The 70,156-nt window shown below is 51.2% G+C and overlaps 4 protein-coding genes and 1 long non-coding RNA gene across 13 annotated transcripts; 3 read left to right on the forward strand and 2 right to left on the reverse strand.

Moving 5' to 3' along the window:
- Window positions 1-9,809: 9,809 nt before the first annotated feature.
- Window positions 9,810-11,570, reverse strand: LOC120646079 (exocyst complex component EXO70H1-like). The gene has a single exon (XM_039922798.1). The coding sequence runs from the start codon at window positions 11,538-11,540 to the stop codon at window positions 9,963-9,965; it is 1,578 nt and encodes a 525-aa protein (XP_039778732.1). The 5' UTR covers window positions 11,541-11,570; the 3' UTR covers window positions 9,810-9,962.
- A 3,063-nt stretch (window positions 11,571-14,633) lies between these two features.
- On the forward strand, window positions 14,634-34,435 carry LOC120643356. 8 transcript variants are annotated; one of them, XM_039919710.1, is made up of 6 exons: window positions 14,634-15,319; window positions 15,409-15,566; window positions 16,131-16,278; window positions 16,399-17,371; window positions 17,965-18,028; window positions 33,484-34,435. In XM_039919710.1, exons 1-6 carry the CDS (start codon window positions 14,693-14,695, stop codon window positions 33,608-33,610), a joined length of 2,097 nt encoding a protein of 698 aa, XP_039775644.1. In that variant the 5' UTR covers window positions 14,634-14,692; the 3' UTR covers window positions 33,611-34,435. The 8 variants fall into 8 exon arrangements, with proteins under 8 accessions (XP_039775644.1, XP_039775643.1, XP_039775637.1 ...); XM_039919709.1 differs by having other exon boundaries at window positions 14,635-15,319; window positions 16,131-17,371; window positions 17,965-18,059; XM_039919703.1 differs by having other exon boundaries at window positions 14,635-15,319; window positions 16,131-17,371.
- Window positions 34,436-34,666: 231 nt separating this feature from the next.
- LOC120643357 (zinc finger CCCH domain-containing protein 13-like) lies at window positions 34,667-36,202 on the forward strand. Of its 2 annotated transcripts, XM_039919713.1 has the most exons (3): window positions 34,667-34,923; window positions 35,038-35,428; window positions 35,519-36,202. In XM_039919713.1, exons 1-3 carry the CDS (start codon window positions 34,703-34,705, stop codon window positions 35,855-35,857), a joined length of 951 nt encoding a protein of 316 aa, XP_039775647.1. In that variant the 5' UTR covers window positions 34,667-34,702; the 3' UTR covers window positions 35,858-36,202. The 2 variants fall into 2 exon arrangements, with proteins under 2 accessions (XP_039775647.1, XP_039775646.1); XM_039919712.1 differs by having other exon boundaries at window positions 34,667-35,428.
- Window positions 36,203-51,252: 15,050 nt separating this feature from the next.
- On the reverse strand, window positions 51,253-51,877 carry LOC120643358. The gene is made up of 2 exons (XR_005662989.1): window positions 51,820-51,877; window positions 51,253-51,679 (listed from the first exon to the last, which is right to left on the reverse strand). It is a non-coding gene; the product is annotated as an uncharacterized LOC120643358 (long non-coding RNA).
- A 3,936-nt stretch (window positions 51,878-55,813) lies between these two features.
- LOC120646080 (WUSCHEL-related homeobox 3A-like) lies at window positions 55,814-57,002 on the forward strand. The gene is made up of 2 exons (XM_039922799.1): window positions 55,814-56,415; window positions 56,500-57,002. Exons 1-2 carry the CDS (start codon window positions 56,041-56,043, stop codon window positions 56,863-56,865), a joined length of 741 nt encoding a protein of 246 aa, XP_039778733.1. The 5' UTR covers window positions 55,814-56,040; the 3' UTR covers window positions 56,866-57,002.
- The last annotated feature ends 13,154 nt before the right edge of the window (window positions 57,003-70,156 follow it).

The following is a 70,156-nucleotide window of genomic DNA, read 5'->3' on the forward strand; positions in this document are numbered from 1 at the left end:
TGTTAATCAGATCCGACTCTGAGTTGATCACAGGGCACATCAACAAATCCAATAGAGCATTGAAGCCAGAGCTAGCAAAGTACTTAGCAGCTGTGCGAAGCATGGAGAAATTTTTCCTTGGGTTCAGCATACGAAGCTTCCCCAGAGCGCAAAACAAGCAAGCTGATATATTAGCGAAGGCCGCAGCTCAATACGATCTGCTACCACCTTATGTGTTCTTTGAAACTTTGAAGCAAAGCTCGGTCAACTGTGTCGAAGACCCTGCAAAGTTCATCAATGCTGTAACAAGCGAAGACTGGAGGGCCACCATAATGGCCTATCTTCGTGGACACTTCGTCCCGGAAGATGACAAGGAAGAAAAGAGAATGGCGCTTCGCGCCCGCAATTACAGAATCATCAATGGAGACTTGTACCGAGGGGTGGTCTGCGCGCCCCTCCTAAAGTGCATCTCTCGCAAAGAAGGCAGACAGTTGCTCGAAGAGATTCATGCAGGCATATGCTCTTTGCATATTACGACGAGGGCATTGGTAGGCAAAGCTTTTCGCGAAGGTTTCTACTGGCCTTTGGCGGTGGCAGATGCGCACGAGGTGGTCCACAAATGCCCAAATTGCCAAAGGCATGCACCATACAGCAAGTTTCCACCAGACGAAGTACAATTACTGCCTCCGGTGTGGCCCCTCGCACGCTGGGGCATTGACATCGTAGGGCCCCTGCCCACGGCGCCAGGAAATTACAAGTATGCTGCAGTTGCAGTAGAATATTTCTCGAAGTGGGTCGAAGCTAAGGCACTCAGAGATATCACAGCCGGAGCCTTGCAGAAGTTTTTCTGGCAAAGTATTGTATGCCGCTTCGGCGTATCGAAGGAGGTCACCGTAGACAACAGCAAGCAATTTGACTGCGCCACATTCAGAGACTTCACTACACAGTTGGGGACGAAGCTATGCTTCGCTTCGGTCTATCACCCGCAATCAAATGGTGCAGTTGAGAGGGCCAACGACATCATCTTCGCGGGCATAAAGAAAAACATCACCGAGTTGCCGAAGGGAAAATGGATCGATGAGCTGCCAAGGGTAATTTGGTCCCACAACACGGCGGAATCAAGGACCACAAAATTTACTCCACTCAAGCTGCTATATGGCGAAGAGGCTGTCACGCTAGAAGAAATCAGACTCAACTCGTGGAGGACGTCCGAAGAGGCAGGAGCAGCAGAAGAAGACATAAAGCCTTCGATTGACACGATCGAGGCAGGCAAGATACAAGCTGCAATCAACCTGGGCGGATACCAGGAAGAGACCCGAAGGTGGAAAAACAAAAAGGTGAAGCCCAGAGAGATTCAAGAAGGAGATCTTGTACTTCGCAGAATCCCGAAGGGCAAGCAGAAGGGTAAAATGTACAGCAAATGGGAAGGACCGTTCATTGTAGCTTCCATGGTGAGACCAGAAGCCTGCAGACTTCGCACGATGGAAGGCGTCGAAGACCCGTACTCATGGAACAAAGACATGCTGCAAAAGTACTATGTCTAGGAACAGTGTAAGAGCCCGCAGAGAAAAATAACTGAAGGGGCTCAATATCTTAGTCTTTATTTCCGCAATTTTTATTTTTTGTTTGCGAAAAATTCGTACAATGTACTGAAGGGACCGTACTCTTTTCCTCACAGGGGAAGCCTTCGCACGTTTCAATTTGAGCGTCGAAGGTGTGAGGTTTTTAACGAGGCGGAACCCTGTGTAACCCCTTGTGAAATATAAACAAGGCCCCCAGAAAAGAGTGTCTTCAACACCAGGTATATTCCAAGGGCGCCGAAGCATCTATCTCTCTTCGCCAAGCGAAGAGGGGAGTCATCGGCGCATAGAGCAAGCGATGACGCTTGAAAGTAACCACAGGGCGCAATCCCGAATAGGGGCTTCGCTCCCCGTAGCTTCACTTCCAACTAAATTAATAACAAAGTCTTTCGACGCGAAAAGCCAAAGGTAGAAAAGTCGTTACGTGCGAAGAGCCTAAGGCAGAAAATTCCTTCAGCGCGAAGAGCCTAAGGCAGAAAAGTCCTTCAGCGCGAAAAGCCAAAGGCAGAAAAGTCCTTACGTGTGAAGAGCCTAAGGCAGAAAAGTCCTTCGGCGCGAAGAGCCTAAGGCAGAGAAGTCCTTCAGCGCGAAAAGTCGAAGGCAGAAAAGTCGTTCGGCGCGAAAAGCCGAAGGAAGAAAAGTCCTTACGTGCGAAGAGCCTAAGGCAGAAAAGTCCTTCGGCGCGAAGATCCTAAGGCAGAAAAGTCCTTCGGCGCGAAAAGTCGAAGGCATAAAAGTCCTTACGTGCGAACAGCCAAAGGCAAAAATGTCCTTATGAGCGAAGAGCCTAAGGCAACAAAATTATACGCGAAGGTACCTTAATAAGAATCTTGTGTGCGAGGACCTAAAGCTACATCGAAGGCACATAAAAATTCATCGCCCCCGCAAGCCGAGCGAGGGGGTGGCGCTTCAAAGAACCAGAGTACGCTCGAATGCGGCATCGATAAACCAGTCAAACACGTTCACCCTCCCGTTTGAGCAAAAGGGGGGGTGGCGCTTCGCAACACATGAAATCTTTCACAATCGAAGGGTAAACGAGGACATAGGAATACATTCATTGCATATAAAAATCAACGTGTGATACAATGCAAAAATACGCTTCGCGAGAAAGCGAAGAGGATACAAATGTACACTTCGCTCGAAGGCGAAAAAGACTCAAAAACACAACAACAAAATTACGAAGTTACATCTGAAGTTTCTTCGTCGAAGATAATGCGGTCCAAGTCCGATATGACTTTGCGGACTGCGATATCTAATATTTCTCCGGCAGTTCGGCGAAGAAATGCTTCAAAGTCATCCCCTGCAAGCGAGGGCAACACAACATTAAGAAGACTCTTCGTCAAAAATTCCCTTGCGGCGGTACATGAATTCATGCGGCACCATCACGTCCTCCACGGGCTCCGGCTTCGGCTCTAGAAGACCCATGGGAGAACTATAAGGCCTATCGGTGTCCAAAAGATGTTTTATTTCATGGCGAAGCCGGCGCTCGGATAGAATCTTCGCATGTTTTTCAGGATCGTGCTGGAACTCCGCAAAAAAGCGCTTCGTATCGGTGTTCCGATATTCATATATACATTTTCGTTCAGACCAAAAGTCTTCGAACGAAAGCCAAGGATGGCGAGCGCGGACTTTTTCCCAAGTTAAACCAGACATATAAAAATTCCCGTGGTTGATGCCAGGGTATGGTACATTCGGTGATCTGCGCAGGGGTCAGTGCAGGGTCCTGCGCAGATACCGAAGGCATTAGATACAATAATGTATTTGTCTTAAGTACAATAGTCTTAAACAACAAGATCGCTCGGCCTTCGCCCCTCACACCTCGCCAGTCTTCGGCTCGCCGTCCTCTTGACCTTCACCAGTTCTACCTTCGTCTTGCCCGGGGAGTTTGCTTCCGCCTTGACCAGGGGCTCCGCCTTCATTGCTGATGTGAGCGCCGCTTCGCAAGTTGCCGGCTTTAGCTTCGTCAAGGAATCCTCGAGCGAAGATTTCAGCCTTCTCTTGAATCTAGGAGAAGAGCAAACGTGCCAATCAGCTAAGTAGATAACAAAAGTGAACTTCGAAAAACACGAAGCTGGTACCTGATCTTTCATGCGCTCCAATTCCAAATCAACGAGTCCCCGCCCCTTTTCATGGAAGTACTTCGCGAAGTTCTTGGCGATGTTCTTCAACAAAGTCGGGAGGGACTCGGGGCACAAGGAGTCTAGCGAAGGCCACTCAAAGGACGCGTCCCGAAGAAGCCGCAGCTGAGCCTTCACAATGCCTGACGAAGAGCCGCTGCTCTCCGGCGGAAGCAAACGGCAGACGGCGGCACTAAGTGTATGCGCCGCAACCGTAGCGGACAACTCGCACTTGAAGTCCGCGCCAGATCGAGCCATCGCCAAGGAGGCACGGATCCAGCGGAAGAGCTCGGCTACTTCGACATTTTCCTCTTGCGATATCTCGGGGGGGTCAAGAGCGAACTTCCCAAGCAAGCCGTGCATATCAGTTTGCGCCAGATCTGCGAAGGAGCTGATAGCGGTGCGCCATCACTGGACAACATCTTTCCCGCATGCACGCTGGTCTTTGGCGACTTTCCGAGCCTCTTCGGCTTCAGTCTTGGCTTTTTCGGCATTATCCTTGGCCTCCTCCGCGGCGAGCGCGTCCCGGTGAGCGGCCTTGGCTGTCTCTGCGTTGCTCTTCGCCTCGGACCGCGCAGCGATGAGGGCTTCCTTGAGAGCTGCTTTCTCTTTTTCCAAGGAGGCCACACACTCCTCCATTCCAGCCAGCCGCGAAGCCCGCTCGTTGTCAATCCCCAATTGGTGGGAGGCGCAGCGAGAAGCGATGAAGGCCTTTAGGGAGAGGTCTTCGACATCCCGCAAGATCTGGCTCGCCCCGGTGGCCATCAAGCGCTTCTCCATGAGGGGAAAGCAGAAAGAGGAGCCATCTTCGGTGAGGAACCTCCTCTCCCGCTCGCTGCTGGAGAATCGGAGGGTACCAATGATATTACCCCCGATCAGCTTTGCCTCCGGCATCCCGAGAGCAGCAGCCACCTCAACAGGGTCAGAGGTGCTCACATGATAGCTGCTGCTCTCCGTCGAAGTGGACGTTGCGGGCCTTCGGACGGAGGACCCGGCGGGTGGAAGTTGACCGTCCTTGCCGACAGCACCAGTGGTGCCTACGTCAGGGGCACTAGCTTGCTTCTGGAGACCCGGACCGTGCCCCTCGACATCTTCGCCGCTTGACGACGACGATGAATCCGAAGAGGTCGATGTCGATTTGGGGGACGAAGGGGCTGCGGCAGAGGTCGTCACATGGGGTTCCGTGGCTGCGAAGGCAGATTGGATGTCGATGGCGAGTTCGTCATCGCTGTCTGGCTCCATGGCGCTGTACTCCAGAGCCGGAGGGGCCTTCGGCGGCGGAGCGGCGATCGTGATAGGCCGGGCAGCAATGGTGGGCGAAGCGGCAGCGACGAGGCTCCCCTTGCCCCCGTCGTCCTCAGATTCCCCAGCACTGCGAAGGGGTGACGAGGTCAGAAATTCAAGAAGCTTCGAGCGCTTTGCTCCGGAAGGGCCAGGACCCCCTCTTTTCCTCTTCTTATTCTCGAGCGCAGCGGTAGAACCGCCCATGCCCACGGCCGTGGCTGTCGCCTTTTGATTGGCAATCTGGGCTTCGGCGAAGCGTTGAGGGGCTTCGATCTCAAAAAATAAGAAAACACCCGGTTGCCCCTCGTGCCACCGAGCTTCAATTGCAGCAAATCATACTCAGACCCAGAAACGGGACCAAGGATGTCGTCGGCAAAACTCTCCACCTCCGCGGCATCAATCTCTGCAAGCCGAGGATAGAAGTTATAAGGTCTTCAAAAAAAACTCACATTCTTTTTGAACTCTGAAGACTTCGCTGAAGTTGGGAATCGGAAGCCCGTAAACTTCCTTCTCCGGCGGAGCCCAGGAGGACACGGTCCAGCCCTCCCTCACCGGGAAGCACCCGCAGGCGACAAATTCTTCGGTAAGGTCGCGCATGCTTAGAACCTTTGACACCCCGCGAAGGATGGTCAGTACGCTTCGTTGGCGGAGACACGGGGAACGTCCACCTTCGGGGTATCGCCCAGATTGCCAAGCTTCCGAGAAACCAAGGGGTGGCGTTTTGTCTCGGGGTCGAGGGGACCTTATGGTAGAACCAGAACGAGGACCAGTCCCCCGGCCACTTGTTCTTCGATGCGCCCACGGGACTGGGAGCAGTCTGTTGAAAGGCGAAGGTGTAACACCTGTACTGGGGCTCCATCTCCGTCGACTTGCCATCGGACTCTCGGACAGAGATGGTCTTCGGCTGGTAGTGCACCCGCATGACCCGGGCGAAGTTCTTAGGAGTCGGGGCGATGCGGCAAGTCTTCGACAGCCACATGAAGAGGCTGATGCGAGAAAAAGAGTTTGGAATCATGTGGTGGAGGTAGACGCTGTACCGAACAAAGATGTCGATGACAGCGGGGTCGAGGGGGAAGCAAAGCCCACCCAAAAAGAAGTCCTTGAAGACGACCACCTCGTCTTCCCGGGGCTTCGCGTAGACGTCCGTCTTCAGTGGAACCCGCCCGAGGCCAGGAGAGAGAATTCCTCTCTTTTCCATGTCTTCGAGCATGGGCAGTGTCATCTTCTCAGCCCGAAGAAGGTGGTAGGCGGGGCTTTGCTCTTTTTTGGAGCCATGACAGGGTCTGGCAAGTTCGCCGTGGCGCTAGCGAAGAGAAAGGAGCTAGTTCGCGACGAAGAGACACAAAGGCAGAAGGAAATAAGAGTTCACCGCAGGAGGGCAATGGGAGCGTACCCTCCCGCACCCGGTTACCCCCACTTATATAGGAGAGAGGGAGGACGTGCAAAGTCCATTTTACCCTTCCAGGATCTCCGCAGTATGAGCGTGCGTGGAAGGGTAACGTCGGAATTTCGCATTAAACGCCTCGTTCTACACGTCGAAGGAAAAAGTCAATTTCTTTTAAGATAATCATTAATACATTTATGATGCCTCGATGTCTGGTCCGTTGCTCAACGGGTGAATTGAGGAGACTTAGGCCTCGACGGACCGTGAAGCGATCGGTCGAGGCCCGAAGGGTGGCGCTTCGGGAGATGAAGTCGAAGTCATCGCCCCTCCAAGGATGGGCAACGACTCCGAGAGGCTACTGTTGGGGACGCCACCTTCGGCCATCGACCGAAGGCCCGCGGTCCATTCGGATCCAACAACAAGGTCTTCTGCCAGCCCAACGATGTAAGCGAAGACGAAGGCAAGCGAAGAGAAGCGAAGACCAAGGCGCCGACAGCAAAGACAAAGGCAAGCGAAGAGAGGCGAAGACCAAGGCACCAACGGCGAAGTCGAAGATAGCAAGGAGATTCAACAAGAGTCGACGGCGGAGCCATGCGAGGAGCTGCGAAGAAAGGCGTCGGGGAGCGAGCGCGCCGGACGCCGCGAAGGCCAAATTCACCAAATGATGACGTGTGTCTGGGCCCAGTGGGCAGTAGGGGCCAGAATGTGATCTACTTAATGATGTAAAAATACGGTTGAGCCCCTGGAATATTTCGGGAATATAGTTGTTAGGGGGCATTACGGTGTAATAACGGAGGGTGGTAGGTGAACCGTCACCTATAAATACCCGTCCCCTGTATATTGATGGGACACATTGAATAGAGAGAGAATTCAGCTTGATTGTGCAAAGCTGCTGTGTTCGGCTTTGAGTTGTTCTCTTCCCCTAGTGTGCTGACTCCTCACTGTTGTAGTGTTCGTCCGTTCCGGAGGCACTCTCCACCAACAGGTATTATGCTCCGGTGGCCTGAACCTGTCTAAATCCTTATATTCCTTGCATCATCGCGTTCTGATCTCGGCAAGTCACTCATAACCACTCTCCTCGGGATACCCCTCGGAGAACCTGACGGTAAAACACCGACACTAACCGGGGTATAAGTCACACCGATCTTATCCCGTCTCCTTGGCCACCCGTTGCTCTCAGCTCTCCTGATGACTAACAGACCAGCTAGTGGGGTTTATGCAAAGCCGTTGCCACACACAACGGTCGATTGGTTGCACGATAGTTGAGTTAGGCAAGATGACACATCAACTCTGTACTTAACTGTGACAAGATGGATATCTCCCAACCTTGCTCAACCATGCCGGTATGAGCACCCCGTTTAGCAATTCACACAAAATGACATCCATCTCATCTAAGCACATCTTTCTTTTAGTTTCCAAAAAAAAATTCAATATTTTCTCTTCCCACACACTCACATATTTTTCTTTTATAAAATAAGTTGTACCATGTTGTAATTTAAGCACAAGATCCTAAGCATTCTAGCAGCGATTAACATCCAAATAGAATAAATCATATATAGACATTAATCTAGGTGGTCGAGGAATGGTTATAACAGATCAAGGGGTGGCTATCCAACCATGTTTTCAGCAGTCAAAGCATATGCAATTTTGTAAAACAGGCCAATAGATTGTGTTTATAAAACTGGGTCGAAATATGCATCAAAGGATGAAATTGAACTTGTCGTTCGCACAGCCTTTCGGGAAGTCCTGATCGTGGTACTGTCCTTCGAGTTCGGGCTCGCGGTACTGGTCGGCGAACTCGTCGGCGGGTTCTTCCTCAATCACTCCGTCGGCTACGGCGACGACAACACAGACGACAATCAAACACAACACACAAATAAAATGAGCTCACAAGGAAGTGAAAATTGGTGGAATAGATAGTATATGATTTTATAGGAATTTAGGAAAAGGAATTTATGGAATCGGAACTTCGATGGATGAGATATTGCAGTGATAAGATTGGGTGCCTAATTAATTTCAAAAATAGATTAATATAAATGGAGGAGCTGCACATGGTGGTTGTTGGGCTGCTAGTTTGGGCCTTGCGGATAGTACTTGGGCTGGAGTTTAGTTTGTTTAGGTGGGTTTGCTGGACTAAACAAAAGAGAGGTGGGAGAGGGTCACGGGAAGGAATAGGGACGTCGTCCCTTTTTCCTCAGCGCCGCCATGGCAGCAGGCTCGAGCTTTCGGAGCTCTGCCAGAACGGCGCTCCCGGCCACGGTTCTCGAATCCGAGGGCATGGGGGGAGAGAGAGGAGGGAGAGGGGGTTCCACTTTGGGGGCTCCGGGCATGGGCGAGCGGGTGGAAGGTGGTCGGCCATTGGCGGCCATGATTGCGGCCGTAGCAGCTCGTGGGGAGCTTAGCACAGGCAGCAACAGGGGAGGGCGTGGATTGGCGCTGGAAGAGGATGGTCGGGTGGTGCTCACCTCGAAGGGAATTGAACCAAGATAGCCTGGGCGAGGAGATCGATGGGGTGGCTCGGTTTTCGGGGAAGAACAGAGTGTGGCGAAATTGAGTGAGGGAGGAGTGGCGGAGCGTGGCGCGGCGAGGTCGGTGGTGGCGAGGACGAGCATCTTGGGGGCTATTTATTTATAGGCGACGGGGGTGGGGCTGTGTCAACGTTCTCCTGCTCGCCATCAATGGCGACGCTATGGCCTTGCGGCCACTTGCGGCGGCGCAAGTGGCCGGCGGTGGTGCTGTGCCGGACGACAGGCGGCGCACGAGCATCCGGGGTGCTCGTGGAGCGCGTGCCCCGTATGCTGCGAGTGGGCGAACATGGAGCCGGGAGGAAGAAAAGAGGAGGGAGGAGAAGGGAAAAAGGAAAGGAAAAGAAAAAGGAGAGAAGGAAAAAAAAGGAGAAAGGAAGGAAAAGAAAGGGGGCCGGCAGGATTCGCGGCGATGGTCGCGATCCAGGCGTGGCGTCGACGAGAAGCCGAGCGCACGCCAAACGAGGAGAATATGAAAATTAGACGATGATTGATTTCGGTGTCGGGACGGAGATTTGATTTTTGGTGTTCGAACGGAAATTGAGTTTTGGTGTCAGGACAACGAATCGCCGGAAAAGATTTGAGCTCAGCGACGAAAAGATTTTGAAAAATAGTTTTAGCGAGTAATTTATTTGGGCGAATTTTTGGGATGTTACAGTTTTATAGCTAGAGCATGGGTTTATTTTATAACAATAAATTAATAGTTCTCATCCAGAACATTCTTCTTCATTTTGGAGAAGTAATCTGCCCGGGAGAAATAAAAAAGCCAAATTCTCCAATAGAGTAGCTTGCTAATTTGCGACCTTGCTGTCTGGTCTGCGTGTCTGAGCTATGGCCTATCTATGTATAAATGAATATGAATATGATCCAGGCAGCAACAGCAAGGCAGAATCTGTCAAAAGCTAAGCTAGATAGCCGGCCGCCGCCGGCCGGCCAGTAATATTCTTTGATTTCATCCTCCGTGCACCTTTGGCTCGCTGTACGTGTGACTGTGAGTGATGAGGGAGAGACTAGGGCAATGCATCATGCATCACCTAATTAATAAATAAACTTGTCCCACTGAATCTGATTGATCTTCCGGCCTGTTACAGTATTATACATCCCCCGGCGGCCCGGCAAAGAGGGCGGCGATCATGGTGGTCACATCCCCCGGAGTTAGCCTGACCGCCGCGCCGTAGCGCCGGTAGAACATCCTGTACCTGGGCACCACTGCCGCCGTCGCCGCCGCCCTCAACGCCTGGGCCGTCTCCTCGTCCGCCGCCACCCACTGCTCCTGCATGGCCACCGCCTCCATCACCGCCTGCTCCACGGCCTCCGGCGGCTCCGCTCCAGCTCCGGCTCCGGCGATGGCGGCCATGACCTTGCCCCACGCCGCGCGCACGTACACGCCGACGTGCGCCCGCGCCTTGGCGCTCTGCGCCTCCGCCCAGCCGTCCCCGAGGATCCCCCGCAGCTTGCCGCTGCCGGCCACCTTGTTGGCAACGTACTGCGTGTTGTTGGCCAGGAACAGGTAGCTCAGCGCCACATCCCGGTAGCAGCCGGCCTTGGCCTCCAGCTTGCCCAGCAGGACCGACACAAGGCGGTGGACGACCACCATTAACGACGACGCTTCCTGCTGCTGCTGGTAGCCGTCGACAAGAAGCTGAGTAAGGCCCTCCTGGTAGTCGGCGAGGAAGACGAGGTAGTTCATCACGTAGCGGGTCAGCGGGTGCACCGCGCCGCCGGCCGCCGTGGCCTTGGACGGCTCCTTCTGGATGGCCGCCTCCAAGCTGCCCAGGGTCCCGCGCGCAGCCTCGCCGACCTTGGCGACCAAATGGGCGGCACGGGCGGCGACTTCGGAGCTGTTGATCCCGCCGAACACGGAAAGGAGCCCCGGCAGCACCTCGCCGGTAAGGGTGTCGTGGACGTCGAGCACCCGGAACAGGCGCTCCGGGGCGCGCCTTGCTCGTGCCACCGCGGCCTCGGCGACGGCCAGGAGGCCTGTGGCCTGGTCGTTGGCCACGGCCGCGAACACCGCTTCGCCGACAGCCGCGTTGCCGCCGGCGAACACCGCGTCGCAGAGGCCTTTCTCCGCGGCGAAGAGGGAGTTGAACGCGACGGCTGCGGCGGCGAGCCAGGAGGGTATGATGCTGCCGTCGAGCTGCTCCCAGGCCAGCTTGTGCAAGTGCTGGTGGTATGGAGGCGACAGGCCCAGCAGACGCTGCAGCTCGGTGCTCAGCGCGGCTCGGCGGTGGGACTTGAATGTGGAGATGCACTCCTTGCCGTAGCCGGCGGCCACCATAGCCTCCACAACGGCGCGGATGTCATCTAATCGGGTCATGTCATCCAGCAGAAGTTGGAGCTCCTGGTCGAGCCTGCGCATAGCGGTCTGGAGCAGCGCCTGCGCTTGCACGAGGCCGTCGCCGCCGCCGTGGGTGATGACGTCGGAGGCGAAGAAGAGCATGGCGCGGTGGAGGTCGGCGGCGGCGCGCAGGAAGCGCTGCGCCTCGTGCTCCGTAGCGTGGAGGAAGAGGGAACCGCTGGCGGCCGCGTCGTCGTCGGGGTGCCACCTTTGGACGAGCGCGGCGGCAGCGGCAACGCTCTCTTCGACGAGCGTGGAGGAGAGCGTGCGGCGGTGGCGCGGCGAAGGGAGGGCGTGGCGGCGTGCTGATGGGGAGGCCATATGGATCATATCGATCGGAGAGGCCTAGGCCTGGCTAGCTTTCTTTGCATTGGATTTGCTGCTCCTCCTCTGATCTTGTCTTCTTTTATATATAACTGATGAAACTGAAGAAGATGGAGTGGTTAGTTGGAATTTCAGCCTGCACGCAGCTGCTTCTCACCGCATTTGCTTGTCCCATCCTAACTTTGTTTTTCACATAAATTTAATTCCCCACCACTTATGTTTGAAAACTAGCTGATGTCCATATATATAATGCTGGCTAGCTGCCCTAGCCTATTGACCTAGTCGTACCCTTTCAACAACGGTGCTTTAAATTTGTTTGTTTCATGTCAAATGTCGTCCTTTCCTTAAAAAAATTACCATAACTAAAACCACACATTGTCTTGGATCCCTGCATCAATTGTCCCTTTGTTCCCGTATCGATGGTATGAGCGAGATGGACAGTCATCCCAAATTATTAGTCAATTTTGCTATGCACTAGACATTATAACATATATAAATGCATAATAAAGACTATGTATCTAGAAATACCAAAACAATTAATAATTTAGTATGGAGAAAATAGTAGATTCCTAAAAAAAAAGGAGAGTTACAGGGGTGTGTGTGGAGAGGGGGCAATGGGACAAACAAATCTTGCAAACCAAATGCTGACAATAAGCATGTACTACAAGGTTTGGCAAAAACCTTGTATATACTTAATTGAGCGTTTCACCTTGGAAAACGGAAGCACAATAGCCGGGAATAGGAGCAGAAACGGGATATATGGGTTATCGAAAAGGTCAGGAATCAAAAATTTTACCGGAATGTATTGTTGTTTAATCACTGTTTACATCGCATGAATATAACAATACACACTCCTTATGCAAGCTATTTTTTCTAAAAAAATATGGGTTTTATGTTTCCTATGATTAAACCATCATGTGCACTGATTGATGTTAAGAAACAAGAGAGAATATATGGTATATATGCCTATTAATCTTTTTTGGATTTTATAAGTACTGGACTAATAGGGAATCATCCCGGATTAAAATAGGACCCCACAAATACGGGAGGATACACTCCTTTTCGCTTCCCATCCAATTTTCATAAATACAGAAATAGACGAGATACATATAGAAATACGAGTGGGACAAGATAGTATTTTTCCGTCCGTTTTCATCCTTAGAGGGGAGCACCACGGCTATTTGAGGAAGGGGCACCAGTCTGGTGGTGGAGAGAAGCGGCACAGCCCCAATCTTCTTCTTTGCCTCTGCTGTGTTTGAGCTCTCCGACTCGGAGCTCCTCCAAGCCATCTAGATCCGCCACCCATGGAGAAAAGAAGAGCGGGATCTGTTAGTGGAGGGAGGGGGGTGCTAGGTAAGGGGCGGGTGGCGCATCGTACCAGCGGAGGGAGGTGAGGGTGGTGTGGCCTCACCGGTGGAGGGAGGAGAGGGTAGCACGACTCCTTGGTGGAGGGAGAGGGAGGACGACGTGGCCTCGCCCGCGGAAGGAGGAGAGGGCAGCCTAGCTCACCATCGGAGGGCAGGAGAGGGGAGGGCGATGACGTAGTTCAAGCAGAAGGAAGGTACGTCGGACGTGAGAGAGGCGCAAAGAACCGATACTACCAACAAATATGTAGGGATCCGGCTCGGAATTGAGGATGAGGGGAAGCGGGCGAGAGGAATGCGGGTTGATACTGGTGTTGATTTCCAATTCCAAATTCTAAAACATCCAAACAGTTGGCATTCGAATATGCCAATACCAATTCCAAATACCAATCCTGAATATCTACATTCAAACTGAGTGCAGTGTTTGCAACTGTCTTATTACACAAGAGGTACGTTTTGTTTTGTTTTGTTTGAGAGTTGAGACCAGATCAGTCACAAGGAAAGGCTGGGCCGGGCTGGGCCTGGGCTACTTCCTCCCAGTCGGTCGACTTCGAGAGCGCAGCAGGTTGGGGGCTCCTATATATTTTGTTGAAGATAGTTAATCAATTCATCTATAAAGCCCACTAAAGCCCATTTACTAAAAAAAATGTTAAACCAACATTTCAAAAATATTGAACTAACATATTAAAATGTTGAGCCAACATTCAAAAAAATGTTGAACCAGCATTTGAAAAATGTTGAACCAACATTTTTTTCTCGTCTTCTCTGTCGCCGTTCGCCGGCGACACGGCAGTCGTTGTACGCCTTGGCGCCGAGGTCCCCGACACATTGCAACATGGCCACGAGCGATCCGAGCGCGGCGTCCATCATGGCCACGGCGCTCGTGTCCCCGGCTCTCTCGCCGCCGCACTTGTTGAACAGCATCGTTGTGTCCTAGCTCCCCAGGAACGAGTCGTTCCCATGGCGCACGAAGCAAGTGCAGCTGCACCGCGGCACCCGCTGCCGTGTTGCAGAGCGAGGAGAGCTTGGAGGAGGCGGACTTGACGCAGCCGCAACAGACGGCGGCGGGGAGGCCAGAACGACACTGGTACACGCCGGCCACGCCTGTGGCGGCCGACGGCGAGGTGTAGTTGGCGTAGGCCGTGGAGCCGGCAATGTTGACGAGCGCGCGTGGGGCTTCGTGGGCGGCGGCCGCCGCCGGGGATGGAAGGTGGGTGAGAGGAAGGGGAGAGAGGAAACTAGGATTTTGAGGTGGATCCAAGGGCTAGAATTATTTATATGAATCTCAAACACTGGAGTTGCAAAAAATCTTGTGGAAGATAGATAGGTTCACGTAGCAAGTTGGGCTGCCAGTTTTAGTCTTTAAGGCCTAGGCCGTGTTTGGATGCAAAATTCCAAATTCCAAATTTTTTTTCCGGCATCTGCATGGAGATTTAAATCTAGACAAAATAAAAAACACATTGCGACTGCTGTCTGTAAATGGCGAGACGAATCTAATGAACCTAATTAGGCTGTAATTAGATGCTAAATTGCTACAGTAATGCTACAATAAATAACCTCTAATGACGTATTAATTAAGCTCATTAGATTCGTCTCGCGATTTACAGACGAGTTTTATAATTATTTTTGTAATTAGTCTATGTTTAATATTTCAAATGTAAAAAAATGTATTTTCAAAAATTTTACAGAGCGCAACCAAACACGGCCCTACTATCCCTAAGGGGAAAAAAAAGTATAGCTTGTCTTCTCTTCTTCCTCTTCCGTTGCTTGCCGCGCCGCCGCTCCCCAGCCCAGATGGCGGCGCCGCTCCTCTTCTACGACCTGAGCCTCATCCCGCCCTCCTCCATTGGCGGTGGCGCCGATGACAACTCAAACCCCTCCTCCCGCCTCCAACTGTTAGCCGCCACGGCCCGCGCTCTCGAGCTCGGCTACGCCGCCGTCGCGCTCGACCACCCCCACCGCGGTCTCCTCGCCGACTCCAACCGCTGCCGCACCGAACCTTTCCCGCCCCTCTCCTCTCTCCCACTCCCGTCCTCCGCCGCTCTCCATCGCTGCCGCCTCGCCTCCCCCGCCTCCGAGCCCTTCCGCCAATACACCCGCATCACCCTCTCCCTCGACTCCGCCGCCGCCGCCGCTTCCGCCCTCGCTCCCTCTGCCTCCCGCCTTCTCCGCACCTACGACCTCGTCGCAGCCCGCCCCCTCACCCAGGCCGCCTTCGACCACCTCTGCCAGGCTCCCCTCTCTGCCCAACACCTTGATCTCATCTCCATCGACTTCTCCTCCCACAGCAACCTGCCCTTCCGCATCAAGCTCCCCATGCTCAAGCTTGCGCTGCAAAAGGGGCTGCATTTTGAGATTGCCTACTCCCCCCTAATTTCTACTGACATCAATGCCAAGAGAAACCTCCTAGCTCAAGTCAAGGTTATTTAATCACACATTCAAATCCCACCAAAACCAACATTGGTTTCCGATATACAGCACTTGTATCTAATAACGTGTTCTATTTTCAGCTCTTGGTGGATTGGACTAAAGGAAAGAATCTCGTCATCTCAAGCGCTGCTCATACTGCATCCCAGCTCAGAGGGCCCTATGATGTCATCAATCTATCTACTTATTTGCTTGGCCTTCCCATCAACCGAGCAAAAGCTGCAATGTCCACAAACTGCAGGTCACTTGTTCGGTTCTCAAGCATGCACCTTATTTTTGAAATTGTGATAGGATTGAATGTGCATTGTATTTCAGTGTAACCCCTTTGCAAAGGAGCATCTTGTAGTGCTGGTAAATATTTTTGGTAGAGCTTCATCTGATTCTGATTCTCTATGGGAGTTTATTCTCTGAGAGAAAAATGATTCACTAGCTGAAAAGTGATCCTCTAAGATTAACTCTATGAAAAACAGATCCAATGTGAGAAGTGAATCAAGAGAAGCTACTTTTTTCAGCTCTCATTTCCTTCGTTCATTTCAGATAATCACTTCGCAGAATCATCATAGAATCACTTCTCTTAGAAAAACTGTTCGGCAGAGCTTCTTCTGGGTTCACTTCAGCCTAAAAGCTGCTCTGAGAGCTCTGCCAAACATGGCCTTAGCATCCTTTTGTTTTATTTAGTTTCAGATTTCTGATTGCAACCTGCAACCAGCCATTCTGTCAAATTATGCCACCTACCTTCTATTTACAAAGGAGACATATGTTGCTTGAATTGAAATGTGATACTGTACAATCTGCTCATTGCCAGGTCACTTGTTTTGAAGGCTCTGATGAAGAAACATTTCTACAAAGAAACAATTCGAGTCGACAGATTTTTACTAAATGAACAATTGAGTTCAACAAAATTCAAACTTGTTGATTGGATTGCTTGGAATTCTGTATCATCTGAAGGAGGGGTAAATCACCTGGAACCTTCTTCCAACATTGATGAACTTCCTGGTTCTCCCATACGTGGTGTAATGGAAGGGTCTCATGAAAAACCTCACAATTCTGATGTGTCTGTATTTGCTAAACAGTCAGAACAATCTAATGATCAAGAACAAATCCCATCTCAAACCCAAGAAGAGACACCACAAGTTGGCAGAACTGAAGTTTTAACAGATTGCAGCCAGTCTATCTTGCCAACATCTTATCAAAATGCTGTTCTTGCGAAGGCCGGAAACAGTGAAGTTGTTCCGGATCCTTCCGTGCAAGCTGGTCCAGCTTGTTCTGTTAGTCCAAAAGGTGTAGTGAAGCATGTCAAATTTGTGAATGATGCAATGGAAGTAGATGGAACAGAATCACACAGTCTCATTGTGGGTGACAATATTCCTTCAACTTGTGGTACTAGTATCAAGTTAACAAGCTCCGCTCTTCCCCATGGTGTAGATCTTTCTAGCACTAATCTTGAGGATCATGGTCCATGCCAATCTAGTGAAATACTAGCCAATGCTAAATCTTGTACCAAATATCACACTGATTGCTCATGTGGGGAGAGGGAGAAAACCCTACTGGATCATGAAATTCCTTCTGGTTCTGTTGTTTTCCCTGAGGACAAGGATTTGGACCAGTCTAGGGGCATGCAAGTTGATGCTGAGACTTACAGAGGTACTTTAGAACTATTAGAGTGCCCCCCAAGTGGGTTAGATGACGAGGCATACTCGTGTCATAAAGTACACAGGGATGTTACAATTCAACGGAAAGTTATGGAGGGGGAAATAAAGCAAAGTACGGATGAAAACATAGAACGTACTGCAGAAAATGAGACAGAGTCCAATGACAATAAAATAAAAACATCTATTTCATTGAACCCTGCATTCCATGGTCAGGAGATCAGCTTAACTAGTTATACAAGAAGTACTGACGCAAGTTGTGAAAGTGGCGAGCTGAAAGAACTAAAGTCTGAGGAAACAAATGCTTTTTTGGAGAGAAGTGTTGCTAAAACACATGAGCTACTACCAAAATATTCTTATCCAAGTGGTATGGTTGGGATGTCCACAATCAGATCAGGTACGATATGATGTGCAAGTGCTAAGTACTCTACTTTTTGAATTTGCAACACTTCTACATCTTTGTACTCTTTACAATTCAGAATTCTTTCAACTAGTTATAGTAAATAGTGTCTTTTTGTGATGCACTCTATTTCTTTTATGTTAATTCATTTATGCTTCTATTAGTGCCAAGTTCTGTGAGATGATACAATGGATTTTGGATTATCTTTCTTTTGTAAGGGAAAGGCGTTTTTTTTGGGAGAAAGGGAAAGGCATTTAGAAGCAGTGTTTTAAAGGCGGTGCCTAGGCGTCCAGGCGCACCCAGCTCGCCTTGGGTTATAGTGGTGCCTTGTCACCTAGGCGTCGCCTAGGTGCTGCCTAGGCGTCCAGGCGTACCCATCTTGCCTCGCCTCGCCTTACCGCCTTTAAAACACTGTTTAGAAGGATAGTTCATGTTCCTTGCTTTCTTTACATATTCCTACAAAATGAGCTAAGTTTCTATTGGGGGTATTCAATGTGTTATAAGAAAATGGTTTTTATTTTTTGTAGAAAACGAATAATAAGTTGATTATCTATCTTTCAAGCAAATCTAAAGTTCTGTTGTTTCTGCAGAAAAGAAAAGACATAAACTAAGGCCGTACTGTCCAGCTTATCTTCCTTTCTTGGGCTTCCTTAGGTCAGTGCATTTCAAGAAGAAAATATGCAAAGTAAGAGGGCTGTTCAAACACACGTGAGGTTTTATTTCACTTTGATAGGAATGTGGTGTCACTTACCATCCCTGAATCATTATGTAACAAGGGACAATTGAAGAATTTCCCATTGAAAAATTTCAGTTTCAAGTTTCAACATCAAATGCAAACTCATTTACCATCAGTTGTATTGTTATTGTACCTATGGAAATTGTCATACCTGAGAGGTGGGAAAACTTCCTTTTTGGTTCCTGCATACGTGGTCTAGATCTTTAACTCTTCCTAGTTGTTGGGGTGCGCCTTAGGTTTCCAAAGGCTAAGGACCCCCTTTGTGTACAAAAGAGGCCCGAAATGGTGGTTTTAAGGGCTTGTTTGTGAGGTCTAGGGACTTAGTTGCAGCATCCAGGGACATGTGTAAGTTGCAGGGACTCCTTTGTGAATCCTGATGTCAAGGGCGCCGGCGTCTAGGGTAGCAGGGCCTCGACTACGGAGTTCGTAGTCGCGGCAGGTAATGGTGTCGGGGTTGTTGCCCGGCTGCCCAATGTTGAAGGGGATGAGATTAAGATAGAGAGAGAGAGAGGATTTGAGAGATTGATAATACTTGCTTAATCTTAATCATCCGAGTACAATAGATTATATAGGTCTTGGCCTCCTAAGCTTAAGGAAATAACCACCAGGAGATCACCTTCCTATTTCCTAGCCACTGATCGCGGCATCCTTGGCGGCGGCGCGCGCCTCGCGCACGCGTGGGCGGTGCTGGTACTGCCTGCCCCACATGACATCTCTCCCCCCTCGACGAGCAGCTCGTCCTCGAGCTGGAAAGAGGGATACCGCTCGGTGAAGCTGTCAACATCTTCCCATGTGGCGGACGCTGCCAGTTCCCCCTTCCAACGAACTAGGATCTGGCGAACGCCCCTGGCCATGCGGGCGTGCTTAGCTTGTTCTGGCTCAAGCACCACAGCTCCGTTGCTGGTGGGCGGTAGGGGTGGTGGAGCAGCTGGAGGAGTACCGACGGACTTCTTCAAGAGCCCCACATGGAAGACATTGTGAAGGCGTGCGGACGGCGGCAGCTCGAGGCGGTAGGCGATGTCGTTGATGATAGCGGCGACGCGATACGGCCCGTAGAATCGGGGCCAAAGCTTCCCTTTTGCCGGAACCTGCAGCGACGACGGCGCGCGGTGTCGCAGACGTAGCCACACCCAATCATCGACCTTGAATTGTACCTCGCGGTGGTGCTTGTCGTAGTGGCGCTTGTATACCGCCTGCGCCTGCTCGAGGCGGTAGCGAACATTCGCCAGCAGCTCATCCCGTTCGGCCATGCTCCGCGCCACGGCCGCCACGCGCGTTTCGTCCGGCTCGTACGATCGGATGGAAGGGGGTTGCGGCCGTACACAATCCGGAACGGAGTGTCCTTGAGCGCGGTCTGGAAGGCGGTGTTGTAGATGTACTCCGCCCAGGGCAGCCAACGGAGCCACTGCCGGGGTCGATCGCCCGTGAGGCAGCGAAGGTACATGACGATCTTGTTTGCCGCCTCAGTTTGCCCAACGGACTGTGAATGGAACGCCGATGTCATCTGCAGCTTCGTGCCTGAGAGCCGCATGAGCTCCTTCCAGAACAGGGAGGTGAACACCGAATCGCGATCTGACACCATGGACTGTGGCACCCCATGTAGGCGTACGATCTCGGCGAAGAACGCCTGTGCCACTGACTCCGCCAGTACGGGTGAGCGAGCGGAATGAAGTGGCAGTGCTTACTAAATCGGTCCATGACGGTGAGGATGATCGATTTGCCTCCGACGCGCGGTAAGGCCTCGATGAAGTCGAGCCCCACGTCCGACCACACCATGGTGGGCACCCAGTGGCAGGAGCAGCCCAGTCGGATGCAGGTGTTCGGACTTGTGGCGTTGGCATGTCGCGCAAGCCCTCACGTAGTCCTGGACCACCGCCCGCAACCTTGGCGAGTGGAAGTCACGGCGCAGCCTGTGGAGTGTGCGTTGGACGCTCTCGTGGCCGTCGTCATGCACCCTGGCGAGCACCTCGTGGAGGAGCGGCGATGCAGGCGGGATGTAGAGCCGGCCCTAGAACGCCACCAAGCCGTCGACCAGCGACCATGGCGTCGTTGGCCGTCAGCGATCTCGGTCCGGAGCGTCACTAGTGCTGGATCCGTGCTGTTGGCGTGGCGGAGGCGGTCGATGAAAACAAACCGTGGCCTGGAGACTACGAAGAGCGCCATCTCCTCGGTGTCGCGCCTAGAGAGCGCGTCGGCCACGACATTTGTGATGCCCGCCTTGTACTCGACGGTGAAATCGAAGCCGAGGAGCTTGCCAACCCAATGGTGTTACGGAATGGTCGCTAGGCACTGGTCGAGGAGGAACTTGAGGCTGTAGTGGTCCGTCTTGACGACGAAGCGACGTCCCCAAAGGTACGGCCTCCAGTGGCGGATGGCGAGCACGAGGCCGATGAGTTCCCGCTCGTACGCCGCAAGCGAGCGATGCCGAGGCACCACCAGCCTGCTGAAGAAGGCGATGGGGTGATGCTCCTCCAAGAGGACCGCACCGAACCCGTACGTGGACGCATCGCACTCCACCACGAACGGCTTGGCGAAGTCGGGGAGCGCGAGCACCAGCGCTGTCGTGATCGCAGTCTTGAGCGCGGCGAAGGTGGCCGTGGCCTCCTCGGTCCAGGAGAATCCTTCCTTGCGGAGCAGGGCGGTGAGGGGAGCGGCGATGGAACCGTAGTCCTTGACGAACTTGCGGTAATACCCGGCGAGGCCGAGGAAGCCGCGGACTACACGCGCAGACTTGGGCTGAGGCTAGTCCGCCACGGCCTGCACCTTGGCCGGATCCATCGCCACGCTCCCTGCAGAGATCGTGTGCCCCAGGTACGCGACGGAAGTGGCGCCGAACGCGCACTTGGAATGCTTGACGAAGTGCCGATGTTGCCGCAGGATGTCGAGGACGGTGCGCACATGCCGTAGATGGGACGCCCACGAGTCGCTGAAGATCAGTATGTCGTTGAAGAAGACGAGGACGAAGCGACGGAGTAACGGCTGGAGAATGTCGTTCATGAGGGCGTGGAACATCGCCGGAGCGTTGCACAACCCGAATGACATCACCAGGAACTCATAGAGCCCGTCGTGGGTCCGGAACGCCGTCTTGGCAACGTCGGCGGCGGTCATCCGGACCTGGTGCTACCCCAGGCGGAGGTCGAGCTTGGTGAAGAAGCAGGCGGCGCGCAACTCGTCGAGCAGTTCGTCCACCACCAGGATGGGGTAGGCGTCCTTGACGGTGATGGCGTTAAGCGCGCGGTAGTCAACGCAGAAGCGCCAGGAGCCATCCGGCTTCTTGACGAGGAGGAACGGCGATGAGAACGTCGACGTGCTGCGCCGGACGATGCCCTGGGCGAGCATGGCGGCGCACTGGCGTTCCAGCTCGTCCTTGTGGGCAGCCGGGTAGCGGTATGAGCGGATCAAGGTGATGCTGTGATGCTGTGATCCCGAGTCCGTGGGGGAGGCATGCCCGTCGGCTCCGCGAAGATGTCCGTGAACTCCTGGAGCATCGCCTGGAGCATGTCGTCCCCTGAGCACACACGCAGCGCGGGACCCTTGGGCCCTGCAATTCCTTGCCAGCAAACTTTATGGTCCCTGTGCCAAAAGGACATGGTTAGGGCACTGAAATCCCAGAGGATCGGCCCAAGGGAGGCCATCCAATGCGTGCCCAAGACGGTGTCGTAGCCGGCAAGCGGGAGGGCGTAGAAGTCCGCCGCGAACGCCTCGTCGTCGATGGTGAACGGCGCCGCACGGTAGATGCCGGGGCACGGAACACGTTCACCATTGGCCACCGTGACCCGCAGGGCGCCCCGGGGTTGGAGTTGCAGCGACGTTCGGCGCGCCACGTCCTCGACGATGAAGCTGTGCGTGGAGCCGGAGTCTAGGAGTGCGAGGAGCGTGGAATCCCCGAGCCGCAGATGAACCTGCATGGTCTCGTCCATGTGGACGCCAGCGATGGCGTGCAGCGAGATCTGCGGCGCGTCCTCCATGGCCGGTGCCATGGCGGCGGCGGCGGCGTCGTCGTCCTCGGCCAGGTCGACGAGGAAGAGGCGCTGGCACATGCGGTTGTGGCCACGTGCGAATCGCTTGTTGCAGTTGAAGCAGAGCCCCAGTCGACGGCGTTCCTCCATCTCGGTCTGGGACAGCCGTTTCACCGGTCTGCCCTCGACGGACACTTGCGCGGGCGTGGGCGCAGTTGGCGGCGCGGTCGCCGACGCCGGTAGAGGGAGGCGCTGGGGAGCGGGTAGGATGCTCCGCTGGCCTGCACACGGCGCGGCGCGGAGGGCGCGGCCGCGGCTGGCGTCGCGCACTGATTACGCAACTCCAGCTTGCGAGCAAGGCTCATGGCGGCGGCGAGGGAGTGCGGGTTGTGTATTTCCACGTCGAGGCTGAGGGGCGGCTGCAGTCCCGCCGTGAAGATCTACACTTTTTGGATCTCCGAGAGCGTGCCTGCGCGAGGAAGAAGTAACTCGAACCGATCTTGGTACTCGACCACGGATCCGGTACGCTTGCACGCCATGAGTTCGCTGAGGTTGTTGGATCGCAGAGGGGGACCGAAACGCAGGTTCATCAACTTGGTGAAGCGGCGCCATGGCGGAGTGCCCTCGTCACGCTGGACCTAGATGTACCAGCCGCCTCTTCCAGGTTGTACGAGGCCATCCAGACTTTTTCTTCCTCGATGATGCGTTGTTGATGAAAATAGGATTTGCAGCGGTTAATGAACGCTAACGGATCCGATTTACCATCAAACTTGGGGAAGTCCATCTTCTGGAATCTTGGCGGCCGGTCGTTGTGGTGCTCGCCGCCGATCGGTCCACGGCCACCGGAGGACGACGAGTCGACGAGTCGGCGCGGTGCTCCTGCTGGAGCGTGTCCACCTTGGACTGGAGTGTCTCCACGGTGGTCGTCAACTTGGCGATGAGCGTCGCAAGATCGGCGATGGTTGGCTCGGCCATCGGCGACGAAATGGATGTTGTCGGGGACGGCGGCTTGGTGGGTGTAGGAGCGATCGAGGGGGGGGGGCGTGGTGGGGATGGCTGGAGGTGGAAGAGGATCTTCTGGAAGCTGATACCAGGTTGTCAAGGGCGCCGGCGTCTAGGGTAGCAGGGCCTCGACTACAGAGTTCGTAGTCGTGGCGGGTAATGGCGTCGGGGTTGTTGCCCGGCTGCCCAATGTTGAAGGGGATGAGATTAAGATAGAGAGAGGATTTGGGAGATTGATAATACTTGCTTAATCTTAATCATCTGAGTACAATAGATTATATAGGCTTTGGCTTCCTAAGCTTAAGGAAATAACCACCAGGAGATCACCTTCCTATTTCCTAGCCACTGATCGCGGCATCCTCGGCCGCGGCGCGCGCCTCGCGCACGCGTGGGCGGCGCTGGTACTGCCTGCCCCACATGACACCTGAGGACCTCCTTGTAATATTCAACCCCACTAATGGAATAAATATAAACAACGACCTCCCCCTCCTCCCTATAAATAGAGCCCTAGGGCTTTGGGGAGAGGACTTCTGGCCATTTGCTCTCTTGTTCACTTGTTTGTGATGGATAAGTCCTTGTACTCTGGTCTTTGTGGGGCTCTGTACTTGTGGGGCTGCAGCACCTTTCCTGCTGCATTGCTGTCCCTAGAGGACAACATCTTGGACTGCCTTTGGGAGGTAAGACAATAGTCAGTTAGCATCTAGGACAGTCCTTGTGGACAGTAGCATGGTGGTCTTGCTGCCCCATTTAGGACAGCAGCAGTTATCATCTTAGACTAGCTTTTAGACTAGAATCTTAGACTAGCATCCTGGCTGCCCAGCCAGCTATAAATATGTATCCCCAGCCCCTTGGATTGGTATGGCTTTGAGTTTGTGAATATGAGAAAACCAGAAAATTGCCCCAAGTTCATTGTCATCCTCTCAGCTCAATGAAAGTTAGAATTGAGCTTCTAACATCTGGTATCAGAGCCGTACTTTCCTGTAGGTTGGATATCTCTTACTCCTCCCCTTCCCAAGCCGCTGTAGCCGCCCAGCCACCACCACTAGCAGCTAGCGCAGCAGCAGCAGCTGCACCAGCCGCTGCAACAGCAGCAGCTCCGGCTGCCTCTTCTTCCCCGTTCTCTTCCCCCTCTCCACGCAACAGCCCCTTGGAGGCGCGCCATGTCCGACGCACCGTCTCAGCGCTCGGTCGCCTCGACCGCACGACGCCAGCGAGACGCCGAGCTCGCCGCGGCAGAGAAGCGCAGGCGAGCGACGGCCCAAGCCGCTGCAGCAGCGGCGAGGGCGGCCAGGCTGGCTGCAGCGGAGCTGGCAGCGGCCAGGGCGGAGGTGGAAGCAGAGGAGGCGGAGGATGCAGCGCGTGCGGCGGAGGTCGAGGTTGAGACCTTGCGCGGCAGCCTCAGCGGCTCCATCGCCGGCGACACCACCGCCGACAGGGACCTTGAGGAGTTGGCAAGGGAGAGGGCGCGGCAGCGGACCGCGCGGTGGGCAGCAGCCCACCCCCACGGCGGCGGCCCGGAGGCCAACGCGCCCGGCGGCGGCGGCCTGGAAGTCGGCGCGCTCGGCGGTGGCGATCCAACGACCCGCGCGCCCGGCGGCGGTCCGGGGGGGCCGCGCGCCCGGCGGCGGAGGCCGCGCCCCTGGTGGCGGCGCGCAGGGGAAAGCGGCGCCCCTGGCGGCGGCGCGCAGGGCGGTGGCGGCGCTCCTAGCTGGGGTGGGCGCGGCGGCGCCCCCAGCTACCACGGCCTCCAGGCGGTGGTCAGGGACGTCGGTCCCGGCGGTGGGTGGCCCACCCTCACCAAGACCAACTACGTCGAGTGGGCCGCGGTCATGGAGGTGAAGCTCCAGGTGCGGCATATGTGGGAGGCAGTCCGGTACGGCGACGTCGACTACGATGAGGATCGACGGGCGCTAGATGCTCTCATCGCAGCAGCCCCGCCCGAGATGCAGTTCACGCTTTCCAAGAAGCGAACTGCCAAGGAGGCCTGGGACTCTATCGCTGCGGCACGTATCGGCAGCGACCGCGCCCGCAAGACCACTCTCCTGGCACTTCGCAAGGAGTGGGAGAACCTGGCCTTCAAGCCAGGTGAGGATGTTGATGACTTCGCCCTCCGTCTCAACACTCTGCTGCAGAAGGTGGTGCAGTTCGGCGACGACACCTACGACGAGGAGAGAGCCGTCGAGAAGCTCTTCCGCTGCGTCCCCGAGAGGTACAGGCAGACCGCTCGCTCGATCGAGTCTCTGCTGGACCTCTCCACCATGACGATCGAGGAGGCGATAGGTCGCCTCAAGGTCGTCGACAGCGACGAGCCACAGCCTCCCTCGGGAGGCATCTCCATCGGTGGGAAGCTCCACATCACTCAGGAGCAGTGGGAGGCTCGGCGCGGTGACAGGAGGAGGGGGGAGCCCTCTTCCTCGACTGGTGGCCGCAAGCGCGGCAAGCCGCGAAAGGGGCGCGGAGGTGCCCAAGCCGGGGCACGAGGGCGCGCCGAGGGTGGCGCCCGCGGAGATGCTCAGGGCGGCGCCGCTGACAGGCCCAAGGCGGCACGAGACGACGCCTGCCACAACTGTGGCAGGCCCGGCCACTGGGCCAGGGACTGCCCGCAGCGGAGGCGTGGGGGCCAAGCCCACGTCGCGGAGGCCCAGCCGGATGACGAGCCGGCTCTGTTCCTACTCCACGGGGACATGGAGCCGCATCCGGCGGCACCGCCTGTCACCGCTCTACTCCACCTCGACGAGCCGCGTGCCCGAGTTCTCCTCGGCAACGGCTCCGACGACGACAGGGTCGATGGCTGGTACCTCGACTCCGGCGCCACGCGCCACATGACCGGGCGGCGGGAGTTCTTCTCCGACTTGGACGTCGACATAGGTGGCTCCGTCAGGTTCGGGGACTCCTCCGCCGTGGAGATCAAGGGCGTGGGCTCCGTGATCTTCACCGCCAAGTCCGGAGAGCACCGGATGCTCACCGGAGTCTACTACATCCCGGCGCTGCGGAACTCCATCATTAGCCTTGGGCAGCTCGATGAGAGCGGCTCCCGCGTGGTGATCGACAGCGGGTTCCTCCGCATCTGGGATCACCGTCGCCAGCTTCTCGCCAGGGTGGTTCGAGGGAAGAACCGCCTCTACATCCTCCATGTCGGGGTGGCACAGCCTCTTTGTCTTGCAGCTCGCAGGGACGACGAGGCATGGCAGTGGCACGAGCGCTTTGGGCACCTCCACTTTGAGTCCCTGAAGCGGCTCGGCGCCAAGGAGATGGTGCGAGGCCTCTCGTGCCTCGACCACGTGGAGCAGCTCTGCGACGTCTGCGTGCTGACGAAGCAGAGGCGGCACTCCTTCCCCCAGCAGGCGAGCTTCCGAGCTAAGGAGCGGCTCGAGCTCGTACACGGGGACTTGTGTGGCCCGGTGACACCGGTCACACCAGGAGGGCGGCGCTACTTCCTGCTGCTCGTCGACGACCTCTCCCGCTTCATGTGGGTGATGATCCTCGGCAGTAAGGGAGAGGCTGCGGACGCCATCAGGCGTGCTCAGGCTGCTGCGGAGGCGGAGAGCGGCCGCAAGTTGCGCGTGCTGCGCACCGACAACGGCGGCGAGTTCACGGCGGCCGAGTTCACGGCGTACTGCGCGGATGAGGGCATCTAGCGCCACTACTCTGCGCCGTACAGCCCGCAGCAGAATGGCGTCGTCGAGCGGCGCAACCAGACGGTGGTGGGGATGGCCCGGGCCCTCCTCAAGCAGAGGGGCATGCCAGCCGTCTTCTGGGGAGAGGCGGTGGTGACGGCCGTCTACATCCTCAACCGCTCGCCCACCAAGGCACTCGACGGCATGACGCCGTATGAGGCTTGGCATGGGCGTAAGCCGGCGGTCTCCCACCTGTGGGTTTTCGGCTGCCTCGCGTTCACCAAAGAGCTTGGCCACATCGGCAAGCTCGACGACAGGAGCACTCCGGGAGTGTTCATCGGCTACGCGGAGGGTTCGAAGGCCTACCGCATTCTCGACCCGGAGACACAGCGTGTGCGCACGGCGCGCGACGTTGTGTTTGACGAAGGGCGAGGATGGGCGTGGGACAAGGCGGTGTACGACGGCTCGGCTCCGACGTACGACGACTTCACCGTTGAGTACGTCCACTTCGAGGGAGCCGGGGGAGTAGGCAGCTCTCCTTCGCCGAGCGTGCCTACCCCGGTCCCCGAGCCTCCACCGACTCCGGCGCCCGCCACACCGGCGGCACCACGCTCTTCAGCTACGACTCCGGCTGCGCCGAGTTCCTCGGCTGCACCACCACAGCCGGCGACGCCGCGCACTCCAGCACCGACAGCCACTCCTCCGGGCACGCCTACTACAGCACCTGCTCATACTGAGCACAGCCCGGTGGAGTTCGCTACTCCGCTCTCTCACGACGAGGAGCGCATCGGCGCGTACCACGACGGTGAGCCACTGCGGTACCGTACGATGGAGGACCTTCTCGGCGATCAGCCGGTGCCGGGACTGGTGCCGCACGACCTGGAGGCGCAGTTGCACCTCGCGTGCGACGACGGCGAGCCTCGGTCTTTCGCAGAGGCCGAGGGACACGCGGCATGGCGTGCCGCGATGCAGTCGGAGATGGACGCGGTTGAGAAGAACCACACTAGGGAGCTTGCTGATCTCCCTCGTGGTCACCGCGCGATCACCCTTAAGTGGGTGTTCAAGCTGAAGAGGGATGAGGCCGGCACCGTCGTCAAGCACAAGGCTCGCCTGGTGGCACGAGGTTTCGTGCAGCAGGAGGGAGTCGACTTCGACGATGCCTTCGCTCCCGTGGCACGAATGGAGTCCGTGCGACTTCTCCTTGCGCTGGCTGCCCAGGAGGGCTGGCGCGTCCATCACATGGACGTCAAGTCGGCGTTTCTCAACGACGACTTGAAGGAGGAGGTCTACGTGCACCAGCCACCGGGGTTTGCGATCCCCGGCAAGGAGGGTAAGGTGCTACGTCTGCGCAAGGCCCTCTATGGCTTGCGGCAGGCCCTGAGTGCGTGGAACGCCAAGCTGGACTCCACGCTCAAGGGGATGGGCTTCGAGCAAAGCCCGCACGAGGCGGCCATCTACCGGCGGGGCAATGAAGGCAATGCCCTGCTGGTGGGTGTCTACGTCGACGACTTGGTGATCACCGGCACCAAGGATGAGGAGGTGGTGGCGTTCAAGGAGGAGATGAAGGCCACCTTTCAGATGAGCGACCTGGGGTCTCTCTCCTTCTACCTGGGGATCGAGGTGCACCAGGACGACTCCGGGATCACACTTCGACTGACCGCCTACGCCAAGTGCGTCGTCGAGCTCGCCGGGCTCACCGACTGCAACCCAGCTCTCACTCCGATGGAGGAGAGGCTGAAGCTGAGCCGTGACAGCACGACACGACAGAGGAGGTGGACGCTACTCAGTACCGGCGCCTTGTGGGGAGCCTCCGCTACCTCGCCCACACACGGCCAGACTTGGCGTTCTCCGTCGGCTACGTTAGTCGGTTCATGCAGCGACCGACGATGGAGCACCAGCAGGCCGTGAAGAGGATCATCCGCTATGTTGCGGGGACTCTCGACCACGGCCTCCACTACCCGAGGTGCCCTGGAGCGGCACACTTCGTCGGGTACAGCGACCACGCCGGCGACATCGACACCAGCAAGAGCACGAGCAGGATCCTCTTCTTCCTCGGCGAGTGCCTCGTTAGCTGGCAGTCGGTCAAGCAGCAGGTGGTGGCCTTATCCAGCTGCGAGGCCGAGTACATAGCGGCCTCCACCGCGTCGACTCAGGCGCTCTGGCTCGCTCGACTGCTTGGTGATCTACTCGGCAGAGACATTGGAGCAGTGGAGCTCAGGGTGGACAGCAAGTCCGCTCTGGCCTTGGCGAAGAACCCCGTTTTCCATGAACAGAGCAAGCACATCCGGGTGAAGTATCACTTCATTCGAGACTGCTTGGAGGAAGGAAGCAACAAGGCGAGCTACATTAACACCAAGGATCAGCTTGCGGATCTGCTCACCAAGCCCCTTGGGAGGATCAAGTTCCTTGAGCCTTGCTCCAGGACTGGGATGGTCCAACCTTCCCACAAGACGACGCACAAGACTTAGGGGGAGAATGATGGATAAGGCCTTGTACTCTGGTCTTTGTGGGGCTCTGTACTTGTGGGGCTGCAGCACCTTTCCTGCTGCATTGCTGTCCCTAGAGGACAGCATCTTGGACTGCCTTTGGGAGGCAGGACAATAGTCAGTTAGCATCTAGGACAGTCCTTGTGGACAGTAGCATGGTGGTCTTGCTGCCCCATCTAGGACAGCAGCAGTTAGCATCTAGGACAGCAGCAGTTAGCATCTTAGACTAGCTTTTAGATTAGAATCTTAGACTAGCATCCTGGCTGCCCAGCCAGCTATAAATATGTATCCCCAGCCCCTGGGGTTGGTATGCCTTTGAGTTTGTGAATATGAGAAAACCAGAAAATTGCCCTAAGTTCATTGTCATCCTCTCAGCTCAATGAGAGTTAGAATTGAGCTTCTAACAGTTTGCTCTCTCTCACTCACACACACACACAGATTATTTGAGCTTAGGCCCCCTCTTTACCTTTTCTGTTTGGTTTCGCCCCGTCCGATCCCCAACACCAGTGACACTACAAAGCTATCGACTTTCATTTTTTTGTAGGGAAACTCTCCTTTCAGTTCCTACTTTCATGTTTGGTCAAACCAACCTTGCAAAATTAAGATATATATTGATCTGACCAGTGATTGTCGACGCTGTCAGTTCCACTTGGCCCACTATGATTAATACACAAGTTCATGAAATATGATAAATGGTGCAATAGACATGTTATTATAAGTTTGTCTGTTGTCTGAAAGGAAAGATAGGTTAGAAAACAAATAAAAGTTGTGTTGGTTTACTGTTTTGCCAATGCCAAAGATATGATAACAATCTTATCATCTTTTTTTCACATAACATGCTTAGTAATTCTGTATTAATTCGATTCTTAGGTGGTTTTACATTCTCTCAGGTATGATAGAGTTTAGGAAAAAATCCACTTTTGGCCCCTCAACTCTTTACAAAGTCTAATTTTAACCCTCAACTACAAAACCGTCCAGTACCAGTACCCCAACTACCAAAACCGTTCACTTTTAGCACCTGACTCTGATTTTGGTGGTTTTCATCTGACATGGCACATGTTGACCGGTATTGACCCGATGACGTGGACAGACAGGGCACATGTTCTCCATCTCGTCACCGACGTCCACTCCCCGCACAACCACATCCGCGTCGCCGACGTGTCCCCGCGCGCCGCGGGCCACCCGCTGGCCGGCGCCCGCCTCCTCGACGACCCCGCCAACATCCACTCCCTCTCGTTCCCCCGCTGCGCCCGCCGCTGCCCGCTCACCGCCACCTACCTCGACGCCTTCGCCACGCTCCCGCCGCTCCTTCCGCGCCGTCCTCGGCTTCGGCGCCGGCTCCGCGGCCCGCGCGCTCCTCCACTTCCACCCGGACCTCTCCGTGCACGGCTGGGAGCTCGACCCCGCCGTCCTGGCCGTCGCCCGCGACTTCTTCGGCCTCGCCGAGCTCAAGAAGGACCACGCGGCGCGCCTGTCCGTGCACGTCGGCGAGCCGAGCTCGAGAAGGACCACGTGGCGCCAGAATTGAAGGGGAAAGGGACCAGGGAGGCCGAGGGGCTCACCACAAACTCATTTTGGGGGTTGATTTGGGCGGAGAAGGGCCGGAGAAGCAGATCGACGTGAGGGGGGCAGAGCTCGTGGTGCTCCAATGGCGGCCGGCGGCAGGGCCACTGATTCCGACCGATTCAACTGTGGTTCGTCGACACCACAGTGCTCAGGAAGGAGCACGCCGCCGATGCGTTCCAGAGCATGTACGCACAGATGGCATGCGGGTTTGCCAGCGCCACGTCGTGCTCCGCGTGGGCGCCGTCTTCGCGTCGGGCCTCCTCCGCGCCATCCATTTCCTGCAGCTCCACTGGGAGCAGCTCGCCACCGACATCGAGGCCGGCGCGTTGACCCCGCGCATGGCCGACCCGTCTGTTCGCGAGGCCGTGGCGGCCATCCTCCGCCCGGACCGGGAGCTGGCCCGGTTCCTCCACGCCGAGTGCTCCCGCGGCGACTGGGCGGGCATCATCACACGCGTGTGGCCCAACGCCGAGTCTTGCGCGCGCCTTGAGGCTCCTGCTGCTCGGCATCAGCACCACGGCGCCTTCCTCGATGATGGCTGCTGTTCCATGGGCGGCGCGCCCTCCGCCGCCGTGTCCGCCGAGCAGCACGCGGCCGCGCAAGAGCGGAGGCGACCAGGGCGGCGCGGGAAGGCGACCGGGGCTGGTGCGGCGCGCAAGGGCGGAGACAGCCGGGGCTGGGGCCGGGGCGGCGCAGGGAGAGCCGGAGTCGGGGCGCGGGGAGAGAGAAGAAAGATGAGAGAGAGGGGAAGGGATGACATGTGGGACCCACTGCTTAGTTGGCAAAAAAGAAAAAGAAAACCACTGCCACGTCACCTCAAAACCACCAAAACCAGCCTCGAGGGTGAAAATTGAACGGTTTTAACAGTTGAGGTACCAAACTTACCCGGTTGTAGAGTTGGGGGTTAAAGTTGGACTTAGACAAGAGTTGAGGTGCCAAAAATAGACTTTTTTTTATTGTATAGGTAAGAAAAACCTTTTTGTTGCATTTTTTTTCTCATGAAGTCTGCTAACTTACATTAGTGCCGAATCCAGTGTATGCTATGATTCTAGGAAGATATTAACTGTTAGCTCCAGTATGCTATAATTCTAGGAAGATATTAACTGTTAGCTCAATCCTTTTTATCAGCCTGCCATGTGTCTATCTGACACTTCATTCTTCAATGCCTGTGAATTGTGGCTTTCATATATTCAAATTGAAAATAGAAGTAGGTGTTGCTAGATTTTCGCCACAAAATGCTTACATTGATGAATTATATAATCGTGAATGTTAGTTTATGCACTGGTAAACGTTTCCATGTCTAGGCCTCTAGCCTTGAAACAGCTTCAATGTAGTGCCTCATTTGGTGCAGCTTCTTCCTCTATTAAATGAGAAGAAACTTGCATCTAAAGGTGCATGGCTGCTTTGTCAATGTTGAGATTCTTAGGCGTTGTTGGCTTTCTGAAGTAGCATCAAATCATCTCTATTGACTATTCGTCCTGCTATCCTATTTAACTAGGAACACTGATGCAGTAAACGTAGCAGTAGATCCTATGAAGCAATGGTACTAAAACCAATTTGACCACGTTCTGTTAACTGCATTTGGACAATTGTAGTGTCATTGTAGTACCTGGAACCTGCAAAACTATAAATTGGTGCGAACAAACATTCTATCATATCTGTGCTCCCATGTTGCCCACAGCGTAACGAATCAACTAGATGAATCAGTTGTGATGTTGTCATATGCCTTCTGGAAAGATTAAATTGGATGTGTGTATCTCTTGTTTTCTCTCCTTTCTACTTAGTATTGTATCAATATAGTTCATGATAACTTGAACAGATATCAATTTTCTCTTTATATAGAGAACAGTAGTATAGAAAAAGCATAGTAAGGCTCTGTTTGCAATTTTGCATTGCTGTGGCTTGTAAAAAGCACTTATTTGTTGAGTTTAGATGCAGTGATTAGTTCAGGTCATTATATTGGGAGGTGTATCACCAAAATCCTACTAGTATTGGTAAAATATTCCTCTTTAAAAAATTATATTACACAGCGCAGCACATCAAACATACAATGACATGATTCTAAATTTCTAATGAATTTGATGTGAAAAGGTTTGAGAGACCATGATCGTGATAAAAAGGCATAACCCACCATTGCACCTGTAGGAAGATGTGGGGCAGAACCAAAATCTTTTCTCCATATCATGCATCCCACCGGAATGAGAGGTCGTATCAGCTTTCATCTATGTGGTCTCCAGCTGAAGCTTATAACAGTTGAAAATCCTTCATCTATGTGGTCAAACTTATGACAGTTGAGATGGTCGACCAGATATTCTGAACTTCACATTGCATATGAAGAGTGATTTACAATTTACATTGATATAAGCATTCTATTTGAGTTAATTTAGGAGATTATGAACTTCCTTGTACTTGAATGCCAATTATGTCCATAGTTGCATGTCTATATAATCTGTTGTTAAGTTCTTCGTACACATCAACTAAACAATCATTGCATCGCCACTAAAGCTATAGTGGTGTGACTATTTTTATAGTTGACCTAGTAGAAGAAAAGGAAAATCTAGGAGAACTGCGCACTATCCTATTAGTCCCACTTGTTTTCATTATCTTACATGAATGATGCATTGACGTGTTGCTTGACAAAGAGGCATTGCCTCAGTGAAATACTGTTTTTCCCGTCTCTATGCAGCAGAAGTCAAATTGTTTTAACTTGTGTGGCTGTTTTGGCATCTTGAACTTGATGCAGGTTGTGTCTAGATGGAAGTCGTAAGCACTGTGGTGCACACAATACAAGCAATTTGGCCCATGTCAAAAGGCTAATGGATTTATGGTGCCCTTTGACTTTATCTTGTCGGTTGGCTAAGGCCACTTGAAGTCGTCAGGGCATCAGGCTATGTCAACGAGACACAAATTTTTGAGTGGGCTACTGTAGGGATTCACGAGAGGGTGTGGCTACAACAGGAGCAGGGAGTGCTGTGATTGGTTTAAAGGGACCCCCATTGATGTTACCAACCAATTGGCAACTGAAAACAGCGTGCTGGGTCTATAGCTGCATACTTGTGTCCAATAGTTGCTCGGAACAAGACTGATTCTAGTGGGACTCAATCTTGTTTCTAGGCTGCATTGTTCAAAGGGGGCATCATATCTTCATGCCCCACCAATAATCATGGGAGATGTCACTTGTGATTTTGGAAGCTTATCATGGGAACTAGTGTGCTGATGGACTTTGGAGGGATAGAGTCTTGTCAGGGGCTGCTTTCGCACTTCTACAATCATGATCATCTATCATCAGTGAGCTTCCTATCTCTGCATAATCTTTGTTTTTCCACATCTGGATGCCAGTGAACAAACAGCATCTATTGCTAACCATTGCCTTGCATTGGTGACCATGCATACCACATATTCACATTGGTGCGATTAGGAAACGGTGAGGAATGTTAGGAATCAGGCAAACATTTGGCATGTTAATTCCCCAGAAGGCCAGAACTGGTTGGGGACAGACATTTGGTGGTAGTGGTAGGTCCTTTGGCCCTGGTTGCGGTGTGGTCAATTGCAAGTTGAGCGTATGTACATGTCTGTCCTGGTGTACAACAGAAAAGGGCATGTATGTGGTGTAAGGATGATGATATCGAAAAAGGAGGAGTCTCCTTGAATAATCGATCGAATAGAATCGTGGGCACTGTTGTTGTCGTCCTTAATCTCCAGCATTATATTGGTAGGTGTTGCCTTTCACAATCTATATATATGTTGAGATTCTCCTCCGATCCTTGTCAGGATTGTGTTTTTGGTGTCTGCGCTGCTGCTGCTGCTGCTGCTGCTGCTGCATAGTGGTCATACATTTCCTGCCTGCATTGTGACTCTGTGTAGTGCCCACCAGAGGGGAATTCAGTAAAGCTGCCGCGCGCATACGTTTAGTGTATGCGTACCAGCTTACATTTGTTAGGTTATGGCAGCAGTGCAAGCCCATGGTCCCACACGGTTTGCTTATTAGCTTGTTCTGTGGCAATGGGCTCTGTCTCCTTCGTGTGCGTGTGTGTCTTTGCAAGTCTTCTCTACATAATTACTACATACTTGTATATATAAATAAAACACAAGAGGGAAAGGGAAGCTCAACTCAACTAGTACATGCTCAACCCAACAAGAATACCCGGCCCGGTGAGCTAGAAACACACACACACACACACACACACACACACACACACACACACACACACACACACACAGAGAGAGAGAGAGAGAGAGAGAGAGAGAGAGAGAGAGAGAGAGAGAGAGAGAGAGAGAGAGAGAGAGAGAGAGAGAGAGAGAGAGAGATGTATCACTGGGGACTTGTTGATTCAGGCCACCTGCATGAAGTGAACAATGATGGCATCCTCTCCTCTCGACCAGACACCTTGCTTGCCAACGGAGGAGCCTTCCTGCCTTCGCCAGCGTCGGCCGCCGCCTACATGCTCCCTCCCCATGCCGGCCAGCAGGCCTGCTTGTCACCGGCGTCGTCCGGCATGGCCGCCGCAACGTCGCCGTTCCGCCGCGCCACGAGCACGGGAGACCTCCTCGTCAGGGACATGGAGGAGGATCAACGGGTGGTGGCGGCGCCGGCGCTGGCGCCGGGGAGGTACAGCGCGGAGGAGCGGCGGGAGCGCATCGACAAGTACCGGAGCAAGCGCAACCAGCGAAACTTCCAAAAGATCACGGTCTGCTTTGCATTTGCAATTTACAGTCGTCATCTCTGACGGACATTTATATATATACATATATGAATACGCATGCAAATTGCATTGCAGTATGCTTGCAGGAAGACTCTTGCCGACAGCCGGCCGAGGGTGAAGGGCCGCTTCGCTCGCAACGCCGGCGATTGCACGGAGGCAGATGGAGATGACCATCATCACGTCCAGCAGCAAGCTGCCGCCGCCGCCACACTGCCGCCGCCTCGCTCAGAGTCCGAGTCATCAGAGTGGTGGCCGGCAGCGCAGCAGGAGGACGATGCCGCCGGCATCGACCTAGACGACGACATGCTGGCCGCCTACCTTGGCGTCTCCTCCATCAGCCTCTACTCCCCCTCCGCCGGCGCCGCCTCTACTCCTACTACTACGCTGCCTCATCACCAGCATCACTACAGCTAGCTGCCGTCCATTGCAAGCTAGCTGTATGATCGATTACCACCTCTCTCTGAGTTCCTGATGGATCCATGTGCATGCCTATCCATATTGCTCTGTCGGGTGCACACAGATATAGACAGCGACCAACATTTGTCATGCAATTTTAATTTGGTGAAACAAGTAGATCAAAGAAAAAAGAGAGACAAGTTCCCACTCCAACCCGTCTACACGGAAGGAGTATGTACCACTCTTTGCCAGACAAATGCAACATTTACATCTCAAAAGAGCAAAAGTGTACACATGAAAAAAAAAGAGTTTTCTAAAAAAAAGAGAGCAACAGTAATGGCAAGGACATCCATTTACAAAGTACTATCCCGCTATTTGTTGACATGCGAAAATTTGACTGCAGCGAACTCTCTAATCTAGCTTGATGCATGGCTAAGGAAACCTCATCTTAGCTTATTTTCAATGAATGAAATACTCCCTCCATTTAAGTTTGTACGAAGTTGTCAAATATAACTAACTTTGACCTCATCTTGTCTGATATCCTTGCCAGTTTCGCTCTCCTCTCCAAGCACTCTCTCCCTCCCTTCCATTCCTCTCACCTGCCAAACAATATCCCCTAAAAAAACCTACCAAACAATAAAGGACAAGTCTCGATGATGCGCAGTAGTAGATTTAATTGAGTAAATTCCCTCATTGTCATAGAAATTTTAATAACTCCCTTTTATGCCATAAATTTTAAGAAGTTTCTTAAGTGCCATTAAAATTTTGATTTATCCTCTCGATGCCATTCTATCCACACTTCCATCCATTGCCCCTGGTCCCACCAGTCAATGTCGAACCTCTCTCTCTCTCTTCCCAACTCAATTTCCCCGTGCCCACATAGAGAGGCGAGCAGTGTCGCCGGCACTGAGCGGTTGTGTCGGCTTCTGCACAGGGAGGTTGGGGCACGGGGATGGCCCGGCCTCGGCCAGCGACACGAGAGCATGGTCCAGTGGCCAGGACATGGCATGAGCAGAAGCAGGCACCGGCTGACTTGTTTCTCCGCGCGGCGGCACGAGCAGCAGCAGCCATGGGCTCGGCGCCAACCCTCACCTGGTCTCCCCCCCGAAACCACCTCTTTCCGGCTCACCTTCTGCACCTCCCCTGCCCCCTTTGTGCTGCAGTGGCTGGCCCCGATGCAGACTGCTTTCGGGCATCCTAGCGTGCCATCCATTGGACCCTGCTTTCCTCGCGTCGCCCGCCGACTCCCGACCTGTCCCCGCGCTACTAGCAAACCGAGGCCACACAAGCTAGTGGCGGCGCCAGCGAGGCGGGGGCGGGTAGGCTGGCTGGGATGGCCTGGAAGTGTGCGTGCGGCCTGGCGGTGGCGAAGGCGTCGGTGGCAATGGTGCTGAATGGGTGGTCATGGCGGTTGGCCGCAACAGGAGGCGAAGGGAGAAGATTTTGAGTGGGCATGAGCCGCCCGCGGCTGGTGCCGACATTGATGGAGGTTGTCCTATGTACCTCCTTGCCGAGTAGGGTCTCTTCAGGAGACAACCCTGCATAACTACTCGGCGGACACGTACTCGGCTAGACGATGGAAGGGTCCTTCGCTGATCAGGATGCAGACTGAATCAATATACCTAGATCTTGTGTATCTTAACCGAATTGCTTCCTTATAAACAACTAGAGCAGGTCTTAACCTAACTTGTAACCCACAACTTCTCGAGCTATATAAGGTGGTCTTGGGATACCCATCAGAGGCATCACAATTCGCTCATAGCCTTTTCTAGAAACCCTAATACAAATCCCTGAGCACAGGATGTAGGGTGTTACGCTATCGGCGGTCCGAACATGTTAAACCCTTGTGTCTTTGTGTTACCATCAAGCGCTTGGTTCTGAGATTCCTCACCTAAAATCTACCACGGGGTATACCTCTGGTGAACTTGCCGGATTAGCAATCCGACAAGCATGGAACTCCAACTTGGCAGGGCGGGCGGGGGAGGACGGGGCGCGAACACCGCCGCGGCGGCCTCCTCTGACCATTGCAGACATGTGGGGTCAGAGGGCAAATTCATCTTTTCACATTTCAGTTAACAACATATGCATATTGTAACGTCCCGCCTCCCCGAGGCCGGTCATCTTTTCACATTTCAGTTAACAACATATGCATATTGTAACGTCCTGCCTCCCCGAGGCCGGACCCGCTTATATCTGGCTGCTTTCTAGGACATAGACTGTCCTCACAGACCAACACCAGTCTTTTCTGCACACTTTGTCCTCACTCATGCGCACCCGGGATGAACTTCCCGGTCGGTCACCCATCCCCAAATTTCTCCGTGCCAAGAACACTTAACCTCGGAGTTCTTTGGAGACCGGCTTCCGAAAAACAAGTTGCAACTTGGTGGTATGAGTATCCTATTAATCCTATTAAGCCCTGGACCGGGGTATCACATGCTCACCCCCTTAAGAGACCGACGTCCTCGTCGGTCAATCCCAAACCAGGAACGTCCTCTCTTGGTCACGTTGTAAGGATCGATGGACCAAGAGGGGGGTGAATTGGGCCTTTTTCAAATTTCTAAAACAAAGTATAGCAACCTTAACCTATGCAAAACTAGTAAGGTTCAATTCACCAACCGGCTAGCTAAGCAAAAAACACAAGCTTACAAAGATACAACTAGATATTAAACTAAGGTAGAGCTAAGCTATGATCTCTAAGGTCAAGCACATGAATGATTGCATGAAAGTAAGTGCTTGAAAGTAAGGAGTGGGCAAGAGACAACCGGATTTTTTCCCGTGGTGTCGATGTGTTGGCACACACCCCTAATCCACGTTGTGACACTCACTAAGAGTCATGTCACCTCCCAAGTCACCGAGACGAGGGCGCTCACTAAGAGTCTCCGTTCACCATCCCGGCGTGGTGGAGCTCAAGCCACGTACAAACTTCTTCGGGCTCCCACAATCATTGGCAAGCTCCGAAAGAAACACCTTCAATCACCAAGATCGCCTAGGTGCTGCCAATCACCAAGAGTAACAAACTAGGGCCTTCACTTGAGCAAGAACCGATCACCAAGAACGGATGCACACAAGCTTCTCTCTACTCAAGTCTTTAGTCTTGCTTCTTGATTGATTGAATGAACAAATATGTGGAAGATGAAGCTCAAGGTGGCTCTCAACAATGTATGAGTGTATGAATGTGTCCTGGTGTTAAGAGAGTACAAAATGACCCATTGGAGGGGTATATATAGGCAGCTCACACGAATAGAGCCGTTGGAGAAAAGCTGCCAGAAAACTGCGTGGCGCCGGTTAATCCGACGATCCTCCAATAGCCGATGAATGTAAACTGCCCCTTCTGAAAACTAGCCGTTACAATTTGGGCAGATTAATCGATGTATCATCGGTTTAACCGGTGAGTGTAGTTGTCCACTGATCAACTGAAAAACCAAGTCTCTGGACAACTGCACCGACGTTAACTCAAAACCATCGTCGGTTTAACCGATGAGTACAACTTCAGAAATCCCTGGAAAAACCATCTCACTGGTCAATTGCACCGACGTCTCAATTCAAACAGCGTCGGTTTAACCGGTGTATAGAACCTTGAAACACCCTAGAAAAACCAACTCTGGACTAATGCACCGACGTTAAATTCAAACACGTCGGTTTAACCGGCGTACTGACTTGTCCAGACTCTGCTGACTTCGTTTAACCGACGTATAGAAAAATGAAAGCGTCGGTTAAACCGGTGTTAAAGACTTTTTCTAATTTTGCCTTTTCTGATTTGAGTCTTGAATGAAATCCAAATATTCTTGAGATATAAGTTGAAAACCACTTATTTGAACTTCTAGGAACCTGAGTGACCATAGTGTGCATCCATTTTTGATTGACCATGTCCATGCTCAAGTTATTTGGCCTTAACCCCTCTCAATAGTGCGATCACTATAAAACTATAAAACCTATACTAACCTAAGTGTCCTTCTCATCCTTATGACACTTAGGACTAGAAAGATCCTTAGTCTTGACATATAATTGAGTTGAATACCGAGATCGCCTTTTTAAATAATGAAATTGAGGGGCCTCTTTTGACATATGACCAAATGAGCGATAATGATCTATTAAGCTGCACAAACTCATTAGTCACAATAATGGTTGTCATTAATCACCGAAACATATCTTGAGGGCCCAGATGCTTACACACGTCCCGTACGTCCAGTGCCAGCAGCCCATGTGCCACGTCTGTGCATCCAGTGCCAACGGTCCCTGTGCCACGTCCGTGCGTCCAGTGCCAACGGCGCATCCCAGATGCCCGCGCACTGACCCGCCACGCGCCCGTGCACATGCCGGTGGCATCTGCGCCCTCATGCGCCCGTGCTCATGCCTCTGCACTTACGCCCGTACGTGCCCGTGAAACCGCGAGAGTCGGCTCTGATACCATTCTGTAACGTCTCGCCTCCCCGAGGCCGGGCCCGCTTATATCTAGCTGATTTCTAGGACATAGACTGTTCTCACAGACCAACACCAGTCTTTTCTGTACACTTTGTCCTCACTCATGCGCACCCGGGAAGAACTTCCCGGTCGGTCACCCATCCCCAAATTTCTCCGGGCCAAGCACGCTTAACCTCGGAGTTCTTTGGAGACCGGCTTCCGGAAAAGAAGTTGCAACTTGTTGGTATGAGTATCCTATTAATCCTATTAAGCCCTGGACCGGGGTGTCACACATATGGATGGAAAAGGCAACAGAATGGCATTGAGGGGAATATAAGTCAGAATTTCAATGGTACTGAAGGAACTTCTAAATTTTTATGGCATAGAAGGAGGCCATTAAAATTTCTATGGCACTAAGAGAATTTACTCTTTAATTAAGGATGAAGTAGGCAACACTTGTCTATTGACATCGAAAACTAGAATAGAAGACCAAATATTTCATAGACAAAACTGGAACCGCTGGCCCATTCACCCACGGATCTCGCATTCGATTTGCTTGCTCAATTTATCCCGGGCGGTGGAATTACAATGTTGGGGTAGTTTTGCTGAAAATCGATTGGATTTTATCTTAAATCAAAACACTTTAGTGTAAGATTGCAAACAACAAAACCCTTCAAAGAGTGCATATATATAAACCTATATATAGACCTAGAAGCTGCAGAAGAGCCCAACAGGTCCACATCTCGGACTAATTAAATGTGCAATTGTACATATGAAATTGGCATAAATGCGCTATATTAAGAGAAAAAATTTTATAATGAACTTTGAAGATTAAGATATTTTGTACCATATTCGACAACTGAGGAGTCGTTTGAAAAAAAAAGAAATTCCCATTACCTTGGAATAGTGCAAGTGGTAGGTCGTTGCATGCATTCCAAATTATCACTTGTCACTAATTAATCGTATTTTGTATTTTACTTCCCTGATGTTTTTGAAATGTCCAACTTGCATGTGTCGATTCAGGTTCATGTGCTACTATTGATGAGGACATGATAGATGGGGATGAACCAAATTAGCATATTTCTTTTGTACCACTTCATGTCCAGCCTCAGGGCGGCTAATAACCTCATCCTGCTGATTTACTACACACACACAGAGAGAGAGAGAGAGAGAGAGAGAGAGAGAGAGAGAGAGAGAGAGGACTTTTTTTTAGAGAAAAGGAGGTTCCCGCTTTATTTCTAGGAAACAAAGCACAAGGTTCAAGTCTTCTTTGTTCGTCAGCATCATAGAGTTTCACAACTCTTTTAAGCACCTGCCTAGAGGCTAAGACTCTGTAAAGCCAATAGAAACAGAAGCATTAGCTGAGAATCGATGGTCGGCAGGCCCTCATCTTCGGATGGTTCTTCCAACTCCTCTTGTAGATTGGCATTGTTCCAGACCACCAGCAAGTCAACGCTGCCAAATCTGATCGTGCCACCACCTAGGAGCTTAAGGGTGCCACGGTCGCTTGCCGTTCCTAGGTTAATCATAGAGGTTGATGCAGTCTTGTCGTGAGCTCACCACATGGTCCAGCTCCTGCAAGTTTGCATCCTTGCACAAAACTCGCCAGTTCTTCAACATTCTAATTAGCTTTTGAACATTAGATTTTTCTCGCTATGGTGTGCTTCTCCACTTTTCCCATGAAAAAATAAACTCATTATGCATTTTTCCAGTGCACCACATCAATGCAGCACACCATGTATTGAGGATAGCATTTTTTTTTGTTACTAATCCACCATATAGCAACTGATTCAAAGTCATTACCTAGGTTTTTATCAAAATTTTAGATAAATGGTGGCACATAGTTTTTTTAGATATGGGATTAAATCGGCCTCTGTATTCATCTTGTGGATAATATATAGTCAAATGTTACAACAGTTCTTAGACTCTAAACCTCAAGTCAGGGATTTCATACAAACAAAAAATTAAAGAAAGCTATAAAAGAAAGAAAGAAGGCTAGAAAATTAAGTTTCATTCTTCTTCTTTGTTTCTGCTTCAACCTTGCAATATCTTCAGGTAGCACCAATCCATCACATCTCTCATCTTCTTAGAAACTTGACGCTCGGACCATCTCTGTTGCTTGCCAAATCTTTTCACGTAAATCTCTGCCTAGCGTATGAGTGTGAGGGGATATCGACATCGTCTCCAGGAAGAGAGTGGTACCACGAGGCATTGCCAATGTCAACGCTAGCGTAATGCTGGATAAGAATTCCCTCAAATGGTTTCCCGCAGCACTTGACAACAACGCACACTACTTGTACATATCACATTAGCAAAGCCTCCAACGAGGAAAGCGGCGCAAAGAAGCGTCACCACTGCTGGCTAACTTGAGGTGGACATGGGATTTCTCCCTGCGTCCCGGTGTGCCCTGAAGCCAACTCCGCACACCTGCGCCCACCAGTAGCGCCGGCCGGCGGTCCACCTCCAAGGGTCAAACCTTCACCAGTGATAGCTATTGCTATCTCCATCCCGCAGTCGCGCTGGTTCCTCGGATGAGGCTGGATCCGCCCTCACCAGCCCTAGATTCGCTGCCACCTAGCGGTTGCTTGGCTACCCGCTGGGATGAAGTGGTGCCACGGGAAGAACGTATGATGAGGGAGATCAAACTGCGCCAGCATAGCCAACACCGCCCACCGCCCGAACAAGCCACAACCATTGTTCCCCCTCACTATACCATCACAGCGACACCAGGATGTGGATATTTGAGCCGGGGCCACGCCGGCTCAACGCTGGCCACTAGATCCAGCTTCTCCACCACCAGGTCCCAGCCGCTCCGAAGGTGAACACCCCTCCCCGTGGAAGCCGCCGCCATCATCAACAGATTTGAAGGAAACTCCCTGATGCGTGAGGAATCCGTTGAGGAAGGTCCTGTGGCCGCCTTCCTCACGGCTGCCAGCCGCTCGGGCCATAGCAAGGAAGGTAGCAACGTTTCTCATGGGGGATGCGCGACGGAGCGGACGGTCACGAAAAGTCATTGCTACCCAGATGCGCGTAAGCTCGCGTTTTTTCTTTTTTATATTTAAAAAAAAATCAAAATTTCAAAAATATGTGGCTGTTTCAGGAAATTGCGAAAATGGGCCCCTGTCGCCCATGGGGTGGGCGACAGGCCCCCTGTGGCCCCCTGTCGCCCAGGCAACGGGCGACAAGGACCTTTCTATAATTTTTTATTTTTCAATTTTTTTTCTTCGAACAGGTCCCTGGCGGGGGACGTGGTGCAGGGGGGGGGCAGTCGCCCCCCCAACGGGCGACAGGGGGGGCCTGTCGCCCCCCACCGGGCAACAGGGCAGGGCTGCCCTATTTAAACCCCCTCCCCTCTCACCCCTCATTCTATTCTCTAAAATTCCAGAAAAAATAGAAAAAAGAAGAGAGGGGTGAGAAGAAGGAAAGCGGCGAAGCCCTGCCGAAGTGCGCATCTGTGATCTGCAGGTATTAACGTTCGACCTTTCATTGTGATTTTCTTATGAATCAGAGTAGAAGTAATATTTATATATTGAAATATTGGATCGTAATCTTAGAATAATAGTAGCTATTGTTATTTCAGCATTTCGCCATTGCTGATCCCAGATAACATCCTCTGGCGTTAGCATATCCAGCTCCGACACGAACTCAGGATATGCGCGCCTAACCTGGGCATGTGCCCAAGATCTCTGCACATCGAAACATATGAAATTAATAATGAGCTTCATGTATCGAGTAACTAACCAAGACATAAGTAGAGTTTCCGCGAATGTACCTGACGCCAGTTCCAGAGGGTACCCATCGTAGGCCAACCCTCCTCGTCATCGCCATACAAGATGTCGTGGTATGGCTCCTGGCTCACGATAGGGCGACCAACCGCTATCCTCTCGTACGACCAAAGCTGAAGCAGGAGTGGGCACCCCGAGAAAATAGCCTCACCATTGGTCTTGCTGCACCCGTCGCAGAGTCCACGGTAGGTGGCTGCCAATACTGCCGAACCCCAGCTGTAGGGCGGTAAGTCATCCTCTGCATCCGCAATCTCTCGTGCGTACAGAAGTAGGATCCTGTCGACGGAGTTGCCATGGGTGTTGTTGAACATGATATAACCAAACAACCATAGCAAGTACGCCTCCAGCGATCTGGTCACACTATACTCGTCCGCATCCGCATCCAACTGGGTAGGCTGCATACACAAATATGATGTACGATTGAAACTCACAATGAAACATATGAATTTTAAAAACATAGTGTAAAGATGAATCGAAATACGTACTGTAAACTGTAGCAACCAGATCTACGAAGGACCTGCGGCTCGCGGGTGCGGGTTGATCGGTCCTGCTGCTGCCACGCGCTGTACCGGAGCAAAGCGCTCCTCCAGGTCATCCTTCCACAAAGCCGGCACCACACGCGGACCTACGGCATCACCGACGATAGGAAGACCCAGTAGGTAGGCCACGTCCTGCAGCGTCGGAGTCATCTCCCCACATGGGAGGTGGAACGTGTGAGTCTCCGTCCTCCATCTATCCACTAGCGCCGTCAGGAGGGATCGGTCGAGCTTCACAATCCCACCCTCCACAAGACGGCCCAGAGTCAGTAGACCGCACTCACATAACCTGAAACAATGGAACAAACGAAGAAAAGTGAGTACAAATATTACAAATATTATAAAATAAACAATGGAACTAACATATAAAATTTAAATACATACCTTTAGACCCAATCTTGGTGTATAGAGATGACCTCTCCTAGTGGACGCGGTCGTAGCACTCCAAGGGCTCGGCGCTGAACTGTTGCGGCGAAAGACCGGTGGCTCGCGTCGATAACAGGGTCTAGCAATGAGCCCATACCTACATTAAAACATTCAAATAGGGTTGTACGATTAGTACAAAGGTAAACATATGTATAGAAACACATTCAACAATATAACACCTTATATGTTTTGGATTGTGCCACCAAGCAACAGCACCGAGTCGACAGAATGAACTTACAATGACTTAAATCACGACACTGAGTGCCTTCCACGAGCAATTCTCGGCAATGGTGGTCTGAACGTAGGAGGTGCTCCATCTGTTGGATTTCCAGAAGGACCAGCGTCTGCATCACCGTGAATTGCATTCTGAGGACACCTTTTGTAGTTGTGACCCAATACTCCACATTGGCTGCAACACTTTTGTGCCTTGCTTGCCTCGGACTCGTCCATACCATTTATTATACGACGCGTCTGACGACGGCCTTTGCCTTTCTTAGCGGCTGGATCAGGAACATAAGTCTTAACCTCCCGGTCCGTAATAAAGGGTCCAACTATGCCAATCCCGTATATTTCATGTCCCCAGGTGGATGTAGCTACCTCCTTGCTGAAATAGGGTGACACAAATACTCCGGGCTGCAACCCAGATTCTGCACAAGCGGCAATGACGTGCGAACAGGGCAAATGCAATAACTTTGGCTTCATGCAGGTGCAGCGGGGTAGTGCCATCTGCTCTAATTAAACTCTCTTGCACCACCCTATCTCTACAGATGCCACGACTAGTTCTATCCTTGCATAGCACCTCAAATCTATGCTCCCTTATACCCGTCGATATGACGCAGTGCTGTCTGGCCTTTGCTATCTTGTCTTGCATATATTGTGTCACTCTTGTGCAAAACTGAATTTGGGGGTTGCTCATGTTTATGGTTGCAGCCATGTATCGCTCTCTGAAATACTTCATGCATCCATACATGATGAACTCAACAATTCCCACGAGAGGAAAGCCACGACAACATCGTATCACCATATTGAAACACTCTGTGTGGTTTGTTGTCTGGATACCGTACCGCATTCCATTTGTATCATAAAGGAATGACCATTTCTCCTTCGGTGCACCTCGAATCCAGTGCGAAAATGGCTTCTCCAAAGAAGCCCTTGCATCTGCTAACTGGCTACTGCTGGTTCCTGCTGCCCTTGCCTTCACTTGCTCCGCAGTTAGCTGATCAAGCATCTGCCACAAAGCATTAAATTTTCTCTGCTGGTTCTGAGTGCACAACCTTTTTAACAAGTCCTTTAGTTCCTTGTTCTTGAAGTGGTCAAAGAAGTTTGCACCCATATGCCTAATGCACCACCTGTTTTGCACATCTGGCCATAATGGAGGCGTTGTTCCATTTCCGACTTGTAATTTCTTAATTGCTTGTAGCAGACCTACGTGCCTATCACTTATAAGGCACACATCTGGACGGGCGGCAACAACATGAATCTTCACTCGTTCGAGGAACCAATACCAACTTTCTGTGTTCTCATTCTCAACAAATGCAAAGGTGACCGATACTATTTGGTGGTTGCAGTCTACCCCGATTGCGGTGAGTATCTGCCCTTTGTACCTTCCAGTCAGAAATGTCCCATCAATGCATAAAACCGGAAGACAATACTGAAAAGCTCTCACACATGCACTTAGGCAAAAGAAGCCTCGAAGCAGAAAGCTTTGTCCCCTCCTCATGGTTGGCATGAGGTAAGTGTCATAGAAACTTCCAGGGTTTCTAGCAACAACATAGGATAACATTTGAGGTAGGTTATCATATAATGCCTCGTATGTGCCGAACCGCATCTCGAACACCTTTTGTTTAGCCCGCCATGCCTTCAAATAACTAATGCTGTACTGGTAAGTTTGATCAATATGTCGAACAATCATTTTTGGTTCATAATTTAGGTAGTCCACAATCAACCCATATATTTGCTTTGCAACAAAGTCGCATGATATATTGCGATGTGATAGCTGAACTTCTGACAGCAAACAAGTGTGCTCTGTCACAATGGAACATTTCCAGTTCGACTTCCATCTACCCTTGAATGCATGTACTCGCCATGAACATCCAGCATTCACACACTTCACCTCATATTCTTTACTGCCAGACTTCACGACTCTAAATTCTCGCTTCAATGATATTGCCCACATTCTCACAGCATCTTTTACGGCTTCAATGTTTGGATATATTGCACCTTGCACCACCTCATTCCCTCTGTACTCCCACTCCTGATGTCAAAGGACTTCTACAATATGATTGCCAAAACCATGCTCCTTCCACTCTTTTGGCAATGAGTACTGCTCGTCATTAGATGAGCCCTCATGTTCTTCCATCTCCATTGCGGCATGGTCTTCTGCCTCCATCTCGTCCACGATGCTATGTATCCTCTCTCTCTCATCAGCAAGGCCCTGTGGTCCGATGTTTGGGTTCTCTATCTCTTCTGACTCATCTTGCTCAACATAGTTTGTCTTTCTTTGAATACTAGGAGTTGCTTGATCTGCACCACCTCTTTGAATACTCGGAGTTGCTTGATCTGCACCATCTCTTTGAATACTCGGTGTTGCTTGATCTGCACCATGTTGGATTTCATTTCGTATCTTCTCCCGAGTTTGAACAAGAATAGCCAGAGGCCACCCACACTCTAGAGCTGCTTGCATGTACTTCTGCCAGTCATCAGTGCTGTGTATCATCATCAATTCCCATAAATCACCTTCTACCTCCCAATTCACAAGAGCATGGACGGTCATCACATGTGTCTCCGGATCAACACGGAACCCACGCTGCAGCCACTTATATATAGAACCAAAACTCCTCTCTAGAGGTTTATCTATGGCGCTAGATGTGCACTTAAAGGCAGAAAGGTCTACTCCATTTGGTCCATACAAAATATTACAGTTACCAAAAAACACTTGAAACCGCATCTTGCTCGACATATCTGTACATCACCAAATACCTATCGAGTCATACTTTTACTTCACTACATTATTCAATCATCCGTACAAACTAAGTACGAATTTTAACTACAACATATAAGTATTCATAACTACATGATAACACTCAAATTCTATACTGCATATCCGAAATTCTAGTCTAAATCATAACTAATTTATAAACACGTCTCTAATAGTACTGCAATTGTAATAATAAACGCGTAATCTTAATTTCCTAAACTAATTTACTACTACGTAACTAAGATATCCTTAAACTCCTACTTAAATGGTTCTACTATAGCACTAATTAAATTTAATTACTCTACAATAGCAATGAAAAAATATATAAGTTAAATATAATTACCTACAGATCACAAGTGCGTAATCCGGCAGGGCTTCGCCGCTTCCCTTCTCCTCACCCCTCTCTTTTTTTTTCTAGATTTTTGGTGGAATTTTTGGGCTCAAATGAGGAGGGAATGGGGGTGGAGGCCTTATATAGAGCGGGGGACCCTGTCGCCCGTTGGGGGGGGGGGGGGGGGGCGACCGGCCCCCCCTGCCGCCGAGTCCCCGCGCTGCGCTGCCCAGGGACTTGTTTGTAATTTTTTTTTACCAAAAAGGCCTGTCGCCGCCTGCCTGGGCTACAGGGACCCATTTTCGCAATTTCCTGAAACGGCCACATATTTTTGAAATTTTGATTTTTTTTAATATAAAAATGAAGCTCCAAATAGGATAAAATGGCCTCAGCACAATGTCATCCTTGTTGCCGCGCGGGCTTTCGGAGGCCCACGCGCGGTTTGGGGAGGCGGGGGATAGGGATAGCCGCGCTAGGTTTGCAGCCACCCATGTCGCCCCCGGGAGGGCGACGTGGTGATGCTTGGCTCAGAATCTCTTAATAAGCCAAGTGTGGAGGAATGTCTATTTTGATGAGTGAGCCCCGGCGCCACATATAGTTGAGTTAGTTGTAGGCACACAACATTCAAAGAGAAGGTGCTGCTGCCCAGTCTCGCTCTCTTTATTTACGACCAGAGACAACTGAGATCTTCCAAGTTCTGCCTCTTGGCTAGATTTTTTTATATACTAATATGTGTTGGCGCAAATATCTGATGGATGGATGCGCGAATAATTCAGCCTCAGCTACACTCCCATGCATTGGCATTGTATGCTTTCCCATTTCCCGGCCCCAATATAATGCGCACTCGCTCTCTCCTCTCCAACTGTCGCCTGTCTGACCGGGTAACAGTTTGTCTCCCTAGCGAAGCAAAGCCTGGCGCAGTTCCAAACGAAGTCGTCGCTCCAGAACCCAAGAAAATTAAGTGGACGTCAGGGCAGACATGCACTGCTTCGTTCTGCTGCTGCTGCTTCTTCTTCGATGCATGCATACGCGACACTAGAATACATTAATGGAGAACGAAAGAGAGGACGGCGAGGGGTCAGAGGAATGTAATGGAAGAGATGGATCGAGCCCTAGGTGAAGCTTGCATTGTTGCCAGCAGGTCAGCTCAGCTAGCTGGTACTGGTCGATAGGCCAGCCAGCCGGCCTGGCCGGGAACCCAACTTCCATGCATGCTAGTATATGAATGAATGATCGAGTGACTGAATCTGCACGACGGGTCACTAGCATAGCTTGCTTGCTCTGATCCATCACACGTACTTGCTTGTACACATACAGTGCCCCTGCACGAGCAGCTACCCATATCAAACTAACGGCGATTGAAACCATTTTAATTTATTTCCATGTCACATTATTGAGACTATATATTTGTGAAATATCTTGCCCTGTCGGCCATGTGATGATCTTGTGCCCGACTGGTGGCACTACCGGAAGATGGTAGTTTGCCGTGTGTGCACAGGTTTGCCGTGTGCACAAAATTAGGCACATGGCAAAGGATCTTTTTGCCGTGTGCCGCCCGCGAAACACACGGCAAAAACAAAAACACACGACAAAGTATTTTTGCCGTGTGCCGGATCTATAACACACGGCAAACCAGCCAATCCTGGTACTTATCCTCTCCTGTCTCCTCACACCGACCGCGCGCCGCACACAACCCCCACACCACACGCCGTTCGCCACCCCTCCCTCCCCTCCGGCGCGCGCCCCTCCATCCATGCCGGCCGCGCGTCCCACCCTCCCTCCAGCGCGGCCAAAGCAGCGCTGCTCCCTCCCTCCAGCGCGGCCGATGTGGCGCTCCTCCCTCCCTCCGGCGCGGCACAGGCGGCGCCCCGCCCTCTCTCCACCCTCCCACTGTTGCCCCTCCCCTCCCCCCTCCGCTTGCCCCTCTTCTGCTTGTGAGGAGCGGCAGCGACTCGAGCGGGGGGCTAGGTGCGGTGGAGGGCGGCCATGGCATGGCGGTGACTTGAGCGTGAGTAGATCCGGCGGCACGGTGGCAATGGCACGTCCTCGGAGCACCAGATCTGGTGAGTCCCTCGAGCTCTCCCCCTCTATTCCTCTGTTGCTAGGCCATCGGCGGCGCGACGGCCTCCCGGGTCCTCCCCTCTAGATCCGGCGAGGGTAGAGGTCTAGAGGGGTGGCTCGGCTAGCGGTGGTGGTGGGCGAGCTAGGCTGGCGGTGCGAGGCGGCGGCGACGGCCGGTGGCGGTCGCGGCGGCGGTGCGGTGGTGGTGGGCAGGCTCGGCCGGCAGTGCTGGGCGAGCTAGGCCGGCGGTGCGGGGCGGCGGCGACGGCCGGTGGTGGTGGCGGCGGTGGCGTGGTGGTGGCAGCGGCGGATGTGGTGGTTATTTTATTTATTCCGAAATTGTTTGCCGAGTGCCACTTAATTAAACACAGTGCAAACCATTTGCCGTGTACCCGATAAAAGGCACACATCAAACCTTTTACCGTGTGCCCGATAAAAGGCACACGGCAAAGAAGCTTTTTGCCGACGTTTGTACGCCGTGAGCCCTTTGCCGTGTGTTACACACGGCAAAGGGTTTGCCGTGTGTTTATCGGGCTTTGCCGTGTGCAACAGGCACACGGCAAAACCCCTGTCTCCCGTAGTGTGGTCAACGTCCAACCCTTGTAACCATTGGTAATACTATGACCGTACGTCGGCTATTTAGATAGTTCCCAACTGCTAGTTGCCCATCCATCTCGTGCTTGCTGTTGGTCATCATCAGGTGAGGTTTAGCTAGTAGTATGCAAGTATACGTAGGACGGAGGCAAAAGAGCAACAAGAGAGAATATACAAGGAACGAAGTATATAGTTCCTCCCTCTCATCATCACCTTATGATGTGGTACCCAATCAGCAGTTTCATATATACTAGAAATGCTCGTGGCATTGCCGCGTATGGCCATGTTGCTTACAACCTTGGTGTTGCAGAAACTAATTTAGTACTCCGTATTGCTTAGCTGAGGCTGTGAATTCATCACTTGTGCAGAACAATATATTTGAACAAGCAGGAGATACATTTGGTAATATGCATCTGAGATGTTGTTCCTTGGACTACTCAGATTAATTAACGAAACATGAGTATTGGGCTAAGATATAGGTGTCTGAATTTAAATTCAGAACTGAAATAATACCCTCTTTGAGATGTCCTCATTGCTGGAATATCATTTTCATTTATATACCACCGACATGCAGAAGTTCCACTGAGGAACTTGTAATCTTCTCGATATATTTTCATGAGTGTGCCCACAAATATTGCTATAACATGATGATTCTGGCCAATATCAAAGACTGCCTCAACATCGAATAGAAGAGCTTGTCCTGAAAGTGATAAATCAATTGTGTTTCACCTGCAAGTAATTAAAAAAATAAGCATGGAAGCTGTATTATCTTTATATACTATATTGGTAGGATAAGCTAGTAATTCATGATAAAACAGGGAAAATTACACTTTGTAGCTTAAACAATGATGATGCAATATATGTTGTACCTTTTTTTTCACTCCTGGTCTTTGCTTGGGATCAGTTCATGTTGCTAGTTCCTGAAAATACATGGCAAGTTTTTGTCACAATAAGTAGTACACAAATTGAAACAATGAAAATCAACATAGCATCTCATATAGTAATCTGACTGGGGTCACCCATCGATAAGCATATTTGTGGGATCGAGTTCTTGAACCCCTGTTTTTGTATCGTTTGATAGCAAGCTAGTTCATACATTAAATTGAAGGATTGTGAATTAAAGTGATATGGTGAAGGAGGAAGCAAGGTCTGAACGCATTAGAAAAAAGGATATGCCATGCCTCCGGCTGGAGATCAATATTAAGAACTACTGCATATGCTGGTGTACTTTCTTAAAAATTTCTTAAGAGGGAAAGGCAAAGAATTTTGTGCATGGTGTTCCCTAAATGCAGTAATATCTAGAAATCAGGCGTTGCACAAAAATTGGCTCATTAATCTAAATCATGACCCATATCATAAATAAGGCCTCCATCTTGGAAGAGTTTGTTAGTACTGGTGGCATCACCAGTTTAGTTATCTGAAAATTTTTAGCATGCACCAGTTCAGTTATCTGAAATTTTTAGCATGCATGACCCTGTTTAGATGTTCTGCATGTAAAAGAATTTCATAGGTATGTTTGATGCCTAGCCTAAGAAATCTGGATGAACAATGTCTCAAGCCATATGTAATTGGTGAGTATAACATTTTGTCCTCTTTTGTTATCCAGGTCACTACAGGTACTCATGAAATCATCGGCTCTTTACATGAGCAATTGCTGCAAGCTCTAATGACAGGTTAAGATGGGCATGAATCGATCCATCTGATCAGTTCTTCCTACGCAGATCCATGGAGTACCATGTAAAAGGCTGGGACCTCAAGGCTTCTACTTCAGCTTTCAAGCTAGATGCATACGGTTGCACATCGACATGGCAACTTGTAAGATGCATACAGAGCAAGCAGAAAGAATGAACTGTAGACCTCTTCTCTCTTTTAGTTAGCCTTACTTATTTCTTCCAATTCCTCAGCTGGAAACAGAACTACCAAAGGGAAGAAGACAGAAGGCAACAAAGGCGCATACAAAGTAATAGAGGTATGCTGCTTTATTTTCTTCCTTCCTAGCTACTCCCTCCTTCCCTGTTTATAAGTCATACACGTATATCAAGATTCAAACCTTGTCATCTTTGACTAATAATTTGACTATTAAATTTTTATTTTTATAATGCAAATTTCATATGATTGGATTCATAATCAAATATATTTTACAATGATTATAAGTTTATAATCAAAAGTGATATAATATATGATAAATAAATGGTCAAAGTGTTGTTTAGAAGACCGTGTCATGTTCCACCATGCCTTATAAACGGGGAAGGAGGGAGTAGCTGATCCATGGGCATGTTGCCAAACCCCGACAGCCCCTCGTTGGAGTGGGCAACGGCAGCATCGGGGCCGCGACTGGAACACGTTCGGGCAGTACTTGCGGAAGCACCGGCCGCTGCTGAGCCTGGCGCAGTGAAGCGGCACCCACGTCCTGAAGTTCTTCCGCTACCTGGACCAGTTCGGCGAGACCAAGCCAGGGTTTTTAATTCCGGTATGAAAAAAAAAATCGGCAATCACCGATAAAGTCGAAATATCGGGATTTTTTATTTTTATTTTTATTTTTATTTTTTATTTTTACTTTTTAAATTTTTTTAGTGAAACAAATATTCAAAAAATAAATTTCGTCCGGTAAAAAAATATCGGACCCCGCCGATAAAACCGAAATATCGAGTATACCACGAAATTTCAAGCGACATTGTGAACCATGGACCAAGCTGCACGCCGCGGCGTGCCCCTTCTTCGGCCACCCGAACCCGCATGCGTTGTGCCTCTTTCCGCCGCGCCTCCGCTTGGGCAAGCGCGTATCTGCCGCTGGACCACCGCGCCTCGCCGTGCTCCTCCTTGGCGAGAGCAGCTCGAGTTGGGGTCGCTGGGTCGCTAGGGATGTCATCCCCGCCGGAGTTGTAGAGGTGGAGGTGGGCTCTAGCGCGGCCAGGTGAGGCGTCGTGAGGTTCAGGCAGAGGCGAATACAGGGAGGGTCGTGTATGTGAATGTGGGTTGTGGGGAGGCCGGCCTCGAGCCGTCGGGCCACAGGAAGAAGATCGACGCTGTAGGAATTGCATAGAGAAGAAGATCACTCACCTTTAGTTTGACGAAAGATTTCTTTTGCGTTTGGATTGCGACGGCAGCACGGATGGGGATGGGAACAAATAGGTGCAGGTAAGGGAAGGGAAGAAGGAAGAGGGGTAAAACGCTTTCTCTTCTGCCTGGGCTGGGATTTCCCAAGGGTTCCGGAAGGCAGTAGAACTGCACACATATACAAGCCACGTTAAAGATTCCGGTGACGTCCGATTTTCATCCAACGCTTGAGGGAAAATAGATGACGTGGCTCAATAGAATGCCCTGGTTTGGTGCAGGAATCGTAGTTAGAGATGCACAAGTTGTTAGCTAGCTAGGGCTCTCTCTCTCTCTCTCTCCCTCCCCCCCTCTCTCTCTCGTACCATAGGCAGACAAACATTGAAAGGCTGCTTGTACTGTCGATAGTAAAAAGGAAAGAGATTTGAAGAGCAGGAAATTCAAGGGCCGGCCCGGCCACCATGAATAATGCATTCAAGTAACCATGAATGCAATGCCAGTAGCAGTGGACAGCAGTTCACAGTTAACGTATATATCCTCACTCTCATCTTCCATTCCTCTTCTTCTACACACATTCAAGTAACTAGATAGCTAGTGTCTGTCGTCTCGCCCGGCCAGCCATTTACTCCGCTCCCATTCGTCCAAAGTAAGGAAAATTGCAAAAGACCTACCTATAGGCAAGTAAGGGTTTTCATATTCATATACCCGCACATACATATACATGTCACTCCGAGCTGAGAGTCACATATAGTAGGTCAGCAATGGAAGCCAAATTTGGAGTGATGAGATGAGTGATCCTTATTAGCAGTGGCCGTAACAAACACCAATCAAGGAAACCCACAAGCAATGGTGATTCAAGCTCTAGGACAAAAAGGTTGGAGGCACCCAAACAAGCTTTAGTTGGCATGGCAGCACTCTCGGGTGGCATGTTTCGCAGTAGGTTTCTGCGCTATGCGCGGGTGGGGGGAGATCTATGGGATTGTGATTATTCCATGGAAGAAACTGGTCTGGCCTGAGGGAGGGTAACCTTTTCTTACTGGCTTGCAATCAGGTTTTTGGAAGACGTGGTGTTGTTGTCTTGAGAACTAATCTTTAACAGTTATACCTACATGATCTTGAATTTGTGCATGCATGGTTACTAAAAAATCGAATAGGGAGTAACAATACTAGAATGAACTTATATTATCGAGTTTTAAGGATAAAAATGTATGCCCATTTCTTTGAATTTGTATATAGTAAGTATGCAATACATGTGTGACTTGAGAGCACTTGTGCGCCCAAGGAAATACGAAGGCCAAAAGCAGACAACTTTTACTTGTAGCAGAGCTTGTAAATTTGGCTCTGCAGCGCCAATTCAATTACTTCGCATGCATGCATGCATGGGGCAGTAGTAGTAACACTGTAGCAAGCAGCAGAGCAGGCCTGTGGGCGTGAAGTTGTTGGTGGTCAAAGAAGATCTATCCACTAAAACGTAACTCTGGCTGTTTTTGATCTGCGCCAATTTGTCTCTCTAGCTCACGTACACACGCTACTAGCTGGCTCTGGAGAGAGGAGAAAGAGAGAGCACGCGCTAGAGAGAGAGAGCCTTGAAATAAAGGTCGTCGTCATCGATCTTTCTCCTGCCTGCCGGCCCAGCCGGCCTCATCACTCGCTCATCACTGCGTGCAGAGATGCTTTATTCCATCTATCACTGCATGTCTGCATGCGATGCGACCAATGGCGGCCATGCATAGCTAGCTGCATGCTGGCTCCATCTGCTATATAAGTGATGGAGGATCATCACCACTCTTCCATCTGTCCCAACTACAATCCCATGCATGCATCAATCTCAATCTCTGTCTAGCTAGCAATCCATTCAATATAATTAATTAGCTCATGCTGAATGCTGATGCATGCATATAGGATAGCAGCTTGATCTGAGTATAGATCAGTAGTAGCAGCTGCTTGGCCAGCAGGACTAGCTAGTAATAGGATCTATCAAGCTAAGATCGATCCATATAGGATAGGTAGCTAGTAGCCAACAATATAATATAATAATGCCGCAGACGCCGTCGACCCGTTGGTGCCCGACTCCGGAGCAGCTGATGATCCTGGAGGAGATGTACCGCAGCGGCGTGAGGACGCCCAACGCGGCGGAGATCCAGCAGATCACGGCGCACCTCGCCTACTATGGCCGCATCGAGGGCAAGAATGTCTTCTACTGGTTCCAGAACCACAAGGCCCGCGAGCGTCAGCGCCTCCGCCGACGCCTCTGCGCGCGACACCAGCAGCAGTACGCGCAGCAGCAGCAGGCGGCCGGCGGCAGCAGCGCCGCCGCCGCCGCCGTGCATCCGGCGGTGATGCAGCTGCACCATCACCACCACCACCACCCATACGCAACCAGCTTCATGCCCCACCCCAACCAGCAGCTGGTATGGTATAATGCATTCTCACTATAGTCACTACTCGATCTAGCTACTTATATTGATCCGTCCGTCGATCTCTATATATATCAGGGGCAGGGCTACCTGCAGGAGCCGCAGCAGCAGGTGGCGGCGCCCCTTCCAGTTCCGGCGGTGCTGAACCCAGCAGCTGCAGGGGGCAAGGCTACTGCCGCCGGTGGCTATGGAGGAACAGCTGCTCCGACCCCGATGAGCAATCATCAGCAGCAGCTGGAGGAGTGGGACGCCGCAGAGACCATGGAGCACTGCAACGCCACCTGCGGCGCCGCATCCGGCAGCTCCGACGAGGGTCTCCAGCCGCTGCCGCCATGCTGCCGTCGCCCTCTCAAAACCCTGGACCTCTTCCCCACCAAGAGCACTGGCCTCAGGGACGAGTGCAGCAGCTCCAAATCCTCCTCCTGCTCCACATCCACCAACTAAACAAAATTAATTATTTAGATTCTCATGTCTAGCTCTGATGATCTACTAGTGTGTTCCACTCGGTTTGCAAGGTTAATTATTGATGGACCGCTTCCATTAATAATAATCCATTGCTGTATTAGCTACTAGCTGCTTTATTTCGTTACTTAAGCTATCAGCATTTAGTCCCAGTAATAAGAGTGGTCATAGGTTTTATTGTGTCATCTTTTGTTGATGGTCATTCTCGATACTACTTGCATTTACTTCATGAGTCATATATCCTATTTATATTTGTTTACTGGTCCATTACTTGCATTTTCTACTTCTATTTGAGGATCTCGTTGTAACTCTAGTGGAGAGCGAGTATTTATATAATCTTTTCACCATTTTTTTAACCTCTGAGGATACTCTTGGCCATCTCCCATGTCCTAGCGCTCATGCACGGTGCCACATCCAATTTTGTTTATCAATATTTCACACTTCAATGAAACCCAATTTATATATTTTCTTTATTTATCAATTAGCTAGAAGTTATCAAAAATATTTTCCTTAAACATCCGGTGGGCAGTTCGGGCTGTTTTTGCGTAGTGGGCCAAGCTAAGGTCAGTCAAGTACTTCCAATAAATAAGCATAATACAATTCAATTATAAATAAATAATAACAAATGAAGCAAACCATTACCTCAATTTATTTTTTTCGAGCAAAAAGGTTTTCGAGATGTTATAAAGATGTATTTGGTGCTCAACGAAATTTAATTTTAGAATTTTTGGAGAATATTTGGGTAATATTTCCTTCCAAAAATTAAATGTACATTTGATGTATGTATGAATAGTACTTGCATATGCATTTGTTTACAATTTAAATATCTTTTTTGCAATACAATGTGAAGTAATACCAATAAATTGGAAGAAATACATTTAAATTCACAAAAAGGTGTATTATTATATAAAAATATAATTAAATTATTTTTATGAACGAACATACTAAACGTAACCAAGGCTATATCAACATTTGATGAAAAAAATGATATGTTTGTTAATGACCACATTGAATCACTACCGGAAACGGCAGCGTTACCGTGTGTCCAAGACTTTGCCGTGTGCGCAAACTCAGGCACACGGCAAACCTGCCCTTTGCCATGTGCTAGTAGAAACAGCACACGGCAAACGTTTGGCACACGGCAAACGTGATGTTTACCGTGTGTCGGGGCAAAAAAGTCACGGCAAAACCCAACCCACGGCAAACGTTGAGGTTTGCCGTGTGCTGAGAAATAAAGCACACGGTAATGAAGCACTGTTTGCCGTGTGCCTCTTTTTTTACACACGGCAAAAATTTTACACACGACAAAATTATGAAAAAAAAGTAGATTCTGCACTCCCAAATTTTTTTGCTATACATATACAGGGTATTGTACTCTTTGTTAAAATTTGGTATATTTCTTGTTATGTTTGCTATATTTAGTCATTTAATTTCATTAATCGAATTTTTGGGGTTAAACTGGAAGTGTTTTGAATAGTGGAGTATAATGGATAGAAAAATGATTTTCATGGTATTTTCATGGTAAGGAGTTCAAGGTGATGACATAAGCCTGAAACAGAAGTAGATTTCGAAGATCTTGCTCGCGAAACTTGCTCTGCTCAGAACTGTTTGAACTAATCATTCTAAAATTCCATTAAAAGCAAACAAATTCAGAAAATCATGAAATTTGTCATGGTATCATGATTTCATGCATGGAGATTGTGGTAAAATTTTGGGAGCGTTTTGCAAAATTTTCCATGTACGCTTGTTAGAAATCGAAACATCTCCAAAGAAGATCCGTGGAATTGAGAAGGAATTGTTTACATTTGGATAGAACGTTACGAACGAATTGGTGTTTGACTTTGAAACTTTTTGTGTTTGCAAAAAAACTACTTTTTTTCTTTAATGCCAAATTTTGGTTAATTTTCGGATCACTGCTCCTCTTTATAATTTTTTTTCAATTGTTTATGAGTTTGAAACACATGAAATAATAGTAATAACAAAATAAAACATGAATTTTTCAATAACTTTAGCAATGTAATAACAAAATGTGATAACATTTGTAACATGAAATATAATAGCAAACTGAATGGAAAGAAAAATTGAAAAAAAACATCTTAAAAATTCAAAATTTGAATTGGTTTGTGTTTGCCGTGAGCATGGCCAACGGCACACGGCAAGCACTAACTTTGCCATGTGCTTGCACAATGGCACACGACAAACGGCCGCGCCGCCATCCCAGCCACCACACTCTCCGGCGTGACTTGCCGGCACGCGCGCGCCCGGCCGCCCGGCCCGCACGCCCCGCCGCGCCACCACCACACCCGGCCCGCACGCCCCACCACGCCGCACCCTCGCTCGTGCCGCCACACCACCAGCTCGACCGGCGGCCCCCTTTTGCCGTGTGCCAGATCGATGGCACATGGCAAAGCGCGCCCTTTGTCGTGGGCCAGATCGGCGGCACACGGCAAAAAAGGGAAAATCCCACTTAGCCATTTTCGGCCGCGCGCCCTCCCGACTACACACTCACACTCACACGCTTAGCCGTTTTCGCGGCTAGCTGCCGCTGCTGCCACGCCCACGCCTACGCCGCCCTTGCCACCGCCCGCGCCGCCAAGCACGCCACACACGGCCACACCCATGCCGACACGCTGCTGCCACTGCCGGCACACCTACGCCCACGCCATCCACGCCCATGCCCGCACCGCCACGCACGCCCATGCCCACGCCGGCGCGCCGCTGACGCTGCCGGCGCACCCGCACCGCCGCCGTCTCCTCCGCCAGCCAGTCAATCCGTGCCGCCACCCTGCCCCGCGCCCTCCCCATTCCGGCCGCAGTGATACCGGCACATCCACCACCCCCGCCGCGCCGGACCCCGCGTCTCCACCTTGCCTCGGCGCGGCCTCCACTCCACGCCGGCGCGGAAGCAGGCCACTTGCGCCTGCCATGGCCCCTCGGTGAGCTTCGCCGCCCCCTCGACCCGCTCTCGTCACCTGCCCACGGCCCCTACCGCATGCCCCGAGCCGGTCCCGGCATCGGCCCGGCCCCAGCACACACCCGCACCGCACCCCGAGCAGCGCCGCTCCCCCCACCGGCGCGTCCATCCCGGCGCGCCGCGCAGGGCCCCGCCACCGGCCTCTACTCGTGCGGGGCGTGCCTGGGCGTGGCTTCCCTGCACCGGTGCCCGCGAGTGGGGCCACCTCCTCGGCGAGCAGAGCCGCCACGCCACCCCGTGGAGCTGCGCCGCACCCCCGCCGACCAAGCCCCACTTAGGGCCAAGGAGGTGCCGCCGGGCCGCTGCACCGCAGCACATCCACCTCACGCCCGCCACCTTCACCGTGCCACCGTGCCAGAGAGTTCTTTGTTTTTCCATTCGTCCATCAATTCATTACAATTTTGGAAAATGTTTATCGATAATTTTGTTGTAATTTGTTATTTGCATGCAATTGAAGATCCACGGCGCCGACGCCTTATTTGCTTGCCCCTTAGGTGTCACACCGACGCCGACGCCTTACCGCCCTGCCGTGCCCGACTCGGGAGCCGCCGCCCCGACACGCGTGTCGAGCCTTAGGTGAGGACGTTCAAAAGGTACCTCATTCCATCTCATGTTTGTAGAATATTACGTAACCTGGTTAATCTAGTTGCCTGTGATGATATAAAATTTTACCCAAATTTGGTTTGAGTAACATATTATGATCTTGAGCTTGTGGTTGTGGGAGTGTATTCTTTGTGTCGTGTAGTTATGCTTCTCATGATTGTCATGAAACCATGTGACACATCCATTCCCAAAGCAAATCTCATCTGGGATGATCTGATGGTTGGGCTGGGTGTGTCACATGGTTTCATGTATATCATGAACCCCTTTTTGTTGAGATGAGTTCTTATGCCGTAAGTTCAAGATCAAATGAAAGGAAATATATCTGAGGCAAAACACTAGTTCAATACTTTTTGTTGAGATGACCAAAAGTGACATATCTGACCACGTTAATTTTTTTTGCAGGACCGAGCACTGCCACATAGTTCCCATTGCCGTCCTACACCACAGGGCCACTTCTGCCACCCTCCTCAGTTTGCAAGACATATAGAAAGGTGAGGCATAGAAGACTCCGCTTTTTGTACTGCATGTTCGTATATCACGTAACCTAGTTAGACGTCTCCTGTTCGAAATAGATACAGATGGAAATATGCAAAACTTTGCATATGTACGACCGTATCTATTTCGAATTGTCCACATTTTTTGGACAGCCCGAGGATGCGTAGATGGGGTTAGTTTCCATGGTCTACTCCCATTCGAGACAGGGTATCGGCATCATTTCCCCGTTGTTCTCCGGATACACAATCTCCCTTCCGGGACGTGTATTTGGAGAACAACGGGGAAATGCTGCCGAAATTTTGTCCCGGATCGGAGTAGAGCATGGAAATCGACTCCAGCTACGCATCTTCAGGTGGGATTAGGACCTATCTTAACCTAGTAGAAAGTTTAGACATCGTGTAGATGCAAAAATTATCTTTTATATTATATTACTCATTGATATGATAGAGTATGGATGACTGTGCGTGGATGTACTCCGGTTGGAAACAAGGGGGGACTTGACCTTGGAATGGATTCAGAAGACCGAGGCTTTCTTGGATCGAGCATTTTCAAAAGTTAAAGGAGCCTCATGCACTTGGTGTTCCTGCACCAAATGTGAAAACACGCGTCGACAGACACGGGAAGACATGACACAACATCTTTGCAATTATGGATTTACGAGAGACTATACCCAGTGGACCTACCATGGTGAGGCCAATCGTATGAGAGACGAGGTCGTTAGGCAATGCATTGAAGATCATGATGCTGATGCCAGGGTAGGAGATATGTTAGATGACTTTCATGAAACACACTTCGAGGGAGAACGTAGAGAAGAGGAGCCAGAGCCAATCGCGAAGGTGTACTATGACATGTTGGCTGCAGCACATGAACCCCTTCATGGGCATACCAAGGTTTCACAACTGGATGCCATTGCGCACCTGGTGCCCGTGAAGTCCCAGTTTACCCTAAGTCGAGATGGTTTTGATGTTATGTTGACAGTTATTGCCACTCTGCTTCTGGAAGGTCATATTCTTCCAAAGAGCATGTATGAGGCACAGAAACTCCTTCGTGCGTTGAAGATGCCATATGAGCAGATACATGCATGTTCCAAGGGATGCATCTTATTTAGAAAAGAACATGCAGAAGTAAAGTACTGTCCAAAGTGTGAATCATCTAGGTTTGTAGAGGTAGAGACTAGTGATGGTCAGAAGAGGCAGCTCGCGGTCCCCGTGAAAGTCCTACTATACCTTCCGCCCATACCAAGGATCCAATGGCTATTCATGACCGAGGAGTCCGCGAAACAAATGACATAGCACAAAATGGGAACTCGATACAATCCTGATAAGCTTGTACATCCATCCGATGTTGAATCATGGACCCACTTTGACGGGATTCATCGAGTCAAAGCAGATGAAGCTCGTAATGTGCGTGTTGCCCTAGCAACAGATGGCTTCAATCCATATGGAATGTCGTCTGCACCTTACACTTGTTGGCCTGTGTTCGTTATTCCCCTCAATCTCCCTCCCGGCGTGATTTTCCAATGACAGAACATATTCTTGTTGCTAATAATTTCTGGACATCCGGGAAATAATATGAGTGTGTACATGGAGCCCCTGATTGATTATTTGCTCCGTGCTTGGGAGGAAGTTGTTTGGACATATGATTGAGCTACAAAGACAAACTTTAGAATGTATGTTTGGTACTATTATTCCCTGCATGACTTGCTGATGTATGGGATATTCTGCGGCTGGTGTGTTCACGGAAAGTTCCCTTGCCCAGTATGCAAGGCAGCTCTGATGTTCATATGGTTGCAGAAGGGTGGGAAATATTCTTTGTTCGATAAACATTGACAATTCCTCCCTCTTGACCATCCATTCAGACGAGATAAGAAGAACTTCACGAAAGGTGTTGAAGTTCTGGACCCTCCCCCTCATATTATGACAGGTGCTAGTGTTCGTGCTCGGTTAGATAGTCTTGTGGCCAATGCAGAAGGTGGTTTCGAGGGATATGGTGAGCAACATGTCTGGGCGCAAAAGTCGAGCTTGTGGAGGCTTCCCTACATGAAAGATCTCCTCCTTCCACATAACATTGATATGATGCACTCTGAAAAGAATGTTGCCGAGGCACTATTCAAAACTATCATGGACATTACAGATAAGACAAAGGACAACGTTAAGGCCAACATTATGCGATAGACCGAAGCTAGACATGAGACCTCCTGGGTCAGGCAAGGCATGGAAAAAGCCTAAGGCCGATTTTGTCCTGACGAGGCCCCAGAGGAGGAAAGTGTTAGAATGGTTTCAAACTTTAATGTTCCCTAATGGGTATGCAGCGAATCTGAGGAGGGGAGTCAACTTGGCTACTATGCGAATCAACGGGCTCAAGAGTCATGACTACCACATATGGATAGAGAGGCTTCTTCCGATGATGGTTCGAGGATACCTCCCTGATCCAGTCTGGCAAGTGCTGGCAGAGTTGAGCTTTTTCTTTCGCCAGCTTTGTGCTAAGGAGTTATCTCTGACCGTTATTGAAGAAATGGAAAGAATGGCGTCTGTGTTGCTCTATAAGTTGGAGAAGATATTTCCACCCGGCTTCTTCAACCCGATGCAGCATATGATTTTGCACCTACTGTATGAGGCATGAATGGGGGGCCGGTGCAAGGTCGTTGGTACTATTTAATTGAGAGATGTCAAAAAGTCCTTCAAACTAAATGTAAAATTGAAGCTTCCATCGCAGAGGCATATATTCTAGAGGAGGTGTCAAACTTCACATCGAAATATTATACTGAGAATCTTTCTAGTGTGCATAATCCACCCTCACGTTACAATGCAGGGGAAGCTGACTGTTGGCGCCTATCAACGTCACCACCGGAAAAGCAGCGATGATGCCCGCAGACGCCAAATTTTGGGTGGCAGTATTTCATGAACCACGAATAAATCTGCAAGCGCACGGAATACCGCTATAGCATTTTACTCGGGAGTATACCGGGGTGTCATTTATATTTCCGCAGGGAAGGCAGTGAGTGAAGAGATATAGACTAGTTGATGAACTTTTTCTTGATTGGATATTCTCATGCATAAATAGTGGTAAGATATATAACATGGTAGGAGGTAGTGTGACACACACACAAACTACCCTTTTGGATAAATAAATAAAAGAAAGACAAAAATGCTCTAGGCCGGGAGCAAGGTAGAAGTTAGAGCTCGAGTCAACTGTGCTAGGCTAGCTATATCTATACTATCTCACTAGTTAGATCGTCGGAGATTAAACTACACAACAGGGAGACCGCTATCGAAGCAACGGGAGGAGCCCGTACACCCCGACGGCTTTATGTACCTCCTACCCCCATACCAAACATGGAGGATTACTCAGGCTAGGACATGGCTGTCACCACCTGCCGGCTACCTCTACAAACCGTGGGTATAGTTGACATTCAGCAACTGTTAGCTAATCTAGACACCATTTCTACACTAGTAAGGGATACTCTAGTGTCCCGCACAGAGCCCCCACCCTCCGGATGGACAGACATCACACTAGAGCAAATATACGAATACTGGAGCAGTTGATAGAGTTCTAAGCACGAAATACTAACCATCTCAAGCACAGGGCGATCATACAATGCAAGCATTGAATAATAACGCAACCATATCAAGAAGCATATATCTGATAACTCAAAACATACTTCAAGCAGATATCGGTAACCATAGTCTGATTCTATTACAAACAACCGAATATTACAAGAGAGAACTAGAGATGAACCCATACCAGACTCTCGAGCAGATCCGGCGACTCGAAGACTTCTCCTAAACTCCACTAAGCCTAAAGACTATGCAAGAAGTGCAAGAAAGGAGAGGAAGTGTGGTGTGTGTGTGTGTGTCATAATCTCTACCCCCCTCCCCTTGTATTTATAGTAGGAAGCCACAGGGTGAGACCCTTGCAACCGACCTAGGGGACCTATGAGGAGGTGCCACGTAGCCTGGATGAGGCGGTGGGGCCCACGGGCTAGGCCGGCCGACCTGGTAGGTCGGTCGGCCTGCCCGGGCCGCCAACCGCTCCCAACTTCTTCTGGCAGGCTGTCCTGGGCCTCCTTGTTTGGTGCACTTTGGGTTTGGCCTGTCTTGGCTTGTCTGAATTGAGTTCTTGCATCACTTTTGGTCCATCTGAGCCTGAATTGATGCTCTGATATTTTCTATGATTTTATGTCAGGCCAAAGTGTGCTTGTAACCTGCATATTAGCTCCAAAACACAACTTGCATTTTCTAAAAGGTAAAGTGTGGTTTAGGGAATTTATTGGATAAAGATGCGTGTAAGAAATGCAAACTCTCATGATTTTCTGATAAAGTTGACGCCTGGAAATGATCGTTAGTGAGGGTCAACACTAACTCGAACCTCAACCTTTTCAAAGGGCAACTCGGAAGTGCAAGTGTTGCGAGCATCAAGACCATGAATTTCGAAGAGTGGGGCAGTATTATGCTATATGTGTTGACCAACCTATCCGAAGTGCAGCCGTACATACAGTAAGTTCTCTGCATTCATTTAGTTCTCGAGTACTCCCTTTTCGGCATCTGTAACATCCCGGAAATCACCAAAATAAATCACTCGCTAAAAATAATTTTCAAAACCATTTTCGTCGTTGAGCTCAAATCATCTCTAAAAATCTTTTTTTCGTCTGAGCACCCAGTGTCCCGACATCTTTTCCGGCAATCCCGCCGTCCCGACACCAGTACCAATCCTTGTCCCGTCTCTCCTCTTCCCCGTTCCCCGCACATCACGACGCCCGAATCAATCAGCGTCCCCCCTTGTTCCCGTCTCCTCTCGTTCCGCGTGCACGTCGTCGACCACCAGACCGTCGCGCGTGGCCGACCGCCGCCGCATCTCTCTCTTTTTCCCTCTCCCCTCTTTTTCTTTTTCCCTTTCTCTTTTTCTTTAATCTCCCTTCTCCTTCTCCTTTTTCCTTCCCTACCCATGTGCAACACGCTGGAGCAGAGCTCCACGCGCAGCATGCCAGCCACCGCCCTCGACCACCCTCGCTCGCGCACGCAGCACCACCAGTGATACGCCGACCCCGCGACGCGACCTCGCTGCAGCCTTGCTCGCCGGCCTGCCCGCCCTCGTCGCTCATGCCGCGGCAAATGGGCACGGCCACAGCACTGCCATTGAAGGTGAGCGTTGGCACAGCTCCGCACGCCACCGAGCAACACACTCGCCAGCCATTCCCACTTGCGCTGCCCTGCTCGTCGCCCCGCCCCGTCCTGCTGCGCGGCCGTACCCCCTTGGCCACCTCGTCGCTCGCGCCGCGCCGGCCAGCCACGACGGAGCCGAGCCCGCGCCCCGCCATTGGTAGGTTGAATGGCCGCCGCACCTCCCCTAGCCGCGCCTCCCCCGCTACGCGCAACCGTCCACCCATCGCATCGCCTGCGCGCCGTCGCCTCTGTGTGCCACCGCGCCGCTCCGCGACGCCGGAGCCGCCCCCACCACCATTAATCGCCTGCCAAGCTTGCCGGCCACCGGCCACCGTGCGCGCCCCTCCCCGTGCTCGCTCGGCCTATAAATACGGCCTCTACGACGCCCTCAAGCTCCGCAACCACCGCCGCCACCGCGCGCCCCTTTCCCCTGCCCCCTAGCGCTGCCACCATGGCCAGCAGGGCCGGCTGCCGCCCGCTGCAGTGGCGCCGCCGCCTCAGGCCGCCTCCACCTGAGGTGAGAGCACGGGTAGGACCCCCTCGACCTCCTCGAGCTCGTCAGCCGCCATTAGCCACCCTCCCTAGCGCCATAGCGCCACCGTCGCGCACGCTAGAGCCGCCCACCGCCGGCCCCCGTGGGTGCACCTCCTCGCTCCACCCCAGCCCGAGGTAGTAGGGGCAAACGACTCCCCTCATCCCCCTCTCTCTTTTGCCCCATCCCCCGGCCGCCGCCGTGCCCTAGCGCCGCCGGAATCGGCGCCGCCGGTGAGCCCCCTTTCCTCCCCTGTTTTCTAGTCGGAGGAAGAAGAAGAGGCCAATCTTGCCCTTAGCCCCCTCCTGTTCTTCCTATTTCATTAAGAGTCCCCACTTCTCTTTAGCCCTTTTCCAAATAAACCCTCCATGTTTCCCTATTTAGGAAATAACCCCTGCACCATATAAAAATAATTCCAGATAGACCCCTGCCCATTTTTAGAGTGGCCCAAACATTTTCCAAAATTATAATCAAGTCCTTCTACCCTCAGAACTATTTACAAATAGGCCCCGGATTCCTATATAGCCCCTAAACCCCTCTTTGGCCTATCATTTCATGCGCCAAAAATCCTCTGTTTGCCTCAAAACTTTACCATGCCATTTCTAACATAATTCCGGTCATACCATTAGAAAACCACCCAATAATATTGCTCCCATCTCCATATCTTAATTTCTTCCGATTTGAGCTCAACGATAAAACCTTTATTTCTTTTTCTTTATTGTGTGTTTGTTTGTGTGCGCCGTAGATCACGGTGTGAACGAGGGAGAACCCGTCGACGAGCAGTACCACGAGAAATAGTCCGAGGACCAGTACCGTGACCCCAAACCCGAAGGACAGTACCTCGATCAGGACTTCCCGGAAGGATTTGCGAACGACAAGTCCAATTCCATCCTTTGACCTGCATATTTACCCCAGTTTTTCAAACACAACCTATCGGCCTGTTTTACAAAATTGCATATGATTTACTGCTAGAAATGCTTAGGACTTGGTTACTCTACTACACTTCAAAAATGATCACAATGAGTTTTTTCAAAAGGAAAATATGTGAGTGTGTACAAAGGGAAAGATGGGATATTTGAGAAATTAAAGAAAAGAATGTTAAGATGGGATGGATGAATGGCATTCCCTGTGTGGATTGCCATATGTTGGAGGCTCGTACCGATGTGGTTGAGCAAGAAGGTTGGGTGATATCCATCTTATCACAATTAAGGACCGAGTTGATGTGTCATCTTGCCTAACTCAACTATCGTGCAAACCACTCGACCGTTGTGTGTGGCAACAGCTTAGCATAAACCCCACTAGTTAGTCTGATAGCCATCAGGAGAGCTAAGAGCACTGGGTGATCAAGGAGAAGGGATAAGGTCATGGTGACTTATGCTCCGGTTAAACCTCAGTGATAGGTCAATGGCCCCTTGGTGGATTCTGTGTTGGCTAGTCAGGTCTAGCTAAGGTGGGTAATGGCTTTGTTGGGATCTGCACCGACACTAAGGTGATCGTGCTGTGGTACCCCACTTGTGGGTAAAGTTGTACACCTCTGCAGAGTTTAAAACCTATTCTAATAGCCGTGCCCACGGTACTGGACGAGTTACGGTTTGGTCACATGACTAGCTTCTGGGATGGATGGATTCTATGGCGTGAGTTGTTTTTGGTAGGTGTCCGGCAGTTGTGCCGTGAGCTACTGTGGTTGAGGAGTCTGGTAGCATTTAAAATTTGGATCCTTTGTGTAGGATCAACCCCACTCATTACTCGGTTACTGAATAATTGCTTTGAGAAAACCTTTTTTTCCAAAATAAACCCTTGCATGTGTAAAACTTGGCTTTATTGCAAATTAAACCTCAGCCTTATCCTTGATTTATCCTGTGCATATCTGTGTTATCCCCCTCCGTGGGTGGGGTTGGACTTGTTGAGTACTTTTGTACTCACCCGATATATATCTGTGGTTTTCTTCAGAGGAAGATCTGGACTTCGTTGTTGAAGACGTCGAGTAGAGGTTGCGTCCGCACCCAACTTTGCCTGTGGTGTTAGCCCTCTGCAAGATGCTTCTGCTAGCGCGTTACTCTGAGCCCGAGCTGGATCCCGTATGGGTTGTGCTTTGGTGTATCACCGTAGCTGTTTTATTACTGATTATTGTTTGTATCGAGTGTCCGCCTCCTCGGAGGTTTGTACGGTGATGTATCATCTGATGTAATAAATGTGTATCAGCCTCCTAGGACTGATATTTGTATCACATTTAAGTCACCTCTTATGAGGGGATGCTTCAGGTGGTATCAGAGCCATAAGTTGGCCGTAGGACGTGACCCTAGGATCGAAACCCTTTTCTAAGCCTTTCCACATTAGGACTTTCCTTGCTTAATCTTCTTTCTACACAAACACTCACCACTGACTCTTGCCTATTCTAGATGGCTGACAATGGATGGAGTAACGGAATCTGCTTCGCAGAGCCTGGCCTCCCTAAGTTATTGCTACTCAGCCTGGAACGCGTCGGAGTTGTGGACACACCGGAGTACATCTACCGGGAGTACGACTCTAAGGGCACTCTTCGGTGCGACCTGATGATCTTCGTGGGAAAAAGCACCCGCTACCTTGACGTGGACCCCTGGTTCATCTCCACCACTGGCTTTCGCTTCCCAGATACCTACCGAAAGGCCGCCCGAAAAGCCCTGCGATGCCTGCGTGTGGTCTACAAGCGTCTTCTTCAGCGGACTCCTATGGGATTTTTCCCACCTACTGTAGGAAGAGGACGCTCATGGATTGCCCGGATGAGAGGACTTGGGAGAAAAGAAGAAGATCTAGAAGATACGGTCTCCCACCTATCCATCTACCTCACCGGCCTGGATGAGCTCTACCGCGAACAGGCGGCACAACTGAAGCATCAAATCCACAGGGCAGAAAAGGCAACCCAAGAAATGGAGGAACAACGAACAAGAGCCGTACGAGCTGAATATTCCCTAGCCGCTCTCCAAGCCCAATGGCAAGACCACGAGGCTCACAGAGGATTAGGTGGATGGTTAGAAGAAGAAGAACCCGAAGAAACCCATTGGGATAGGGGTACTCAGACCGAAGATGAACAGTGTCTTCCACCAAATAAGCACCCTATCCAGATCGAGGAAGATTTCCCATGATAGAAGAATAGCACACCTAGGCTAGAACCACTATCCTAATAATCATGTATCCATGGAAAATGTACCCCACCCTGTTGTAATGATAAGGACCATCTACCCCCTATGTACTCAAGTATTTATGCAAAGTTTGTTCACCCTACCTTTATTTTCATATGGCCGAGGAAGGACATACCCAGGGCATTTGCCAAGCTGCACCTGGCCTCGCTAGCCTTTTTATCAATGCCCTGGAGAGCCTTGGTGCTTCGAAGCGCCCAAGGTACTATAGCAGGGAGTACGAGCACCATGGTACCCTTCGCTGCAGGGTGAACCTGGTCATCACCAAAAGTGACCGCTACCCCGACATCCAGCCATGGCGAGTGACCACCACCGGGTTTCGGCACCAAGA

This window comes from Panicum virgatum, chromosome 8K, assembly GCF_016808335.1.
Source record: "Panicum virgatum strain AP13 chromosome 8K, P.virgatum_v5, whole genome shotgun sequence".
NCBI classification, from domain to species: Eukaryota; Viridiplantae; Streptophyta; class Magnoliopsida; order Poales; family Poaceae; genus Panicum; species Panicum virgatum.

What these genes read in the sequence shown, in the direction of transcription:
- LOC120646079 (XM_039922798.1), bottom strand. Translation starts at nt 11,540, where the DNA reads ATGATCCATATGGCCTCCCCATCAGCACGCCGCCACGCCCTCCCTTCG.
- LOC120643356 (XM_039919703.1), top strand. Translation starts at nt 14,693, where the DNA reads ATGGCGGCGCCGCTCCTCTTCTACGACCTGAGCCTCATCCCGCCCTCC. An exon ending in GCAATGTCCACAAACTGCAG is followed by an intron (nt 15,567 to 16,130) that starts GTCACTTGTTCG and finishes GCTCATTGCCAG; the next exon opens with GTCACTTGTTTTGAAGGCTC. An exon ending in GATGTCCACAATCAGATCAG is followed by an intron (nt 17,372 to 17,964) that starts GTACGATATGAT and finishes TTGTTTCTGCAG; the next exon opens with AAAAGAAAAGACATAAACTA.
- LOC120643357 (XM_039919712.1), top strand. Translation starts at nt 34,703, where the DNA reads ATGGTCCCACACGGTTTGCTTATTAGCTTGTTCTGTGGCAATGGGCTC. An exon ending in GAAACTTCCAAAAGATCACG is followed by an intron (nt 35,429 to 35,518) that starts GTCTGCTTTGCA and finishes ATTGCATTGCAG; the next exon opens with TATGCTTGCAGGAAGACTCT.
- LOC120646080 (XM_039922799.1), top strand. Translation starts at nt 56,041, where the DNA reads ATGCCGCAGACGCCGTCGACCCGTTGGTGCCCGACTCCGGAGCAGCTG. An exon ending in CCCACCCCAACCAGCAGCTG is followed by an intron (nt 56,416 to 56,499) that starts GTATGGTATAAT and finishes TATATATATCAG; the next exon opens with GGGCAGGGCTACCTGCAGGA.